The 61,582-nt window shown below is 42.7% G+C and overlaps 2 protein-coding genes across 5 annotated transcripts; both read left to right on the top strand.

The window, feature by feature from the left end:
* The first annotated feature begins 4,541 nt into the window (after positions 1-4,541).
* ANXA13 (annexin A13) lies at positions 4,542-28,017 on the top strand. Of its 2 annotated transcripts, XM_015650129.2 has the most exons (12): positions 4,551-4,633; positions 6,293-6,367; positions 17,118-17,196; positions 19,392-19,486; positions 21,119-21,289; positions 21,848-21,881; positions 21,963-22,042; positions 23,253-23,321; positions 23,536-23,637; positions 25,540-25,615; positions 26,414-26,526; positions 27,682-28,017. In XM_015650129.2, the coding sequence occupies exons 1-12, from the start codon at positions 4,619-4,621 to the stop codon at positions 27,799-27,801; spliced, it is 1,029 nt and encodes a 342-aa protein (XP_015505615.1). In that variant the 5' UTR covers positions 4,551-4,618; the 3' UTR covers positions 27,802-28,017. The 2 variants fall into 2 exon arrangements, with proteins under 2 accessions (XP_015505624.1, XP_015505615.1); XM_015650138.2 differs by lacking the exon at positions 6,293-6,367 and having other exon boundaries at positions 4,542-4,633.
* Positions 28,018-33,900: 5,883 nt separating this feature from the next.
* Positions 33,901-46,149, top strand: KLHL38 (kelch like family member 38). Of its 3 annotated transcripts, XR_001519950.2 has the most exons (4): positions 34,801-36,150; positions 37,509-37,614; positions 39,138-39,696; positions 45,196-46,149. XR_001519950.2 is itself a non-coding variant. In XM_033512443.1 (3 exons), the coding sequence occupies exons 1-3, from the start codon at positions 34,801-34,803 to the stop codon at positions 39,422-39,424; spliced, it is 1,374 nt and encodes a 457-aa protein (XP_033368334.1). In that variant the 5' UTR covers positions 33,901-34,800; the 3' UTR covers positions 39,425-43,653. The 3 variants fall into 3 exon arrangements, 2 of the variants coding, with proteins under 2 accessions (XP_033368334.1, XP_015475692.1); XM_033512443.1 differs by lacking the exon at positions 45,196-46,149 and having other exon boundaries at positions 33,901-35,781; positions 39,138-43,653; XM_015620206.2 differs by lacking the exon at positions 45,196-46,149 and having other exon boundaries at positions 33,901-36,150; positions 39,138-43,653.
* Positions 46,150-61,582: the final 15,433 nt, after the last annotated feature.

The following is a 61,582-nucleotide window of genomic DNA, read 5'->3' as shown; positions in this document are numbered from 1 at the left end:
ATAATCACATTGGTTTAAATCATGTATGTAAAATAAAGTGAGCACACTGCTTTTTTCAAACCCTAGGCTATAATTACAACCATATGCACTCCCCCCCAGCATCCCTCCCAGGATGGAGATAGATAGATAGATAGATAGATAGATAGATAGATAGATAGATAGATAGATAGATAGATAGATAGATAGATATATAATGAAATGTGTAGGATGTTGTGCAGTTTACAGTTTCTCCAGCTGACCCTTCAGGCAGTCGCAACAATGAGCAGATTTACCCTGGAACATGGGCACTATGTGTAGCCTTCTCCAGTTGTTTATGAGTTTCCTTGATCTGAGTTAGTGCTCATATAAAATCAACCCTGGCTCAGATATTTCTGCCCCTAGTTTGATGCTTTACAGACCTGTGTCACTGCCTATATATAAAGACTATTCTCTTTTTGTTTTTTTTTTTTAATCCTAGTCAGGTTGGTGCACACAACTGCTTACTTAAAGGTGTTAATTTCTGGCCAGAATAATCTTATTGATAAACATTTTTCATACTGTGCTCTTACCTCTTCTTCTTATAGAGAAAATTTGTTTCTTGAGTTTTAATACATTTGCTTCCAGTTATTCTCAGCAGTCTTCATTCTTGAGATTACCATCTCAAAAGACATTACCTTTTTGTTCACTGAGTTTTCTAAAGTGCTTTTTTCCTTATTGCAAGTCTTTGTTTTTTTTCTTGCAACAAAATAATTCCATCACACTTTCAAATAAACTACTTTCTGGATTTTCAACCAGTTCCTCTTTGTTTAAAAACAGAAGTTGTATTTTGGCATCCTCTAGTCACTTCCTCTGTTTTTTGAGACAGGAGTTAATTTCCAGTGTGCTCAGCAAACCTGATGGGCTGGTGGGGACCTGCCAGTAAAATGCAGTGCTCTGGGAGAGCGAGCTGAGCTGAACTGCTGCAGCTCTCTCTGAACTGAGCATCTGCACTGAAATCTCCTACTCACATTTCTTCTGGCCCTGGCTGGCCTGACCAGCTCATGCTACCTTCACCAACATGTGAAGAACATTTGCTCTCCAAGATGACTTTTGTCTCTTTTTCATAAGTGATTTGTGCAGTACCCCTGAGCCGCTTACTCAAATTCGCAACTGTTGATCAGATCTTAAGATTAAATAGTTCCCAGGGATTTTTTCCTTGGAAATAGTATATCCAGTGACTTCCTTCAAGGACACTGGAGACAGTTTCATTTTAAATGTCTGGTTTTAGCCAAACTTGTTGATAGGCTGAATTTTTTATTTAGGACTTCCACTGCAGTTTTCAAGCCCTTAAATACCTCTTTAGGGGGAACATATGAAAGCATCAGTCCTTCCAGGAGCTTATCCCTGTTAGTGAATGTCCTGGTAAACCTTTGAGAATCTCTTGGTCCCTGATAGTCTGTGATCAGTCTCTGGTCAACCCTGTGCCCATTTTAACTTATCTGAATAAATCTCTAAATACTGTTCAGAATTCTCGTGCTTGTCTTTCTTTCTGAAAATTCTCAGTCTCACACAGGTTCACCAGAGCTCTGCAGAATTGAACAGGAGTGCCAGGCACCAGTTCCACTGTAAAAGCCATTTCACAGCTCATACCAATGCTGTGGTCAAAGTTGGTGAAGGTATTCATTCTGTTGACTCTGATGTAAACCACAAGCTGTGTTTCTCTGTCACACAGATATCCAGGTACCATCTCCAGGGAAAGTTCTGCATCTTCTTGGAGACAGACAAAACATCCACTGCCCATCCATGAGGGCACACTGCTACCACAAATCCTCTACAAAAAGCGTAGTTTCACTTAGTTCTTACCTGTTGCTGCTTCAGTGCGTCACTGTTTCACTTGCTTCAGTAGACTGAAGATTTTAATTTCCTCTTCCATTTAGCCTCAGTTAAGATCCATCAACTGTAAAAAGTTTTGTGGTTACCTTTAGAATAAAGACTAACTTGGGTTGTCACCAACAATGATCTCCAGAGTAGCAGTGTTACCAGTCCAGTTCCACACTGCAGTGTGGTGTTTCCTACTTGGGATAATATTTCATCTCCTTTTCACCTTTCTCAATTCTTGGAGTGCCCCTGTGTCATTGCCTGGGGAATGTCACCCACAGGACTATGATCCTCAGGTCTTCTGCAGAGAGCCAGTCCTGTTATTTACAAAGCATAAAAGTACCATACAATCCTTAATTCTTGTTAACTGTACAAACTTTTAAACCCCCAGAACATAAACTAAGTCAACCAAATTGATCAGTGAGAGTATCACATAGTTTTGCTACTGATAGCCTATTTACATGTTTAGATAGAGCATTTGCCTGCACAGCACCATATAGAAGGGCTCAATCATCTACTTGTTTGAAATCCTTCATTAGTTGCACCTTCTGGACTGCTGTATTTTGCTCACAATCAGTGAAAGCAGTAGGAATGCCAGTCTGTGTTTGAGTTTGTGAGTGCTCCCTGACCTCATGCTCAGTTTCCAAACAAACCCTGCAGTCCCTTTCCCTCTAACTATAGTATTTCATTTCATATCAATTGGGATGTCGTTATTCCCAAAAATATTCTGAAAGAAGTGAGTAGTTCCCATATCATTAAAGGCATTGATGATGCATTTGAGATAGTATGTTACCACAAATCATTGAATTTTGGATAATTTTTTTCATATTCACATTTGATTTACTTGTGTTTGAACACCATGATCAAAGCTGATTTTATTTTCAGTGTGTTTGAATGGTAGTAAGGTCTTTGCACCTATCAGTCTGCTTAAAATCTGGAATCATTACTGCATTTTCAGTAACAGTGTTTTTCTTTTGCTTTTTACAGAATTACATAGTTTGGGGTTTTTTTCTCCCCTGAACTGCTATAAATTCAAGTGTATTTGTTTTGGCTTCTTATTTTTCTCTGATTATCTTGCCTAAGGTCTAAAGGAGGACCTTGGCTAGCTGCCAGAGGTCCACCAAGCTACACTCCCACTCCCCATCCTCAAAAGAACAAGGGGAGAGAAAAAGGCAAAAAAGGTCATGGGTTGAGATAAAGATAGGGATGATATTCACCAGTTACTGTCATGGGAAAAACAGGTTTGACTTTGGGAAATTAGTTTACTTTATTGCCAACTGAAAATAGAGTAGGTAGTGAGAAGCAAAGACAAAACTAAAAATATCTTCTTGACCCCGTCCTTCTTCTTAGGCTCAACCTCACTCCTTCATTTCCAATTAGTAAACTCCTTTCCCTGAGTGGTGCAGGGAATGGGCAGTAGTGGTTTCAGTCAGTCCATAATGCTTTGTCTCTGCTGCTCCTTCCTCCTCAGGGTCTCAGGCCCTGAAGAAAACCTGTGTCTGCGTGGGCTCCACTCCACAGGCTCTCATTCCTGCCAGGAGCCAGCATCAGCTCTCCATGACTGCAGCTTCCTCCAGGGCACACCCACCTGCTCCCATCTGGAGTCCCCCACGGGCTGCAGGTGGATCTCTGCTCTCCCAGGGACCTCCATAGCCTGCAGGAACATCTCTGCTCTCCCAGGGACCTCCATGGGCTGCAGGAACATCTCTGCTCTCCCAGGGACCTCCATGGGCTGCAGGAGCATCTCTGCTCTCCCAGGGACCTCCATAGCCTGCAGGAGCATCTCTGCTCCCCCAGGGACCTCCATAGCCTGCAGGAGCATCTCTGCTCNCCCAGGGACCTCCATAGCCTGCAGGAGCATCTCTGCTCCCCCAGGGACCTCCATAGCCTGCAGGAGCATCTCTGCTCTCCCAGGGACCTCCATGGGCTGCAGGAGCATCTCTGCTCTCCCTGGGACCTCCATGGTCTCAGAGGCACAGCTGCCTCACCCTGGGCAGCACCAATGGACTGCAGGGGAGTCTCTGCTAGAGCACCTGGACACCTCCTGCCCCTCCTTCTCCACTGACCTGGGTGTCTGCAGGGCTGTTTCCTTCACATTTTTCTTGTTCCTCTCTCACAACTGCTGCCCAGTAATTTTTGTCATTTGTTAAATATATTATCACAGAGGCACCACCAGCATCATTGATGGGGCTCAGCTTTGTTCTGGAGAGGGTTCATTTTAGAGTCAGCTTGCCCCGGCTCTGTCCAGCGTGGGGACACCCCTGAAATCCCCTGACTACCAAAACCTGATCACATAAACCAAATTAAAGCAGTAAGATTCTGTTTGTTCAAAATGTTTTGTAGGAGCTGAGGGTCCTCAATGGCATATTAAATACCATTAAATTCCATAAGATCTGATATAAACCCTTCAAAGGAGGCATCTTTCTCTCTTATATGTTTGGAAAGTTCATGTTGGATGCTACAATATTTTTCTGTTTAAAATCACTGTAATAAGAATTAGATAAATCAGTATGTATAATATTGAGGCTTACATTGTGAAATCCTGATTTTCCTTAGAGAAACCAGTCAGGTCCATGACACAACAGGATGTGATGTTAGATAGCAGGGATAATAAAGCCACCATGCAATAATGAATACACCCCACCTTGCAATGACTAGAACTTAAATAATGTCAGAAGTTATTGATTAACCCAGGGTTAGGTAGTATTTAGCTATTCCAACTGGATGCTTGTTTTATTGAAGAGCAGAAGAGTTGCACCTTCCACATTCAGGCTAACCAAAAATGGGCAGTTCACATGTAAGTAGTTACTTAATTTGGATTGTCAAAAATGCAATGATTTCCTGGGTTTATTTTTGTCGATTTTCACTTTCTGTGGCATTAATACAGCTGCAAGTGAAGATTTAAACCCAAAATCTACTTTGTGGGGGGAACTTGTATGCAGCTGGTAACCTTGCTTCATTACAGTACATGAATAATGAAATTATTACTGCAACACACAAGTCCTGAGTGCTTTAAAGCTCCTTGTGGCTTAAACAGAGCAGCACTTCCATTTTGACAAAAAGAAATGATGCACAAGATGTCCTGAAAAAGCTAACTTTAATTAGTTCAGCAAATTTGTATTGGAATATTCTGAACACTAAAATAATTCCCTAAAGACATACAAAAAACTTCCTGTTGCAAAGGCCAGTACTTTCAAAATTTGGCTGTTTATCACAGAACAATAGGGACAGGAGTAATCTCAAAGTATAGTTTTTACAGAAGGCCCCGATTAAAATCCAGCTGTCAGGATTTGCTGCATCAAATTATTGTATGAGTTTTGACTGAGATCATCTTTGCTAACAATTGTCTGCATGGAGACATTTAACCTCAAAATGACCTGATTTTCAAAAACTTTTGTGTGACAGCTCTAAATAATTTGTTCCTCTGCAAATTAAGTAGCTTGTGCTGAGGAAGATGGGGGTCTTAGCTCCAATTTTGAAACTAGTGGATAAAAGCAATATTTATTCAGCAGTGCATGTTCTCCTTGAATGCAGAAAAGTGCAATTTTGCAGTATGTATCAATAGAAGACAGCCTGCTTGCTGATACAGGCTAAAGTGAGTTTCTGTAAGGTTCATATTATTGTGTAACTATTTTTTAAATCCAAATTCAGCAAGGCCTGGAGACATGCCTAGGTTCTGATGCTTTTGGACCAGCTCCCCAGGACATTTTCTTTGGCAGAGTGAGAAAGATATCCCATACCATTTGCATGAAGCTCCAGCTGCAATTCCAAGGAGCTTTTTGTCTCCCTGTGAATGGGACGATGGTCCCATCTCAAAACCATCTTTTTGCAGACTGGCTGTTGGCCTAAGGGGAGAGGAGTGAGCAGTTCAGCAACACCACCTGTGTCCAGCACTTCCACCTGTGCTCAGGAGACAAGGCCAAGAAGGCTCCTGTTGCCAGGACACACACACACAGGTCACAGGGTAGTCAACAGGCATCTCCTGACCTTGGAGAGCCTTTCAGTGGACAATCCATGGAATACAGTGCAGGGCAAACATACTCCATTCACGTTTAAACTGTCCAGAGGGGCAGGAGTGATCACAGCACTGCAGCTCAGGCAGGTTTACAGGTGCATGAGCTCCATGCTGAACTAGGTTATTTGGGTGTGGGTACAGTACACTGCAGCTGTGCTGTAGGCTACAGTGGGAACAAGGGTGATCCCATGTTGGAAGAGAATACCATCATTCAGTCCAGATTAATCTGGGAATTGCATCTCTCTGTTGCTCCTAGAAAGTTACAGGTAATCTTGGAGAAATGGCTCCATCTGTGTCAGAGAACTGCTTCTGGATGAGCAGAGAATAAAATAGAAGCTTTTGCCACAGCTTTTCTGCTGCAGTTTGCTGTTTCTCCTGATCTCATGTTTTGTAACCACAGGCTTATGACTGTCTTATACATTGTGTTTTTTAAACCTCCAGAGCCAGTCTTACAAACTCACGGAGGATATACGGAAACCAGCTGTAGGGGCTACCAGTTTGTCAGCAGATGAGCCAGTAAGAACTTCTTTTGTGGAGGTTGAAAGGGACACTGTGGTGCTGCAGCACCTGTTGCTGTGGTTTATGGTGGCTTTGGGAGGCTCTGCAATGCACAGAGGCAGCTTTTCTTTTGTGGTCAATACTGGCGCTGGAAAGATGGGTAAAAATGGGTTGTTTCATTCTGTTGAATAATACAACAGAATTTTGTCTGCTTTGAAATTTCAGAAATTAAACTTTTACTTAATAGCTTCTGCTGGGAGAAATATGAAATGAGTCATCTGTGTCAAATGAGGTATTTTATTTGGTTAAATGAGTTTAGGTTTTAAAACTTTTTTTTTAACTATCATGTTTAAATGGTGTTGTTAATGAAAGCTGAAAGCTCATTGAAATTCTTCAGTGAAAAGCTTCCATTATGTGGATGTTAAAATGGAACTTTTCAGTTCTGTCAGAATGTCTCATTTTTAAATGGAGCTTTCGTCAAAATTCCTATCTTCCTGAATATATTCGTTTGAACAAAAATGTCAAAGTTTACTGAAAAAAATCTTTCAGCAAAAATTTTCCAACCAACCCAAAAGTGTACCTTTCTCTCAGAAATGGATCTCCCAATTAAGAGCTGCACCTGGTGCAACATTACAACTCCAAATCCACATATTTTCATGTGCTTTTTGCTTTCTCAACTCAGTCCAGAAATTTCTTCCTCCAATCAATGTTTTTGACTGCACGTCCTTCGCGATTTAAAGTCTCTTAATTATTTTCTGTGTTTGCAGACTTGTATCAAGCTTATCTGTGCATCTGATCTCCTTAATATTAACACAAATAGAGTCAATCCTGGAAATCTAGATAGCTGCTCTGCTATAAGGAAGATGCTTTGGACACAATGTGGGAATAGCAGCATTGGTTTTCATTCTATTATTTGAAAAGTTTGATGGATTCTTAGTTATGTGAAATTGTGTAAATTTTTTTAAATCTTCTGTCTCTCAAAAATCCATGAAAACTGTTTATGCATGATTCTGTGGTGTTTGTGAGTTTAAGTAATCTTGGGGTTGGGGTGAATTCTTTGGTTTTAATTCAAATTTTTTGAGATTCTCTGCAACACCCTTGAGTTTCATCTTGTCATTACAAAGCAGAATAAACCTTCTTCCAGAGAGGACTCAATAGTATAAGGGGATTAAGTATAAGGTTGTTGTGGGCAATATGGTTTGACAGCTTGAAGGTCAAAAAGTAGGTATTTACCTGGGGAATATATCTGCCTGGGGAGCCCTCTTGGGCATAAACTCACAAAACTCACAAGGACTTCTCTGTTGCCTATTAACATTACTGTCCTTGTAGAAATGTTTCCCTAGTACAGGCATTACCATAGCATGATTTTATTATCTCATCATGAAGCTCAACAATTGCTCTTTGTTACTTCCCCGGCAGACCAGTGTTCAGCGACAGGCGATTCTTGTTCTGTCCCTGGCCATAAGCCCACAGTCAGCAGAAGACAGAAATAACTTCTTGTTTAGCTACCCACCACTGGGGAAAAGCTGTGGCAGATTCTTTTCATTTCCACAGTCTCTTATTATCCAGGATATTTGCTGTTCTTTTTAGATCTGAGGCTGTCCTGTGAGTGCTGCTGTAGTAGGTGCTAACAAACATCTAACCATGAAAATTATGATACATTTGTGGCAAAAAAAAATAGAACTCATCTGAAATACCAGAGTTGATACATTTATGTTTTACATGACGGAAATAGGTCAAATAGTTATGTTCTACAAAAACATTAAAAAATCCAAAGTACCTGGACTCTAATGCTTTTCTTTGTCTACAGCAGATTTCATATACTTTGCCAAGTTCTGTTGTTAAAGAATTTTTTTCACTGGACTCTCATCTCCATTAGGTGGGTTATCGGCACAAATCAGTTATGATATCTGGTAGCTCAAATTTAGGTGCCCGAAGAAAGAAACCCCTTGGCAACTAAACCCTCACAATCTAAACTCTCCATTCCTCATGCAACACTCCATACAAATGGTAATATTAGGGGTCTTCTCCCTCTCTATTGGTTCACTGTTTTGTTACCAGATGGTTGCTACCTGGTCATCTTCACATGCTCTGAGGCTGGTTTTGGTGGGGGTTTTGGTCAGTTCTGTATTCCATGTTGGAATATGGTTGTTACAGTTCATATACCACAATCAATGGGCTGCCCAGTCTAGCCATTCATTTTTAAGTAATATTTAAGCTGCTAGCTTTCTCTATTCTAACTATTACTAATGTTCTAGTTGTTCACATTTCACTTCAGTCTATCTATACTATTCTTAATTACCAGATTATTAGCTCCAGATTTCTCTGTAATCCATCTTTGATTTACACAACATACCCATATGGTTTAGATAAAGTTCAGCTTGTTGCCCCACCACTCTAACTACTTATGTCAAGCAAGAGTTTAGCTACTTTCAAATAATATAGAATTTTCAACAGTTGCTATCCAGAAAAGGACTCTGCCTTTATTGTTAACTATGGCTAGTGGCTGAAGCAGTGGACAGATTACTGATGCTTTAGGTTGACTCAGCTGACCTGGGAATATATTGAAACTTCCTCCACCTCCTTCTTGTGAGGTAGAAAGGTGTTAGACACACAAACCTCCAAGTTCTGTAGGCACAGTTGGTTTGTTGGACACTAAACATGCATATCTGTATAGTAATAGCACTTCTGTGTGTCTGTGAATGTATAGTAGATAGATTGTCTTGCAGAGATGTACTTTAGAAACAATGAAAGAACCAGGGGGTGAAGCATGTCATCTTGAGGCTTCTGTGATGGGGTGCAACATACTTCAAGTTCTTGTCCCTTTAAATAACTGAGCTTTAAAATACATGCAAGGGTGAACATGATGTTCCCAAAGACTGTGCCTCTGGATTTGAGCCCTCTGTAGGTATTCTTAACTGATGTTAACTTTTATGCTGGCACACACAAGAATTTACTTCAGTTCCATCAAGGTTAGCTCATCATAAGTCTTAGTGGAGGTAATGAGTGTCAATTTTTTAATAAGACATAAGAACACTTGAGTTAAAAATATGATATCTCAGCTGAAAAAAGAGGTAAAATATGCTATTATCCAAGTGTCTTCCAACCAGGTTTTATAGTCAATAAAATAAAAGGAGTCGGCCCCCATCATAACAAAGAATTATTGCCAACTTAGAATACAGATTTATCTGTGGTGAATAAAGCAATTTGTTTGCATTTTGTATAGCTTCCATTTGCAAGATAAGTAATCGAAGGAATTGATGTGAGGCATGACTCATGTCTAACTACAGGCATGGTGTCTTTAAAGATTTCTACCATCCTTTCCTGCCTTGGCTTCAGCAGCCCCACCAGACAAACCAGGGCCTTGTCAGCCCCATGTCCTCTGTGCCAGCCCCATGCAGGTGCCCTCAAGAAATAAAAGCTGCAGTTAAGCTAACAGGTTTCAAAAGTACTCAGTGTTAAAGTGTTCCATCAGCCATAAAAAAATTTGAAAACATTAAAGCTGGACAGTATAAAATTCAGCCATGAGAAAACCACCCCAAACTTATATTTTTCTCTTAATTGTCAGTTTCTTTGTCATGATGATGAGCATGAATAAATTGGATAAAAAAAAATCATAGATAATATATTAATAGCTACTAAAAATAGGAGGGACATTGTAGGAGAAAGATGGTTTTACTTTTGCAGTTTAAATAACTGTCAGAGCAATTGTCTTCACTATTGCCACTTGTTTGTAATAGGAAAAAGTAAATGTCACTGATTCTATGAGGATTTTGTTGCCACTGCAGGTTTAGTCCCAGATGTAGGAAACAAGGTTTGCACCTCTTTGTTTGGAAAGAGTAACAGAGTCATTGCAAAGGCTATTGACTAATCCATAAAACTTACACATATTTTCTTATACAGTATAGAATTTATATAGAAATTGTTTTGATCCTGATAGCACCAAACCATCAGGAACAAGCAAGCTGAGAGTGTGTGCTGCTGTCATGCAGCTGTTAGACACAAAACAGCTGCAAGGATTTGGAAGAATGACAGCCTGGCTGGCAGATGGCAGATGGCATTTGGAGACACTGATCCCATACTCTGAGCAGGCAAGGAGGCACTTGGCAATTTTTCAGCTGCATATTGTGGTTGACAATGCTCAAGCAAACAAAAATGAGAGGTATATTTTACAAAACAGGTGAAGAAGGAACATTGCCGGCAAAAGGATGTCTTAAGGTTGCACTTTGCCAATTCATTTGTCAAAAATGTCTTTGTCAACCCCACCTTGTTATTACCACAGCACAAACCCCAGTGCTTGCTGAGACAGCCCTGCTGCCAACATGCCACATCTGTTTACTTCTGTTTGTTTTTAGATGTTAGTGCCCATCTACTCTGACCCTGTGTGAAAAAGCCTTTACATTTCACAGAAATTTCTACCTGAATGATTGAGCCCCATTACTTGAACTTTACTGAAGAAGAGCTTGCAGAGGAATCCCTTACTTTGGTGGAAGGATGATAGGAGATAGTGGATGTATCATCTGCTAATGATGAAATATCCTCACCCTGAGTGACCTTTCCCACTAGATGAGACCTGACCCTGCCTACCAGTAATTTCTCTTTGTTTCTTTTGCTTATATTTATGCATGACTTTAATTATATCAAAGAGCTCTAATATTTGGAAGTTTATCTCTTGGGAGTACCCATACACTGTAGTGAAATGAGCTTTATCTGCTTTTTTGCCCTTTCTAATTTATGGTCTTGAGCCTTCACAGCAGGTCAACCTTTTATGACTGGGAATGTCTTAGTAAATCAGACTATGGATGAAGTACAAATGTAGCATCATGTTTTCAGTCTGTCTTTGGAAGTAGATTAGGATGAAAATACAGCAGCCTACTCCTATGTTTGTTTTTGTATTTTATTATTCTCCACAGATGGAAATGCTTGAGATGAGTGATGAGGTTTGGGCTGTCTTAAAGACCACTTTGGGTGGGAGTTCAGAGTTTCTTCTGGTAACAGGATGTTATCCTGACAACATGTGATGTACTAGAAGGTTTTAACCACAAGATCGAAGAACACATGTCCTTTTTTTTTCCCTAGTCATTACTGTTAGTGTAGTTAACCCTGGATTCCAGTTGCATTAAAGCTCATTAAAGACTTTTGCCAAGATAAATAATTAATCTTGAGTATATGTGTGTTTATAAAAAATTAATCATGTAGGTGCTGATTTGCCAAAAGCTGTCTTCTGTGATCCAAGTGTATTAGATACAATTTAACCAATGAGATGCACACCCTGGTCCTGTTGTTTGTTATGCTAACAAGGTGACTAGATGGTTTGGAATATTTCCTGGTACAGAGAGAAAATAAATTTTCTTCTCCACACAAAAGGTAAAGACAGGAATCATAGAACTGAAAGGCACATTGAGTTGTCAACTCATTTAACCATCGCCTAGAGCAGTAATTAAATATCTGTGAAGAATAAGAAACTCTTCCCAAACCAGTCCTGACAGCTCCCAGTGCTGAGCTGGAGAAATGGTTCCTTAGCTGGAGACTGGGCTCCCTGAAGGTCTTTGTGCTGGTGGCTCAGTGACTGTGCATGGTGAGAAATCTCAACAGGTTCTATAGCTTCCTATCTAGGATAGGTTTTCAGTTGCTTTGATTTGACTGTTTATTTTTCTGGTATTCTTGTCCTCACCTTTAGGACATGATGGGTTGTTTGGGACTTGGCTTCCCAAAGAAACAGGATGTAAGAGGATGCAAGATGCTGCAATATGTATATATCTGTTATCCTAGCTAAAAACATTTGAACCCACCAGACAGCGTTAGATTAATTTACTAGCAATGTGCTAATCTCAAAATTAGTAGTGCCTGTTATGTTTCTTGGAAATCTTAAGACTATTAAAAATTCCCTGAACAAAAGACAAGCATGAACTCAACCCTGCTAAGACACCAGAGAATCCACACCGTTGGGCCATTGTGCCCATCACAGGAATTGTTTCAGCTCTAGTAGGCAGTAGAGGAACCAAAATCAGGCAGACAGGAGCTGTAAATCTCTGGGAAAGCAGGCAGAGAGGTTGCTGGTGCTCACCTGCTTGATAGAAAGGAAAGCTCAGATCGATGCATGTGGAACTAGTTTATGTTTTTATTTTTAAAACCTCATTTTTTGAACATAATTAAATATATGTGAAGAAGAAAAAAATGGGTGGAAAAACTCTGGCATGATTGTGTAGCCCACCTCCAGTATCTACAATGTGAGACATTTACATCAGGTTGATGGGTGCAAGCCTACAGGAGACCACTGATGTTTGACAGGCAGCAGGCAGCTTACCCTGGGACATCCTAACAGCACCAGAAATCTATGTTTAGACAACTAAATACTGCCCCAATTTTTTTTCCTGATCCCACTCAAGAATATGAGTCAGTGCAGTGAAGAGCATGGCCAGGTCAGTCTGCCCTTTCTATCTGCACCACTTTTAGATTTCATTTTTATTTCTGTTAAGCAGCAGCCAAAGAGAAGCTTGAAGTTAGACATCCTCTAAATGAAGCACATAAATTGTACCTGGCAAAAATGAAGACTGGGGTAGGCACTCAGAATACCTGGATCAATCCAGCTCTCTTTAGAGCTTTCCCTACAGCTCCTAGAGCTGCATGTCATCTGCTCTGGTCAGCAGCCACACTCCTCCTGGCTCTTCCAGTGATTTTCTTTAAGGGTCTGTGTCTGCATTTATCCATGTACATCAGCAGCAGCAGTCTCTGTTTGAGCTGCAGTGGGTGACCAGCACCCTGAGCAGCTGCTCTTTTCATTATTCTGACAGTACTCCCCCATAAACCTGCTCCTGAGCAGGCCTGTGGCATCTGCATGAGATGATGGAAATGGAAAAATAGCTGATTGCTCAAGCTGGATTATCAGCTGTTTTCAGAGAGGTCTCTCTTTTGCAATACAGGAAACTACCTGACATGTTCATGGTAGCACTTCTGTTCTTGTCTACTGACAGATGAGTAAGATTAATTGTCTTTAGCCTGAGGAAAATACTAGATTATTAGGAGTGTCTGCAATGTATTGCAGCAACCTACCAATGCTAGCTACTGATGCCTTGAATGCATCAGAATTCTTCTTCCCCCACTCCCACCATGTCCTTTTGGGTTTGCTGACCTTTGTTAAACTGTTTATTTGTGCTCCATAAGGGCTCCACATGCTGAAACATCAAAGAAAAATCTACAAAGCGTCTCTAAGCATTGCAGATCATTGTCAACTATAAACTCATCTCCCAAAGTCAGATTAGGAAAAACTACTTGGTGTGCTTTAAAACAAGTTAGAACAAAACAAGTTAGTTTTAGATCTTTTATAAACTGTCTAGTTTAATATAAATAACTCTGTGGCAATTTTAGCCAAAGCTGCAAGGGAAAGAGATTATTGTCTAAAGTACACTTGAGTGAGACAAAAAACTATTCAGGGTAAGAGAAAACAAGTTGACACAGGCCATAAATACAACTATGCTGGAAGTGAAAAGAATATTTTTTACCATCAGAACTCTGATCACATTAATAAATATAGAACTATAGGAAAGAAATGAGAATAAAATTAAATGAGTGGATGGAGCTGGACCAATTTGTGAAAGCAAGTTCCCTTACACCCTATGTCCAACTTCAAAGTTGTTTGCAGAATGTCCTCCTGATAATTCAGACTCCACATCTTGCTCTCACCAAATTTTCTAGAATACTTCTAAACCAGTAACTAATCTAATCTAATCTAATATAATCTAATCTAAATCCTAACTCTAAAAAAAGAACTATATTAAAGTGGTTCTGCCCATGTTTTTAGAAGAAAAATGACTACAGGTTACAAATGGTATTAAACATCGATCGATTTTGCCATATATCCCCTACAGGAAAATCCACCTGTCAAAATTCAGAGGGTAAGGAGAACACTCTGAAGCAGCTCTCCCTCTCCTGCATTGGGAAGCTATGTCAGTGGGAAGGTCAAGGATGGGACTCAGCAAGTAGTGAATTTTAGCCAGTGCTTCTCAGATGACCCAGGAGCTGGCTTTGACAGTCGCTTACCACAGTGTCAGATTTCTCTCTATAAAGATATTGCTAGTATTACACACAGTACTATAAAAATGGTATCCCCCAGGCACATAATTTAATGTTTTGCAGTAATTTTCTTGGAGACAGAGGCTTTAGCTGAGCTGACTCAATAAATTCCTCTGGTGCTTTAAAACTAACATGTCCTGAGCATCAAAACAGGCCTTTCTTCCTTCATGATCTTTGCCTTGAAAATAAATGTTTCTGTATTTATGTCTTTATCAATAATCATAAATCTACAGTGTTATTTCAGTTTCTGGTGGTACCATTTTCCTGCGTGTTGCACCTGTGCTGCACACAAACAAAACACCTCCAATGCAAGTTGTACCTAGGAATGAGGGGCTCAGTAAACCTGAGGATAACTGACCAGCCATCACTAGAGAGAAAACCACTCTCTCGAAGTCCTGACATGACCTTTCCATGACCAGGTGCACCTGCAGTAGGGTTGGGGCAGTGGGAGCTGCAGAGGCAGCAGCACCAGCATGAAAAGGGCAATTCCCACAGCCCAACACTTCTGCTGGGCAAGGCATGGCAAAGGACAAACCAGCTCCCACCTTTGTGTGTATCTGCAGGTGTTTCTGTCTGGGCTGAATGTCTGAAAAGTGGGAGACAATCGCAGATGAAGCCTTTTTCTTCTCACTTCTCACCATTGCACCCTCTGTCCCAAGTCAGAAGGCAGTGAATGTGAAGCAACAGTTCTCTACTCTTACTGTTGTAGAGAACCTGAGAGTCTATAAATTAGAATAGCACTTGGACAATTGCAAAGTAGTCAAATATCTACATTTGATATGTTAGCACTTTTCTCTTTATTTTGTGCTACAGAATTTCCCCCTTTTTTTCTGTTTTTTCAGCTGCTTCTTTGGTCCTTTTGGTTTGCTTTGCAAACAACTCTAGAATAATTGCAATACTGCCTGCCTAACACAGACAGCAAGATGTACTAAGCATACTAACAGTAAAGACCCAAAGTAATGGTATTTCCCTGGAGCCTTCTCCATGCTGGACAGCCTCAGCTCTCTGAGACTGTCAGTCCATTTCCTTTGTACATGATGCCATTGAAGGAGAAGCACCTACCTGCTATAATAGAAAACTGTGAATGGAATTAATTTTGAATAGTTATCGGTGCATCTGCTTTCTCACTTTGTGTTTTTTCCTTTCCATTTTGACCCATACTATCAGGAAATGTGAAGACTAGAAAATATTAGTTATGTATATGCAAGTATTTCCATCTTGTTAGAAAGGTTTAGGAAAACTTGTGTGAGCATACAATAGGATATATCTTTAAAAGCAACATTTGTCAAAATGATGGGGCAATCAAAGTGTTACCTTGTGCTGTAGAGATGAAGAGAAATTATTGCATTGTTATTGTACCTTACTAATTGTTATAATTGTAAAAACAACTTTCTGTTTCAGCTACCATTAGCAGTAGGCTGTACCCTAGCTGCTAAGTGCATTGGAAATGCCAGATAGCTAAATGACTTCAGTTAATCACAAAGGCACATTGATAAAGCACTGTAGGGGCTGGATTTGAGGTTTCCTCCTTGAGAACTGGCCCTCTTGACAGAGGACCCCTTTAGCCAGAGCTGTAGCTCTTTCACCAGAACAAGTAGATGACAGCAGGACACTTTTGAAGCATACCAACAGACTTTCAGACTGTATCTATACTTGTAAATAAAACATGTTGTTCTCTGGCCTGATGGGTATGTGGCAGAGCATGGCCCCCAGCCAAGTGATTAAATTCTCTTTATTCCACAAGGAGAATGATGTTGTGCCTAATGTCTTTCAGGAATGGTCTCTGCCCTGTGCTGCCCCCAGAGACAAGGAGGTTAATCAGCCATTTAACATCTTCTGCTCCTCAGCAGGCTAGTGGCATTTTCAGAAGGGATTAAAAGCAGACTGCCATGCCCTGCAGTATCATAACTCTTAAGTAACAGTGGTGGTGCCAGTGCCTGGCAGCCCTGCAAAGCAAGCAGCCTGATCCACATGTTGCCATTTAAAAGCAAATGCCAAAGTCCTGCCAGTGCCAGCTTAGACCCCTGAGTGTCTGCATACTGACTTGTGCTACTTGACTTAGGACCCTGGGACCTATTTTCTACTACTATTTTAGAGTTTGGGCATTTAAAAATCTTTATTAATCATATTAGAGGAGCTGAAATTGTTGCTATCATTGTGGTCTCAGATAATTCTACTCTTTTCTGAGAAACAGCAGAATGAAGGGTGTAACAGCATTGCAGCCCCTGTGACTCACAGCTTGTCAGATTAGAAGGAGCAGACATGGATTTTCTGTTTACTTTGATATGTCAGGCTGTAAACTGCTGCAGCAACTGTGGACTTTGAGTTATTGTCCTGTCCCTGTAAATTTAGCTCAAGGTAGCCACATGTATTATTTTGCCAAAATAAAAAACTAAGCGAAAAAACCTCCTCAGCAGCAACAAAAACCCCAGCTTTATCACATTCCAGATCTCCAATTATCTTGTTTACATGAATGCATCATACAAGAAAGGTTTTCAGGAACAGTTTTTATCCAGATGATTGAGGTTGTTATCTGACTTGAAGATGCCTAGTATGAAGATATTTCAGCAAAGCCCAGCCTGAACTTCAAGGTTTAGATGGTGTGAACAAAGATCAAGCAAGAAGCTGGCCCAAAGTGCTGTCATTCTAATGTAAAATTGTTTGCCATGTGTCTGTTGTGTCTCCATCTTTCCAGTCAACCCACAAGCGCCACCATCACGGCTTTGATGCAGAGCGAGATGCCAAGAAAATACACAGTGCCTGCAAAGGAGTAGGTAAGAAAGACTTTGGAGATTCTTGGATTTTGTACAGAGGGCAGATCAATATTACAAAGATCATGTACATGAACTTAGGCAAACCAACTGTTCCAACCAGTTTTAGGCAATCTTTATGCTTTCTGTCACATAGTGACTCAAAGAACAGTCACACCCATGGAGATAAATGGGAAGGGAAGCCAGCTTATTCCTCAAAGACTGGTAAGATCTAGCTTGATAATTGCATGTCTCCAGAAGATCAGGGTGAACAAGGTATTTGTTCCCTGTAATAGGAGCATCAAGCTGTGAAGACTAATTTGACAGTCACGGGGTCCAGCTAGTCGGGTCAGATTAAGGTCATGGTTATATATCCTTTCTCAGGCCTCCAGAGACCAGTGACGAACATCATCACCTCCATATTTCATCAGAGCCCACTGCAGCTCCATCAGGTGAAAGGAATTTACAGTGATTTCAACCTTCATCAGTGATTTTTAACTGAAAATAAAGTAAGCTGCCTGACTGCACTGATGTGAGTGAGGAATGCATAGCGTTTCATGAGATCCTAAGGTCCATGGAGTGACAATGTTCAGTAAAGGAAGAACATCCAGGCAGCACACAAGATAAATAATTAATTCACTCCAGGTATTTGCACAGTTAATATGTGAATTTAAGCATTTCTTCCTGGTATAGCAGTGACATTCAGAATCAGCTGGCTTAGTGTTCAATTTTAGGAACTGTTCCTGTTGTACCAACTGAGCCCTCTCAAGACAGTTGTTCAGAGAAGTCCCCTGAGAGTTTAACCCAAGATTATCAAATAGGAGTGTAATTCCTTCTAAAACTGGATCATGTCTTCTGCCTTGGATCTAAGCAGAAAGAACTGAACTAGATGCCCTAAAGTTGTCCTCCATGTACCTGGTGGTGATATGAGGGATGAAAACATATCAGCTGTTGCTGAATACCAATATAATTTGTATGTTTATCCTTTGGGCTGGTTGCCACTCAGAAACCCTTGTTGGTTCCTGCTCCTACTACAAGCCTGAGATGAGGCACAGCGCAAAGCCCAGAGATGGCCACACAAAGACATCAGATGGCCGAGCACAAGGAGAGTGTGGGGCAGTGACCACCAGCAGGATGTGTGGGCAGACCTTGCATGTGCTTTGATGCCTTTGGTCTGCCATCCTAACCCTTGATACACTATGGGCATTTGGGCAGTGCCCATCACAAGCCATCATATGTCCGTCCTGGCTCACATTCTCAATTTCGGTACTTGTCATGAAGAAATAATGCCTGAGTCAATCTGCTGGCCCTTAGATGGAAGTGCACCAGCATATCTGTGTTAATGCAATAGCTGCCCTGTTGTATTCTTCATACATCCAGGTAATATCACTGTGGTCCTGTCTCTTTTTAGCTGTAATAAATGCCTTCCAGCAGCTCTGTTTAGTGCAAACATCTGTTTATATGGCAGAGGGGAACAAAAGGTCACTGCCTTTAGTAACCTTCTTCAATCCACTGCATAAATTAGAGCTCAAAGCTGACTGAGGGCTTTTTCCCTGGAGAGGGCTGCTGCCCGCTGTGATGGGCAGCACAGCAGCTGCATCTCTTTGGGCAACCCAACGCTCCCACTTCACTCTGATTTTTGCCAAGCAAAACAGCATTGGCAGAGACTGGGACCATCCAGGCTGGTTCCAGCTCCTTCTCCTGACTCCATTTAGCAAAATTACAACCAATTTTTTACTGGGTGTACATCCAGGCTTTGGGTTAATGAGCTAGTTCAAACACATCCTTGCTTGCCCCAGCCTCTTGCCCCTCTGCGCTCATTCTGTTGTGCCAGCACAGCATTCACACATGTAATAAACTGGGTCTGGTGGCCCATCACTTGGGACTGCTTAAAGAAGCATTGTCACCAAAAACATTTATGTCAGCCTATGGGCACAGGCATAACCCTGATTTTAGGAGCAGTGTCTGCCCTTCCCAAACAGAAGGCTCAATTTCTTTGATATGAACAGCATGAGATGGTGAAATTTTATTTTATGGTCTGAACATTGTAGCTGACTACAGTTAGAATTATCCTCAAAAGAATCTTAGATGCTACAAATCCTAAAGGTGGTACCACTGGGGATATATGTACAGGATTTTTTTCTTTTTAGAGGTCACATTTTCTTTCCTCTGCATTAGATTCCTGATTATAAAATCCCTATGCAAATCTTCTTTTTCAGGAACCGATGAAAAAAAAATTATTGAAGTCTTATCAAGTCGGACATCGGAGCAGAGACAACAAATAAAACAGAAGTACAAGGCTTTGTATAGCAAGGTATTCTGAAATAAGTGGCCTTTCTGTTTGATACAGCTGCCTCTGAAAATACAGCCTACAGGCCTCTGCTTTTGAAAATATCATGGGAAGAGTGGATTTAAGGAGGAGACCAGTTACTTTCTGATTCAGCAATTTATTTTATCTCATATAATTCTAGGCCTCAGAATCTTCTTAAAGTCAGCCTTAACCAGATCAGAGCATTTTAATCAAAGCTGGGAGAGCTAGAAAATAATTCATAACTGAAATAGAAATTATTTCAGCTTGTGTTCATCTTCAGCACAATCAGGAAAAATAAGTTAATATAAAAGGGAAATTTTAATTCAGAGTCCCACTTAGACCAGATGCAAATTCAGAGAAACTATTTGATTTTGCACAACTATATTTTTATTGAGTTTAATAGAAGTAATATTTATTCTATCCAGTGATGAAGTAGAATATGTTGCAAAACTAAGAAGTTTCATTGGGCACTTGATTTCTGCAGGAGAGGGCATAAACTGCCTTAATGATTTTGTGTGTAAGAAAAATAAAGCTTCTAAAATATTATTTCAGTAAACAGCTGAATCCTGAAGACCTTATTATTAAACTGGTATTTTCTTAGTGTCTGCTTGCTCACTAATCAGTGTCAATAAGACAGCACTGAAGGTGAATGAAAGCTTTAAAAAGCGTGTAAAATTTACAGCAAACGTGATACAGATTTTGGTTACATAAATACTGTAGATTTTGTTCTATAATGAGGGTTTTATTAATAAAAATAGGAATTAGAAATTATCAAATGCCATGAAACATCACAGTGGCAACAGTTCATAGCAACCCTTTTTGCTCTCCTGGGCAGCCTGAATCGGAATGGGGCACAAGCGGTACCATCTCACTCTCCTGCTGCTCCAGGAACTTGCAGCATTTATGGTGCGTGTGTTAAAGCTGGTCCAACACAGATGGCAGCCTCTGACTCCAGTAGTTGGGTGTTCACGTGTGGTTGTGTAAGCAGGAACCTGAGAATAATAGACTTAGAGCTGGACTTTTCATTCAGCGTTCTGAACTTGTCAAGTACTTCCCATACTGCAGGAAATGTTCACTGCAGATAGGACTTCAAAGACATCCTCAGCATGCACTAGCCAGCTCTTCTCTGGGGTCTTACTAAATTTTGATTTAAGGTTGATGTGGGGGGGTGTGTGTAAAAATGCCGTTTAGTTGGCATAAAAGCACCTTGCAGAAATCTGCTGCTTTTTCCATTGGTCAGTTTTAACCAAAATTGACAGAGAAGGTTCTTAGTTTTATACCCTGTGTGGCAGCTCTTTCAAAGGCAGAAGCTTCTGCATTTTGTTTCAGAGTAAACTCTTGTTAAGCTTTTCAAAACTCTAGTTTGCATTTGTTTACACAAGTAAGAGTCATAACTAGACTGATATTGGCTGGTATTTGAAGACGGGACAATCATTTCAGTCAATCTGAAACCAAAATTTTTAGGGAACTTATTTTGCAAAAAAAAAGTCAATGTATTTTAAGGCCTTTTTAAAAATGTTTTGCAGCTTTTTGGTACAGAAGGAGCTTTTAAATCATTAGATTTCCTGAAACAAATTAAGAAATCCTCTAATCTCACCTCAGCTTTTGCACTAACCCTCCTGACTGTCCCCACAGGAGATGGAAGAGGACCTGAAGGGAGACCTGAGTGGGAATTTTGAAAAGGCTGTGCTGGCTTTGCTGGACTTGCCCTGCGAGTATGAGGCCCGAGAGCTTCGGAAGGCGATGAAGGGAGCTGGCACAGATGAGTCGCTGCTGATTGAGATTCTCTGCACACGAAACAATAAGGTTGGGGCACCATGTGTGACTTCCCTTAGGCAGCAGGGCAAAGAGCTCACCAAGAGGATCCCTGGGAGAAGGAAGAGGGATCAGTCCAGCTTCTGTGGCTGAAATTCCTCTTGCCAGTGTTTGCAGCAATAAGATAGCCATACTGGAGCTGAAACTTTAACAGGAGTAAAGAGGAATAAAATTGACATTCTTTCCTTTATCCTACTCCTACCTGACTTGGATGGTGAGAAGAATTCCCAGATACATGTTAAAGGTCAGCTTTGGCACTATTCTGATGGTTCAGAGGTACAGGAACATGATCCTAGTGAAAAACAAAAGTTAGCTCTTTCCCAAATGCAGGGAAAACCAGAGGAACACCAGCATGAATCAGGCACTCCTCAAAGCATTGTCCTCAACAGGGACTGGGAATTCTTGGCTTCTCCCACCCCCGTGGCTGCTACATCTCACACACTACATGCATGGTGCTGACTTGCTGGTGCTTTGTTTGCTCATTTATTTATTGATTAATAAAATATGGTTTGTTTATTTATTTATTACTTTATTTCTTTGTTTTCCTAGGAAATTGTAAACATAAAGGAGGCCTACAAACATTGTGAGTAGTTTTATCTTTCTAACACCTTCATTTAAATCCTTTCTCACTGGTTGAACTCTCACAGATTTTTTTTCTTCCCAGTGTTTGATAGGGATCTAGAGTCTGATGTTAAAAGTGACACCAGTGGCTCCCTAAGGAAGATATTAGTCATGCTGCTAGAGGTAAGGCTGGGATTTTCCTCTTATGCAACTGCCTGACAGAGATATTTTCTTTTATCCCTCAGTAATCATAATAAGCATTGGCTGGTCTTTATAATAATGCAGTAACGATAAGTAATATAATATTAAGGTAATTACAGTAAACAAAAAGCCTTCTTCGGTATAAGAGCCTTTCATATCTATGGCTTTTTAATAAAAATATTGTAATAATATATAATATTATTATATAATAATATATAATAATATATAACAATAAACATATCTAGCTTTTCTAATATGTACACTTTACAAGCCGTAGATAATTTTATAAATATTGATACTTAAAAAATAACAGGATTGTTTTACTGTTATTTATACCATGGTAAAGGCTACTCATTCAAGGTCATGGCCCCATTATTCTGAAGTTTGCCTCAAACCACTCAATCTTATTTCCATCTCAGCTAAGGATTTTAGAATTCAGATACAGAACAACCGGGAAAGAGATTGCTGTTATGTTAGTTTTTCATTCATCAAAAAAAGCATATTTTCCATTAGAACACATTTTATTTGAAACCCCTTTCATGAAATAAAGCAAAAAATCAATACGTTCATAAAGACACATTATAACTAAGAAAAATAGGAGCATATCGAGAAATGCAATGTGGTGATCAATCTGATCTGACAGCCCTGAGAAATGAAAAGACCATTGAATAAATAAAAGAAGCTTTGATGACATAACAGTCACATCACTAAATACATTAAGGTTCTCATTCTGGGAAGCATTGATACAGCTCTTTCCAACCTCTTGTATACTTTCAGGAGTAGCAAATACATCTATTCCTTTTTTTTTTTCTTTTCATCGAGCAGTCATTCATAATTTCTCCCAGGGATGACAGTGTTGGTGAATGCTCAGAGTACACAGGTTAGGCAGGAAAACATTTCACATCTACCAGGGCATACCCAGGGCTGTGAGAAGCATCAGCGGCTCCCTGCGGGTGCTGGGCACTGTCCTGCCCCAGAGGATCAGCGCTGCAATGCTCCTGGGGCCCAGCACAGGCACATAAACTGGGGATGAGTCCCACACGGAGGCTTCTGAAGGCAGCGAGCCCAGGAGCCCCACCGTGCCCATCACCGGGCTCGTGTCAGCAGATGGCAGCAAAACTCCAACCAAAATATCTGCCAGGCCCACCAGCACTCGCTCCGCTGTTTTTTACGGCTTTCTCCTTTTCTGCAGGCAGCCCGAGATGAGACCCAACAGGTCAACGCAGAGCTTGCTGAGCAAGATGCCTCTGATCTGTATAAAGTAAGTGCAGTTGTGTAAAAATCCCTTTTGTCCCTTGCTGAGCAGCAAGGGCTGCCTCAGGGGGACGAAACAAACCAAGCACGGGGGCAATGGCAGAGCAAGGAGAGCAGCAAGGGGGGCACGGCCTGGAGCTTGGTGGATCAAGGGCTCTGGCTGACCCCATGTCTACTGTGTATAAACAAGTGCTTCCAAAAAATAACATGTGATTTTGAAGGCAGGAGAAGGCCGCTGGGGAACAGAGGAACTGGCTTTCAATGTGGTCCTAGCAAAGAGAAGCTATAGCCAGCTGAGAGCTACTTTTCAAGCCTATGAAAAGGTGAGTTTGTCTTCTGCAATGTGGGTTGCATAGGCCCTGACATATAGGTGCAGATCCTACAAGGGCTCTGAAGCTCTGAAGAGCCTTTTCCAACCTAAGTTGTTCTATGTAGAGCAGACAAACCTTTATCTGCCATTTTATAACTTCTTGAATATTTTAAGAATCTTGGAAAACATATTTATACAACTGTATCCTGAGAATACAGAAATAGGTGATTTACAGGAGAAGCTGTATCTTCTGCCCATTCCCCTTCATAACCTACACAGTATTCAACCAAATAAATGTCACCATTTCTTTGTTCCTTCCCACAGCTGCAAGGCAGTGTATCCCCCTTCTGCAGCAAAGGGTCAGGGTCACAAACTCCTCCCCTGAAGGAAGGATTTACTTTTCTGATTATTTTACTTCTGAAAGACCTTCTAGGAAGGTCTTTCCTTCTCCTAAACCGAGCCGGACAAGGTGTCTCCTCTGTTCCCCCACTTAACAAGCTCATATTGTCTGAGGAAAAGTTTATCTCCAGCCTTTTGCTCTCTGCCCACAATGGGCAGATGGCCTGTGCAGGTGCTTTGCTGTGCTTTCCCCTGTCTCCAAACATAAGGCAAAGTAGGCAGCAGGATCCTGGTTGCTTAATACTTCTCCCTGTGTCACCCAGCAGGAACATTTTACTCATGCCTGGGCCTGAACCTGACGTGATTTGGAGATACCTTGGAAATTACCTCTGAAAGTCAAAGCAATGGGAGATCCAAGGTCCTTCTCCTAGCAGCAAGGTGGAAGCTCAGCAGTGACATTCCCAGGAAAGAGTCTCCCTCCAGCCTCTGGCTCTCAGTACTGAACTTCCCAGGGAAGAGTCTGAGCTCATCAGAAAACTGTAGCCTTAGGCACTGAAGATGAAAAGAGCTCAAGTCAAAGCCGTATTTCAGAGTCAGCATAATAAGGAACCAATAGCTACAAAAACATTTGCAGCTTAATCCAAGTTTTGGGTTGTTGCTGGCAGGAGAACAAACCCAGTCACAAACTGATACTTTCTCCCTTGGAGTGGCCCAAACCCTGGGGATTCAGTTAAATGCTCCAATAGCCAAGCTACCTTGGCTTTTTGATTCCTAAAGCCAAGCAGATCAGGTTGCCCAAACCAATCCACCACATCCTGCCTGGCTGCACATGGAGTAGAAGTAGGCCAAGATAGGAGCCCAAATCTTGCAAAATTGCCCTTCCCTTCAGCTGGAGAGATACATAGGGAGGGCAAGATCTAAACCAGGTTGGTGGTTTGCAGAACTTAAGCCCTAAAGCCTCATGTGGTGCCCTTGCTGCCTTATACACTGTGTCCCAGCTCTGACCTAAAAGTCAGTCTTGAATCATGCAGGGACATCCTGATACGCAAAGCAGAGCAAAGTAAAAGTCTTTGAGGTTCCTGAAGTTCACAAAAGTCAGGATAAACTCTGTTTTGAAGAGACAGTCTGCTCCTCCAATTCCCTACAGAATAATACAAAAACTTTGGGACGACTGTGGTGCTTGTAAACTGCATGGGAAGCCAAAGACAATAAGTAACAGAACTTCATAGAGTTGGTAAAGCTCCAAAAATTATCTTATTTATGTGGGAGCCTTTGATAGAGGGGCTAGAGAAAGCTCGAACAGTTTCTGCTGACCAGGGGTCACTCAAGAAGAAGCTGCAGCTGTCAGGTACCTGAGGCTGCATGATGTAGATTTTCCACCACTTCTCTTGGTGCCAGTGGATCTATGAGCACTTACACCAGAGGAGAACTTCATTTGCCCTCGAATTACTCCTTTGGAAAGGCTCTAAAGGATCTGGATTCACCTTTTGCCATTGGATCCTGAATCTGATGCTGGTTTGTACAGTGGGAAGATATGTACAGACAAAAGCTCTTATGCTCCTTTTTGTTCTCACAGGTGTGTGGGAAGGACATAGAAGAATCCATTAAAAGTGAAACATCTGGAGATCTGGAGAAGGCTTACCTGACTCTAGGTAAAAAGCAATAATTTCAAGACTTGTCTTTTCTAGTTCTTGCCATCACCTGACACTGGTTGTTGGGGGTCTGTGTACAGTCTGGTAACAGCCATTGAGTTACCCCTAAGCTGAACTAACACATCTGCTGGGGAAAAGAGAAAGAGTTTTCAGTAGAGATTAGGACTCTTCAGTTTTAAAAATGAAACTAGCCAGACACAGCTCCTCTCCACACGGCTGAATGATTTGTCCTCTAACACAGGGTGGCCACCTCCAAGCTGCCCCTGGGACCATGGCTGGTGATAACTTCCAGCAGATGCTTGGGCACCACAAGAAGTGTGCTAGGCAGCCACCACAAAAATGTACAGGGTCCTTGACAGCAACTTAGCACTAGGGTTGGCTTTGACAGTGTCCTGTCTCCAGTTAGCTCAGTGGTATTGTTGTTACCCATCTGGATTTAGGCCCTCCCAGATCTTTCTCCTGTGATATGCACAGTGAGCAGCCACCCCAAGAATAAATGGGCAAGAGGAACCCCATAGGGGCAAATGCTCATTCTCATTCATGTCATTTTCACTGTGGAATGGCAGAGTACTCAGTGCTGGTAATCTCTTGTGGAAATATGGACATCCCCTTTCAGACTCCAAGATTTCTCCTTACATATTGATAGGGGATCAGTCTCAGAATAAAAGCCCTGACAGCTCAAATGTCTAAGCATAAACACTAGAGTTTCCTTTTCTTTCCTATTTATTGAATTCTGCTTGAAGTTATCACAAACTATAAATGTACAGGTGTAATGAGGCCTCTTACTGTTTTCTTTAGTCAGCTGTGCCAAAGACTGCCCAGGTTACTTTGCCACACTTTTGCACAAGTCGATGAAAGGAGCTGGGACTGATGAAGAGACCTTGATTCGCATCCTTGTGACCAGGGCTGAGGTAGGGTGCCTTGTGTCCTGTAATGCCTCACATCAGCTCTGGGAGAAAGACAAATGTAGAGGGTATGGAGTGAGTCCTGATAGATCATATGCTCAGCAAACCCTTTTCAGCCCAGTGACATCAGTGGTCACACTCTGCTTCTGTACCCAGGCACCTCTAGTTTTGATATTGCATCTATTTCTGTTTTCAAAGGACCTAAATGTGGAAGCATGTAGGCAATTTCAAGTGGAGTCAACTGTACCTGGTTAAAACCAATCCATGGGGAGGTCTAGGCCCAGTAGGATGTGTAAAAGTGATTCCTAGTTAATTAATGATAAAGCAGCAATTCCAATTTGAGAATTGCTGATAAACATATGTTGCTAATTTTCTCTGATTCCAGCTGGGAAAAAACAGATGGGGAGGAGGGAAGAAAAATTAAAGTCCAAAGGAATTAACTGTCATTTTAAGAAGCACAGAACTTCACAAGGCATTTGAGATGTTTAAGCACAATCTTTAAGTATTCCTTCTAACCCCAGGGCTGTTTCAATCGACACAGAGGAGGAGCCTTCCACAGGCATGAGGAAAGCATATTTCTCAATGATCCACAGTGAGAAAAATTAGGCTCTAGGGTATTCTCTATTAAGACACAGTCATTATAACATGTAAAACCCACAGTGATAAAGATCAGACCTGTGCTGTAGGTGCCTTTTTACAGGAAAGCTCAAGACAAGCTTGAGCTTTGTTTCTTCCCCGCAAGTAACCAGTAAATTGCTTCTATGGGTGGAAAAGAACTCTTTTAGCCATACTTCTGGGATGTGCCCCTTTCCCTGTCTGCCACCAAGGGATGGCCTCAGGAGTTCACAGCAAACTGTGAGTTTTTCCAGTACAAAAGCTGTGCTGGCACAGCACCACAGGGCAGATATTCTCCCAGCATAGCTTTCCATGCAGGCCCTCTTCACAGTTACCATCCCCTCACCACCATCTGACATGGGCTTACCTTTATTTCAGGTGTTAAGCTGAAAGTCCTCTGAGATTTTTAGATCTCCTGGGTTCTCCTCTCCTGCTCCCACTGGGTGTGGTAGGCCTTCAATCTGAACCCAGAGGTGCTGGCAGGAGCAGGGCATGTTACTCAAAGCATTCACCAGTCTTCTAAAGAGGCTCTTGGTGTCTCCTCAGAGCGACCTGCCAGCAATAAAGGAGAAGTTCCAGCAAATGTACAAGAAGCCATTAGCTGAAGCTGTCCGATCTGACACCTCCGGGGACTTCAGAAAATTGCTGCTGGCAATTTTGCACTAAAAGCCCATCAAGAATGAAGAGGCATGCTGAGCAGCCATCTCTTGATTAGTTTCCAAAAAAGCATCCAAAAAATGTGGCATTAGCACAAAGAAAAAAAATCCAATTTATTTTCTTTCCAGCTGGGAAATATGTTGCCAAGTAATGTTGGACGTGAGGTTTATGTTATGGCTATCTTGCCAAATACCCTTAAGCAATAAAGACATGTTGAAAAAATTAGATATAAATTGACCTCTTTGTATTTGCATATGTGGAGGAATCTTCTGCCATTGTTTCTTCTGGGTAGATTTTCTGTCTTCTTCTCATTCTGAAGATTATCCCTTCTCTTTCCTAAATTCAATGAATGTCATGTCATGCTGTTACAGTCCTGCCAAGAGAAAATGGATAGTAATTTCTTCTCAGCTCATTATCACAGCTCTTTAAACAACCTGAGGGCTGTGAATTAATGATTTAAGTCAGGCCCTGATTAAAATCCTGCTGTCAACAGGGAAGACCAGAGTGATTTCCCTATCTGTGAGTTGCACTCTCAGCAGTCACCTCCTAAATTATCCCATGAAGGAGATAAAGACTTGCAGTCCCCACCAGCACCACCTCCTGGGATATGGTGCAGGAGCATCACAGGAGAAGAGGAGGGTCTTTTGTGAGGTAGATGTCAGGCAGGAAATGCTGTTCCCAAACAGGAAAACATGGGGCTCAGGACAGCTGCATGGTCTTCATCCTGGGATGTTTCTAAGATGTGACTGAATAAAACTCTGAGTGCCCTGGTCTGATCCCATGGCTCACCCTGCTTTGAGCAGGAGTTTGAATTAGAGACCACTGGACATCCTTTCCTCCCTGAGCCACCCAAAGATCTTATAATCATATGAGAGAAGATGTAGATGAAAAATAATAGAACATGACTACTAAGAAGAAGACAACGAAAAATTTAGGTTAGGAGGTGGGTTCATGAGTGTTTCTCTTTGTCTGGCCCCTTTTGCCTCTTAAGTGCACCACGACTGCATGATGAAGGGTCTTTCAGGCTCCCCCCCAAGGTATGATGACTGATGGCATCATATTCCCATTGAAAAAAGTATTTCTGAAGCACTGGACCTGTTTCTCTTCCCTTGGATCAATGTCACAGCAGTAGCACCTGGCCATCTAGTTATAAGTTGGGGCCGTATAAAGGAGAGATGGGAAAGATGTGTGGCTTTTAAGAACAATGATTGGTGTCTCACACAGGTGTAATATGATGTTATGGCATTTTAAAGGCCTGATCCTTCTTTGGGAACATTTCTAACTACCTAAAAATATCAGGGGCAGACCCTGAATGCCATTATCACAGGCATTTTAATATTCAGATCCACCAATAACAGAGCAATGTAGGATCTAAGTATCTTCTTGTTGCTGTTGCCATGGGTCTTTTGTAACCAGAGACTATAGAAAGGCTAGATGAAGAATCTACTTTGGTGTCCAGTGATAGGGTGATATTTTATCCTCCAGCACACTGTATGTTCAGACCAAGATAAGCTGGCAGGTACCCATTCTCAAATGATGTAGTTCGAAGAAAAAGCCAGCGGGTGTCTGAAATACACATGAAGTAGCTGGTTTAGGCAAAGGATTTGTTTTAAAATATTCCAACAAAAGTGCCCAAAGCTGTATGAGTGGTTTCTGTGAAACCTCTAGAAGCTTAGCGCTCTTTAAACTAGCTACATCCTTATTTAATGTGAAGCACATAACTTTGGCAGCCAAATTTATTTTTGCCTGAAGATTGCTTTAATTAACACTAGTAGGTCATTCTGACTAAAGAAGAGTGCAATTGCTTTCATCTTAATCTTTCACTCCTTAATTACAGATTGGCCTGAAACCAAGCCAGAAGCCCACACATCTTCATACCCACGTATACTGGGCCAAAGTCATTATTGAATTACATGCTGTATCTCTCTATCTGTACACAATGCAAACTGTGACTCTTGGGAAGTTGCTCTGTGACTCCAATGCTGTAAAACTTGTCCCCATGCCTCTGTAAGTTTAGGTCAGGGGTTCAAGACCAGTATCTATGGATGTAGCCTGTTGCCCTTGACTACGAAACCCAAACTGAGCCCAGATCCTTATAATAAGCCTTAGCTCAGCATTATCTATCATACCAACGTGAATGGCAGCTGTGGCAATAGCACTCAGGGAAATCATGTTTGCTGAGCAGCTAAATAGAAAATTAATAACATATTAGTTACAGGGGAATGAGGGAGAAGGACCATAACAATATCTGGACTTAGAACAATAGGAAGAAGATCAGATAGCTGGCAAGTAGCAGTAGCAGAAGAAAATTAGCAGATTTTTCTGTGTGCAAGAGACAGCATTCACAAATTGCAACAAAAGAAATTCCTATCGGACATACAGAAGCAGGTTGTCCAGAGAGGTTGTGAAATCTACATCCTTCAAGATTTCTCAAGTTCATCTGTACAGGTCCCTGAGCAAGCTAATGTTCTCCCAGCCTAGGCTGGGCTGTCACCCCAACCAGCCACCACTGCTGCTTGGGGCACCTTCCTGTCCTCTCCATGGCATCTGATTAATTTTGATCCCTGTAACTGTCTCTTTATACAATGAGGAATGTTAATCCTGGGTTTTGTTTTCTCTCCCAGTTTTATAAGACCATAATAAGGAATATTTTTTTCTTGCCCCTGTCAATTTAGACTGAAAATTTGGGTAAAGGGATGATTTGTCTCTTGATTACTGTGGGGGCTGATGGTCATTGAGACAGTATACATATCACTGAATAAGCTCAGTGAAGTCCACGTCTTGAGCAGTCCTTTTTCTTTATCCATATTTGTTCATTTTCACCTGAATTGTAACAGGATCAGTATATGAGTTTTAGAAGTTGTCTGACATCACCAATCTCTGTGCACCTGTCTGCTGCCTGGTCAGATTACAGCTTTTTTTCCACTCTGCTGCTTAGTGCAAGGCATTTCATCATCTCACTGCATTAAAACATAAGAAGAGCTGCTCTGGGTCAGATCAAAGGTTCAATCACCATAATTCCAAAACTGAATGATGCCAAACACTTAAGGAGAAAGAGCAGAAAGAGCAGGGTGAGTATATAGTGTTACAACAACATGTTCATTCTTTGGTAGATACTTCTATTTTCTATAAATTGGTCATGGATGGAGTTTGTGCAGCAGCAATTCGAGAGGGTCACAGGTTTTAATAGCCCCCAAGGGCTCCAGCCCATCAAGGGCTATGGGGCACCTGCAGCATCACGTCTCAGGGTGCTGCTGGGTCACATACCCTGTGAATAAGCCCACTTTCCCAATTGTGTTCAGACAAGACCATTATCTTTGCAAGATATCAATCCTATTGTAATGCACTAATTTTGTCTTCCCAAAAGAAAGACCACTCAGGTCTGGTTCAGTCAATAGCATACCTCCCAAGAAAATTTGCCTCAAGAACTCATTTAGAAACAGATTTTATCTGACAATTTAGACTGTCCTGCAGCAGAAACAGCTCTACCCTCTCAGCAGGGCTCATGCCCCACCTCCCCTCCCTCCCCCATAGAGGGGGGGCCATACAGGATATATTGTCTTTGGCATGATCAGTGATTTCTAGTCTATTTATAAAGAAAATTCTAACTAAGCAGTGCTGGTGTGCCCACTTGGTTGTAGATGTGTCTGAAGCCACAATCTCTGGGAAAAATATGAAGAGAGTTGTAAGGCAGGCAGCAGGAGCTTCATTGCTCAGAAGCCCTGGCCCTAAATTGGCAGGGACCTGTGTGGGGATTCAGCAAGGAGCAACACCACCCTCCCTGAAGCAATAAGCTATTTAAATAGCACAGTCTGTACTCTGGGCTAGCAGGAATTTGTGTAACTGTGCAAAGCCATCAAGCCTGGGACCTTCTAAATAAATGCCACATTTATCAGTATCTGAAGCACAAAAACATCCCACCTAGCGTTCCCCAACCCCATAAAACAGTGTCATTAATGAAGTCAGATAGCATAATTTTTTTTCTTTAAGGGTTAAGAGAATAATCCACAGGGACTGCCAGGAAGAGGCAGAACTAAACAGGCAACAAGGAGTTAGAGCCAGAATAGAGATATAAAGCTAAATCAGTCATCAGAATGGACTGCAACAAGAGCATATACATACAGAGCAAGAAAGAAAGTGAGAGGGCGTTTTGTTTGGGTAGCTAATGTTCCTTGGACAAGGACAGAGAAAAATTCTTTTTTGGGTTTTTAATGCCACTCTAAATATTTATAGCAAGATCGTGTCCAGCTGGTGAGGCAGTGGCGGCAGGGAATAGGGAGGGAGGGCACATTTTCCCCAGCACCCCAACATCATTCTTGGGTCATTTCTTTATTTGAGAAGAGGGAAAAGGCTGTAGATTGCCATGTTTACCCTCAGAGTGACTCATCTGCAAGAGTAAAGTGCAGTGGCTCGTGCTCTTCCCCTCCCTCACCTCACCTCATACACGTGTGTGCACACACGCAGATTGTGTGGGCAGCCTCCAAAAAGCTGTGCCAGCCTGACTCCAGCCTATCTTTAACATGGGGCTGGGCCTTCAGGGTTTTGATTGGCCTCCAGGCATTTTACCACTTTGTTACGCTGCACTGAAAAGCCTCTCAGAAAGGCCATGTACAGCATGCCCGTGATGTAAAACTGCCATTTTTAGAGGAACAGGCTGCCCACATCCCTGTGAACTGCTGCACCATGGACACAGGGGCAGGAAGGTATGGAGAACTGCAAACAGCAGCATGGCATGCAAGTTGACATGAGGCCACTGTGGCTCCCAATGATTTTTGCTCGTTCGTCTGCCTCGCTGTGACTAAATGCAGACATGACTCACCCGTGAGATTTGGCTTTGAAAATATGAGAAGGCTTTTTGCTTTAACCTTGTTTTTCCCTGTCATAGTGATGCTTAGAAACTACATTTGGGATTCAACCCCACCCTAGAACAAAGGGAGAAATCACAGCAGAGAAGAGGAGCCCAATCCAGTTACCCAGGCAATGGCAGCCAATTCTATTTCTCTTGAAATACCCAGGAACTTGGTATAGAGCTGGGACACATCACACTTGACCTGCTGAAGACCCCAACAGGGCACAGCTGGGGTTCTGGAGGATCCTCCCCTGGCACAAGGTGTTTGAATGATCCCAGCCCTGAGGATGGATTTAGGCTCATATCATAGATGCCTATCATGGGAGTGTTAAATATGGGCACCTACATGTGATTGAGGCAGCTGAGCACCTGTGGACACCCAGCAGTGCCTGGAGGACTGTTTGGCTGCCCAAATACAGGTTGCACATACTGGTGACCTGAATTTGCAGACTCAGTTGTATTGACTAGACCTCACTGCCTGCAAAAGGAGCTTACACACCTTGTTCATGAGCAGCCATCTGCAGTCAGAGACTCCATCAAGGGGTGTGCTCTGGGGAGCTCTGTGCCACCCTGGGAATTGCAACTCTGGAAACTGGTTTCCAGCTTGCTACTCACTGCAGCAACCTGCTCCAGTCCTCCCACCTGTAACACTGAGTTCCCTCAAGCCATCTGATTGAAGAAGTTCTTTGCTAGGGGTTTCAGAGAGCGGAGGTCCTTAGACAAAAGGTCACAACCTGGTGTTTTCTGTATGAAATATCAAGCAGCATCATAAAGATTAATTGCTCTGAGAGTGAACTTCACTTTCTACTTGGTGAAGGAAGTTGGGCTTTCCCTGCTCACCTTGGAGCAGTGTATGGATGCAGGGGTCCCGGTGCATCAGCATCTCCCACCACACTGCAACAGGCTGATGCTCCCCAGATCTCTCCATAAGGTGGAGACACGGTCCATCCCACAAGAGTCCCTGGAAGCCCTTTTCTCTCCGCCTTTCTCCGTGAAACGACGGTGGCAGCGTAGTGCGAGGCATTGCAGACTGTTTACAGGCTTCTAGAGTTCCCAGGCACTTTAGGACAGCGTCCTGCCGCTGTTTCCAAATGCACAGCCAGGACTTTTATAAGTGAACTTTCCTCTCCGTGTCTATTTATTATACGTAAACATTTGCCAGAAAAACACCAGCCGGGCATGCTCAGAACCAGCCAGATCATTGCAAAAGGCAGCGGCGGCGTCCCATGTGATAAGAGCCCTGTGCTCCTATTCTTAGCGCTGGAATGTACACAATGCCCGCCGCCCCTGCGCGCAGCGCCCGGCAGCGGCAAAACTGACTGCGGCTCAAACACGGCCAGAAATCACCCTCTATGAATCACCTACCTACTGAGAGAAACCTCCCGTGCGTTTATAGCTTTTTGTCCAGGCTCTAGCTATGGAAAAAGCCAGCAGAGAATAAACGACAGAGAGTAAGTGCATGCAGTGAAGGACAACAGAAGGTAAACGTTTCTACCCTTCGGTTCCACTGCAGGTTGAGCAGTTAAGCCATGACCGTAGATACTCATCATATTGTTCTGCCTGGCATTTAATTTAGTCATTGTGTGTCTGATTAACATAAAAAAACCACAGCCAAGCAGAGTTAATAAATAACTTTTAATGCAGATTCCCAGTCTCTAGGGTTCTGTTCGCCCTGCTGCGGAGTTCAGCTCTGCCAGATTTGCATTCTTTGGGAGTGACTAACTCTAAAGGAAAGAGGCACAAGCTACTAAACTGCTAATACTTTAAAATAGTGAAGAAATGTCTAAGTGCATTTATTCAACATGATGGAAATAGACAAACCAATTGCTTCAGCCCTCCAACTTTAATCCAAAATCAGCGAGATAACTTCAGTGCTTTTGCTTCTTGCCAACGACACAGGCAGTGCTGACCTCAGAGTTGCAACCTATCTGATAACTTTATGAAAGTTTTAAAGGGTCTTAGCGACCTTTTGGCTTCTTTATTATTTTCCCACTGTGCCTAAACCATGTTCCATTTTTATGTGTAATAGTGAACGGATATTTACAGCAACATCAAAGTCGTGATTTGTTCCCTTGGAGCTGGATATTTCAATAAAAACTGCTAAGAATTTGGGGTTTTTTTTCTGCCAAGCCCAGAATTCATCTCTCTTGTATTTTGCTATGGAAGAGGGATCCACTGAAGAGTTTCTCTTCAAAGACCAGGACTTCTCCTCTGAACTGCTGAGGCAGCTGAATGCTCTGCGGCAGAGCAGGATGCTGACTGATGTTACCCTCTGCTCTGGGGGCTTTGAAATCCCCTGCCACCGAAATGTGCTGGCTTCCAGCAGTCCATACTTCAAGGCAATGTTCTGTAACAACTTCAGGGAGAGTCACCAGCCTAAAGTCATTCTGAAGGGCATTGATGCTGATATTTTGGATCAGATTATCCTTTATGTTTACACTGGGGAGATTATCATATCCACTGAGAATGTCTTGTGCCTCTTGGAGACTGCGTCCATGCTGCAGTACACTAAGCTGTTTGAGGCCTGCTCTACCTTCCTCCAAGACAAGCTAACTCCTGACAACTGTCTGAGCATGATCAGACTGGCAAAAGCCTTGAACTGCCAAAGCCTGAATAAGAAAGCCAAGGCTATGGCTTTAAAATGTTTTCCTATGGTGGCCTCTTCTGAGGACCTGAAGGACCTCTGTCCCACGGAGCTCCTCGATTACCTTGGGGATGATGAACTCTGTGGGGAGGAGGAGCAGGTCTTTGAGGCATTGATGGTCTGGATCCGGCATGACCTCCAGGCACGACAAGGCTACATCCAAGAGTTGTTCAAGAAGGTCCGACTTCAGTACGTCCATCCAACTTTCCTCTTCCATTTCATTGCCAATGACTCACTCATTCAGTCCTCACCCACTTGCAGGAGCATCCTGGAGTCAGCCCGGAGACACATGTTTTCCTTGTACAGCAGCAACACTCCTGACATCAAACCCATGATGCATGTTCCTCGCAGGTACTCCAACCAAGAGTTCCTCATCATCATTGGTGGCAGGAAGGACAGCCAGCAGACAACGAGGGATGTCCTGCTATATGATGACAAGACGAACCAGTGGCTGAGCCTGGCCAAACTTCCCATGCGCCTGTACAAAGCCTCTGCAGTGAGTTTACACAGCAATATTTTTGTGCTTGGAGGGATGCCTATTAGCAATAAGAAAAGTCTGGTCAGTGGTAATATTTACATTTATTCCCTCAAACTCAATCAGTGGAGGTTGATTGAGCACATGCTAGTTCCACGTTATTCCCACAGAAGCCTGGCATATAAAAATTATATTTTATCATTCGGTGGAATTGGTGAAAACCAGGAAATCCTGAATTCTGTGGAAAGATACGATAGTGTCTACAACACCTGTGAGAGCATGGCAAGCATGCCTGTTGCCGTCCTTCACCCTGCTGTTGCTGCCAAAGATCAGAGGGTTTACCTCTTTGGGGGAGAAGATATAATGCAAAACCCTGTTCGGCTTATCCAGGTAATGGTCAGTCCTGCTTATCATAGGCAATTTCTTCTAAGGTATTCAGCAGTCCATCACCTTCATGAGAAAATCAAATCACTCAAGTATTTCATTATGTGCTGCAGCAAGAGGCAGGATGAGTTGATCCAGCACTGCAACTCTTCCATCTTCCCCTTCTGAATGTTTTTTCAGGCAGCAGCCCCGAGGCACTGCTTTGGGTGTCAGTCAGCTGTGCCACTGGTGGGCACTGGGGCCAGGGCTGCCACAGATGATGCCACGGCAAGCAGCAGCAGCTCCCCTGCCTGGCATCATGCCTGTAGCCCATCTCACCAAAATCAGTGCTTTCACTTGGCGCTGAGCTGGGGTCTGAGCTGCGCACCTGCTCGCTCGCAGCAATCGCAAACACTCGCGATCATTAGAGCGATTAGGTACTCACTCATCAAAGGGCCAGAACTTAAACTGACAGTCATTTTGGATAAACAGTTGTGTTAAAAATGTGGCTCCTGCCACATGTTGCTGGCTCTCTGCCTTCTTTCAACCCTTACACGCTTTTAGGAGGAAAAAATATATTACGTTTTTTCTTATCTGATTTGATGCTTTAGCAACATTTAGAAACAATAATGTTTCTTTTCCCATGAGTGTTTTTCACTGTTCGAGATGTTTTAACTAAGGATCATTAAGCTGAGATAGCAACCAGGACATAAGCAATTCTTTATAATGGTACTTCATTTTTGGGGGAAGGAAATGTATTTATCAGTTAGTGGGGAGATGCTCTGGTGATATTTCCTATATTAAGAAGCAGATAACTTGACATACAAGTTTGTGTCACCCAGATGCAGATGATTGAAAGCTCATCATCTGGCAACAGCTCTTTTTCTCACATAAATTGATTACTTAGATACCACTCTAAGTCTCTTTGCCAGTCTGAGTGCATGCCAGTCATCAGCATAAATATAGCAGCTGGGCAAATACAGTGGCTGCCAGCAGAGCTAGGTGAACATGATGTTTGTTTGCCCAGGAAATTGCTAAGGCTAATGAGGAATACACAGAATAACTGGAAAATGAAATGAATCATCTTGCCCTTTGGCAGAACTGGTTACAGTGATTTAATGGCCATACAAGAAGCCTTCATATGGCAGATACACTGCTTTAGTGCCTGTGCTAGCATCTCCTGAGCAGACAACCTTGGGGAGCCAGAATGCTTTCCAAGGGGACATATTAGGGGAAAAAATGGGTATATTCTCAGATTTCCAGCAGTTTGAGCCAGAGGATTGTATTTATTAGGGCAAAATAAAACCTAGAAGTTCCTCTGTAATTACAGATGTCAGTTAAAATGAAACATAAACAACTGTGTGAATATCTTTATTTTTTGTCAGGTTTACCATGTCTCCAGGAATATGTGGTTTCGTATGGAGACCAGAGTAGTGAAGAATGTCTGTGCACCAGCTGTCGTGATTGGAGACCAGATTATCATCGTAGGTGGTAAGGGCTCTGTTTCACCTTCCCTCTCCCTCCTCCTGCCTAGACCCTGTGGGTTTTTGCAGCCTTCCTGTTTGGGGTGCTCCCTCAAAAAGCACCAGGATCTTGGGAAGGAAAGGAGGATTGTTCCCACCCTCCTTACACTTCTCTTATGGAGTTTCATGGCGATTGGAGATAAGTTCTCCACGAGGCACTCTCTTGTCCCAGGTAGCAGTACCTGGGTGGAGGAAACCGAGGAAAAGCCAACTCAAGTTACTGCTCTTGGGAGGAAGCCAGAAGCATGGGGGTCCTGAACCTCCCCTGCCTTGCAGCCTGGTCCTCCCTGACTGCTCCATTGGAAGAATGGAAAGCACTGCTACCACAAGGCCATGGATGGCTTGTCAGGATGGGTGGGCTATAGGTCTATGAGGTCTTGGTTGGTCTTTTAGCTGCCTGCTTGGGGGTAATATCCCAAAAGGAGTGTGAAACACTTGGAAAGAGGAAACTTCTCACTGTCTTTTTCAACCTGAGGACCAACCTCTGTCCATGGCAGTTGGGTGTATCATGTCATTGATAATTTGCCCCTCTACAGTCCTTAATGCCTCTTCTCTGACCACAGACTGCCAAAAGGAAGCATATGTTGAATTATTTAAGGCAAAATGAGACACAGAGTATCTTTAGCAAAGCAGAGGATTGAACCCAAACTGCACAGGACTTCAAGGTGGTGTCACCCCTCCCAGAGAGGCCACTGCTATCCTTTGCAGTGAGAAGAGGGGAGAGCTGAGTCCAAAGGTCCAAGACTATCAGGCTTCTATGTGGCAAATTGCCCTCATCTCAGACCCTACTCGTGTTTTTCTACATGGGCAAGGTACTGCTGGGTACCAAGCTTCCACACCTCCAGGTGGGGACACATTGCACCAGGGCATTGTCCCTCTTACCAGCCCTTTCAGCTGATCCGAGGTTATATCACCCCTCAGAGGAAGAGCTGTCCACTGGGTCACTGGCATGGTGGCAAGCACAGATGTGGTGCTGAGGGCTTTAGGAGTGGAATGAGTACTGGTGGCACCATGCTGTTGCATACCCAGCTGTAGCTGTTGCATACCAGTTGTAGCAGACAGCTACAACTCAACCCAGCAAGGTCCATCACATGTGCCACTGGTTTCTGTATTTCCAAGTGAAACTCTAGGAGCCTGTTTGGTAAAAAGAAATATTTTCAGATGTTTGAAGGCACTTGCAGATAACTGCAAGCTCCAACTGTGTTTGACACATTGATTGCCTGATTTGATGGGCTTTATGGTGCTCATCAAGCCTCAGCTGCCAAGGTGCTACGAGACAGGATGAAGACAGACAGGAAAGGAAGATAGACAGACAGGCATTCCTGGGACACATCATCACTTCTGATTTTAGATATCTTAATTCTGCCATATTATATACTACTATAATAGGTTTTATTGAAGACCAGCATGAAATATACTATTATTATTCCTTCTGCTGGCCATAAGTGCCTAATTCCCATCTGTCTCTTCCACCTCTGGCTTTGCATTCAGGGTACACCCGGAGAATAATTGCTTATGATACAAAAGGCAACAAGTTTGTAAAATGTGCAGACATGAAGGAGAGACGAATGCATCATGGGGCCACTGTCATCAAGAACAAGCTGTATGTCACAGGAGGACGATGTCTCACCTCAGACAATGTCATCAAGGACCTGGATTCCTTGGACTGCTATGATCTGGAGACTGACACATGGACACAAAAGGGAAAACTGCCGCACAAACTCTTTGACCATGGGTGCCTTACACTCCAGTGCGTCCCCTATTCTAACCTTCTTTAAGTGACTTTTGGTACTTCCTTGATATTTTGTGCTTTTCTTCCCAGAAAGGACCCACCTCACTCTGCAGAGAGCACATGGGGAATCTTCACAGGGTCTTGCAAAGTCCTGACCTTGAAGGTATCAGCAGTGTTAGTCCTTCCCAGACCCTGTGCCAGAAACGTCATGAGCTTTGCACTCATCCTGTATTCACATGGCTGATATTGCATGTGGTGCTGCTGAGTCCAGTCTGGAGGCCTTAATCATCTCAAGAGGAAACAGGAAAAAGATACTGGGTAAGAACCCAGTGTGGGATTTGTCCTTGTACAGACTTAAAAAGTGAAGAGGGATGCTGGTATCTCCAGGGAAAGTAAGATCTTTGCTGTCATGCAAACTCAGCTGCCTGCCACAGCCCTGTGCTGCTCATTGCTGACTGAGCCCTCTATTTCCAGTGGTGGGAGTGTTTAGGATAGGATGCCCTAAGCTCCAGTCTTGTAGCCAGCCCAGGAGCAGCTGCCTGAGTTTGCTGTGGTAGTCAGCTCATAAGAAATAAAATTTTAATGTTCCTAACAGCTAATTAGAAATTGGCAAAAGACTGATGCTTTGATCTGAACTCCCAGTGCAACAAGAAGCAGATTTGGCTTTTCTGAGCAAACACTCTTCCACAGTGCAGGGAAGATTTTTGTTCCATCTGCCTGCCCTCTGAAGGAACAGGAGAAGACAGGAGGGAAATTAAGATTTTCTGCATCTTCTTTTTCAAGGGATGTTATTTTGCAGGGATCTTCCTTCTCCTTATCATGAGGAATAGCAGTGGGGTTAGTTAGGATGACTTTGGCCGATGGAGTTCTAGAAATGTAGAATAGCAGAGTGGACAGATGGAGGAAAGGGGATGTAAAAGAGAAGAGGTATTGGGAGGAACATTTTCTTTTTCCCTTTCTCCTCTCTCCAAACCACTGGAAAAAAGCCCATGAGACAAAGCCAGTGACAGGAAGCCAGCTTTCCAAGAAGAGCAAGTCTAAATCTGCCACTTGGCAAAACAACTCTGGCTCCACCAATATTTTCATGGGGTTCTGCTGCTAAGTGCATACTTTTAAAGGGAGGGGATTAATCATCAGACACTGAAAAGGCTGTGAACTGCTGTTAGGTCACTAGGCTTGGTAAGATTGCTGAGATAGCAAGGAGCTTTACAGATGACCACTATCCAGAGAAAGGATGGCAGAAACAACACCCTTTTTCTTCATATTTGAGACAAGGTGGGACTTTTCAAAGGGTGCAGGATGACACGAGGAAACCATGCTCAACCTTCCTCTTAACAAAAGGCTGCACAGCCACGTGGTCACCACCACATTGAAGAAAACCAGCTCCAGACACTAAGATCCCTTCCCATAAATTGAGCAGAAGAGTGACAGAAATAGTTAACAAAGTAGAGGGCTGGAAGGAAGCATTTAGTATGAACTGCTGGCTTAACAATGCAAAATAAAAGGGCTATTATTGTTTGTATGAGCTTTGTGTTTAGGAGTCCCCATTGTTCCCTCCCTTTGTTGATAAAGGGAATTGTTTTTGCACCAGTGAGTATTGCCAGGGTTTCTTTCTAAGGACCTGAGTAAACCTGCAAAAAATGAGTGGGAACTCAAACTCCTCTCCCAGCTCAGAAGCCTTTGGCTACATTTCTCTTGTGTCTTTCAGTCTATATCATCATCTCCTCCCTGTGCAAAGCAGAACTAAATCATGGCACTTGCCAAATTGAGCTGGAGCAGTGATTCATCCTTGCTTCCTCACAGACCAACTCCAGCTCTCTGGAGAAAGAAGCCTTGTCATGGCCAATTATGGAAAGTCTGCCCCAGGGAGATGTTTATTCCTAACCCTGCAATGCTGCCTTCCATAACTCCATCCTGTTGTGACCCCTCTTAGCTCCAAACTCCAGGAGACACCAGTTGCTGCCATGCATTTTAGCTGACACAGATTCCTGCCAGGCTCATGACTGTACCCAGAAGAGAGGGGGAAAAAAAGTTGAATTGGGGCCATAATCCCATGTTTGCAAACCATTGTCACAGTCATTGGTTTACACTTAGAAGCAAAATTATTTTTTTTAATTCCCATATCATATACCTAATGATTTTCTCTGTGTTCATGTGGGACCAAGCAGTAACTTGCACAGCTGGGCAGGAAATGGGGAGTGCAAAAAAGAGGCAGGGATGCAGCAGAATGGAGCACAGCATCTTTCCCCCATCTCTTGGGGAGCCCTCACTTCACCCCCAGGTCCTTGGAGATGCCAAGGACTATGCCAAACTCTGCTCTGGCTGCAATCCTGTGCTCCTTCCCTTCACAAATTTCACACCTTATGCCCATAATTCAAGGAATTTGGCATTGTTAGGCTTTAAATTCAAAACCTGGTTTCTAATAGGCTTTCGTCTTGTGGCGAGTTTTGATGCAAATTCTGACAAAGCTTTTGGGGGCCTTTGAAGAAGAGAGGTTGAAATCAGAAAAGAGTGTTGAGCCTTTCCAAGACAGACAAGGGCTAGCAAAGTTGCTCAGTCACGGGTAGGGAGCAGCACACACAGCTGCAGGATGGGAAACTCAGCTCTGGGTGGGTGCTGTGGGGAGAAGGGATGTTGCCTTTCTAAAGAGGTGCTGACCACCACCTGGCCCACCTAGACCAGTACCTAATACTGTCCTCACTGCTTTACAGGTGTAAAAGCACTCCTAGCAAGGGTTGGCCAAGATGCCTCTTTCTCCATTGTCAGGAGGTGACTTTTCAAGCAGGATCTGCAAGGTTGTCACTACCTGATACACTTTTACATGCTTTTTCAGAGGTCTGATAATTTAAACAGTCAAGCAATTGAGTATTCACCTAGATGGGAATCCCCCACGGGAAAGCAGTAAGGTTCTTCACAGATAAAATGATGGCCCCATGAAAAGGTGGGAATTTGTTGCTCTTCATTTAATAACCAAGGAAGCCATGGAAAAGAGGCTTTTTTAAAAGATTTCTTCTTGCACCTTCTAGAAGGGTTGAGCACCTGCCACATTTTTTTAAATAGGGAGTGCTCTAAAAGTTCATCAGAGTTCCAAGGCCTTGTTCCCAGGTGCCCTGACACAGTCACTAGACCATGGAAACCATAGGACGACAGGGCTGAAACCAGTCTGTTCCATGGGACAGTGAGTTACCCAGTCCCTCATGGTACTTGTCCAAAACACTGAAAATCTGCCATGAAATGCTCTGATCCCTCCCCAGGTATCAATAACACTTTAGGTGTTATTGACCTTAGAGCTTTTAACACTATCTTCTTTGCTGTACCTTCTGCCACAGAGATAAAGGGCAATTGATTAGCCTTTTAGATACCATATATTTTTTTTTCGTCTTTAGAGTTTATTAGGACATTTCAAAGTCTGTAGACTAAACAAACCCAGCCCTTTCAATCTTTCCTCATAAGGCATGTTTTCTAGACCTCTGATCATTTTTGTTGCTCTCCTCTGGACAATTTTCAGTTTGTCTGTTGGTGGTTTCTTTATTTATTCAAGTGCAGGGCCATGGCTCAGCCTTGCAGTGCTGAGAAGGGCAGTAAACCCTTTCTGCATCTTACCTACAGCATTCCTGGTCTCAAAGCCCAGGAGGATTTTGCTTTTCACAGCAGCAGCACAATACTGACTGGAGTTCAGCTGTTGTCGCGGTTAAGGAATGTTTGCAAGTTTGGGCAAGGTCATATGGAAAGACTGCAGGACATCCAGAATCTCCCAGGGTTATTCCCTAACTCCATCTTTGCTTTGGCTCATCAGGATCCCAAGCCAGAACCTGGTGAAAACAATGTCTCTCCATGGCTTCAATAAAGGGCTTTGGACATGGCCCTAATTATTGTGTTCTCAGCTGGGTTCATCACTAATTCTATTAATAGTAACAGCAAATATTTAATGTTTCAGTATATATATATATTTTTAATACTAGGGGAAAAGTTTCAGGCAAAAAATTCTTTTCAACTTTCTTCCCCTTGCCTTGCTGCAAACCCAGAGCTGAATCCTGGTGCACAGGCAGCCTGTGGCAGAAACTCTGCTTTGATCTCAGCAGAGAGTCATAGGTTAAGCCTGTGTTTTTTCACTGTAATTGTTTATCAAACAATGCAGTCCTTTCCAAGGGCAGTCTTTTTCTTCTGCAGTAATATGTTTATAATTATAATGCATTTCCTGCTTCTTTTTGATTAAACACACCTGACAAAGTAGGAAAGATGTCAATGCATAAATAAATGGGCACACCAAGTTCATTGCTTTGTCAGTCCTCTTTTTCCAAATGCCAAGGAGTTCATTGTGAGGTGAATCCTCTAGCTGAGAAGGGAACAATTGGGTAGAGCATACATGAATAGCGTACAGGGTAATTTATCCCTGGCATTGTTCCTTAGCCTGACCTGAGAGCCATTAATAATTGACAGCAGCAAAAACAATCCCTTTTTAAAAATATAAACATCCATACTTTTTTTCCAGTTGCTTGAAAGCACCCCCGCAGAAGTTGAAGTCATATTCTCCATGGCACAATGAGCATGAATTCCTGAGTGCAAGGCTGCACCTGTAAAGGAGCTGAGATCTGCTAATTAGTGGACTGCTAATAATATTTTCAATGGCTAAATCAAATGAGTTTTCCCACAGTCCAAATGAAGCAGACCCCTTATGAACAAACTGATGTCTCAGGCTGCTGGTGCCACCAGTGTCCACAGGGCTCCCCAGGGTTTGTGTTGGAGCCCTGAGAGATTGATCTGGCCTCTTCTGTTTATTGATGTTTCCAAAATAGTAGCAGAGTAGCAAGGAGCCAACTGCTCTGTCACTCGGCAAGTCACCCACTGGCTCCAGCTGCTGCCTGTCACTTCTCTCCCCAGAGCTCTTTGTTTGCCTGCACTTCTTTCATGTTGCAAGAACCCTTTCCCAGAAAAGCAAGCAGCAGCACATCTCGAGCAGCCCTGGGCTAATAGGCACATGTCTCGTGGCTGCTTTAAACACAAGGCATCCCCACAGCTGTAGGACACTATTGCCTTAAGAGTCAGGGGTGAGCCATGAGGTAAAACATTGCTGGAGGTGAGAAAAAGTGGAAGAATCTGGTCCACTTCTTCATCTGGTCAGGAAGATGCTTGTAACCATCCTCCTATATCTAATCTTCCCATGCCTAGTTCTCTGAAGTTTGTTTCTTGACCAGGCTGTGCCTTTTGATGAATAAGCCATGTCCCACCACCCCTCCCTAAAGCAGGCATGGTGGGACAAGGACAAAGACATGTTTGCTTCCTCAGATCCCCCAGTGCCACATCTGTAATGACATCCCCTGAGTTTTGCCCTGGTCTTGGCACATTGCTGAATTTTCTCTCTTCTCTCAGAGACCTTCCTAGGCTCTGCAGTCACCCTGAACCAAAGTTTGGATGTGGCAGTGATCGCCCAGAGCACCAGGAAGTGACACCAAGGACTATCAAGTCCAAATTTTCAAACTGATGGGATGCTTTTGGTCTGTAAAATCAGCCCAAATCAATCTGAGCCTTAAAGCAGAGCCCTGGCAGCTCTCTGTAAGACCTGGGGGACTGTACGGGAATGTGTTCAGCCCCAAGGAGCAGAGAACAAACTTAATGGAGAGTGCTGCAATGTGAAACTTGGCTACAAAGCTTCACTGCTGGGAAAGGGCAGTGTTTTATCCAGATCAGCAGCAAGCCCTGGAATTAATAGGCTTGATTAAACTATTTTGATGTGCATGGTATGTGGAGATAAGGGCCCAGTTCCCTAGGGTTTCCACTGAAAATTAGATGTTAACAGTACGTGACATTCCCTGACAGGAGTAAGGAACACTGCTGGAAGACAAGAAACAAGTACAGACCAAGGGGCAAAAGAGGCACTTCTTCAGAGAGAAAAGTTACCATGAACTTGCTGGATCTGTTTCAATGCTGAAATGACGTGGACCCTGGCACCAGGCAGATCGAAAGCAAGGGAACTATGCCTGCTTTGTGTTGTTATGACACATATATTTCCCTGAAAATGACATTAAAATGTACCAGAGGCTCAAACACTGTTCTGTTTATCTATTCCCTGGGTAGGATCCTAGAGACAGCCTGAGCACTGCAGAATATGGCCTCTGTGAAGTAAACTTGGCCTCTGGCATGAGGCCCATCAGCAAATGTGAAATGGGAAGCCAGCGCGTCAGGGCATCCATGACTATTGCCCACAGCCGCCTGTCAGAGCTGCCTCCCTTGGAGACACACAAAGGATGAGCCATGGCAGGACACTCCCCTGCCATGCACTGAGGCTTGCCACAGATGGACAGAATGGTTCGTCCCCATTGCATTGACCCTGGGTTCATCCTATGCAGAAACATGGAAAGGCTCCTCATCACCCAGGCTGTCAACAGTGCCTCAATGTGTTTCAGGCCACATTTCAGCCCTGGCACTCCCTTGCAGTGGAACTTGCAGCTGAACGACCATTAATTCACGGTGTGGACTAACCTGTGTATGCACACAGAGCCATGGCATCCAACGGAGAAGACTCCCAGCAACTTAACTGAGCGCCAGCTCGAACCTTGACGGAGGAGGAGAACAGAGAGGTCCTGTGGATGTTCTTCAAGATGCTGTGATATTTAATGGCTAATTCAGACTTTTTAAAACAAAAGAAGTCTTTGGGCTTGGTAGGATCTGGCTGAAGGCTTCTGGCTGAGAGATCCTGGTTAGCGCCTACAAGATCTGTCTGCTCATTATGACTTGGAACACATGTCAGTAAATAGTGCCTGTTTCTTCTTCCAGGGGGCTCTGGAAACTTTTTCAGGAGAAAAGTAGCAACACACAATGAAAGAATGGTTGTAGGCAAACTGAACTACAAATGGCAGGGAAAGCAAAAGCATGTTCACCCTTCCAGCCTTGAGCATGTTTTTTATGGCATGAAATGTGACATGCACAGTAGATCAAGATATCAAGCTGAGTCTGTTATTTGTGATGGCAACATAAAATACACAGGCCCGTACTCCAAAGAGCTTATGAGAAACTGGGAGGTGAGGACAGAAATGGCCCTCAGGTCACCAGCTGGACTTTCAAAGCATCCAGCTCATTTATTAGGCAAGAGCAACACCTTATGCCATAGCCTGGATAACCAAAGTAGAAGTGAAATGAAATGAAATAAAATGAAATGAAATGAAATGAAATGAAATGAAATAAAATAAAATAAAATAAAATAAAATAAAATAAAATAAAATAAAATAAAATAAAATAAAATAAAATAAAATAAAATAAAATAAAATAAAATAAAANATAAAATAAAATAAAATAAAATAAAATAAAATAAAATAAAATAAAATAAAATAAAATAAAATAAAATAAAATAAAATAAAATAAAATAAAATTCAGCTCTTCCCTGTGGCACCATGATACACAGATCAGCATAAAAATATGATCAAACAAGTGCCAAGGCCCAGGAAACTTGGCCAAAAGTATCTGCACCAACCTTTCTATCTCCAGGTGCCTCATTGCTGGAAGAGAGCCATTACCCTTCACCTAAGAGAAGAGTTTTTTCCCCTGATTTTCCATGTCAAGTTTTTTCCCTTCTCTAGGAACGGTAGTGGAAGGGTTGGGACAGCTCTAGGAATGGGCACACACCTGGGAAATTGGATCCCTTCTGCTTTTAAAAACAAGTGATTTATAGAATAAGGACAGAACATTCAGACAGCTCAGGGAACTCTGATTTCCAGGAACAAGCTATAAAAGCCATTTAGATTGTCTGAAAATACTTTGACATTTCTCTTTCATATTTCCAAAGCGATTTCAAAGGTAAGGTAGTGCAGACCAGTCTTCCTAGGACTGCCACCGGTGAAGGGAAATGCAGCTGGGGAAATGATTATATGGATCAGTAGGATTTTGCCTTTATCATATTTGTTTAACTCTAGAACATATTTTCCTCTACTGATTTGTAGCTGTACTACTGCAAATACATGGATTTTCATGTAAGTACAACACACTGTTTTGTGGCTGCAGTATATTGGTAAGTTCAACTTGATCAGGAGAAAATCCCAGCCCAGGTTTTAGTAGAAATCTTCAGATACACTGATGCTGCCAGGCTCAGTGGGATATGGCACTTGCAAACAGCATGAGTCATTTGCCCTGGAGCTGTAGGAGCAGAGAAGATTTGAAGATCTAGATCAAATTGGTGAATCTGCAGCATCTGACACAGTTTAAGAGGTTAAGCCTATTTATAGACAAATGAGGGTAATTTTCATAGCTGAAGGGATTGTAATTTTTTTTTTCAATAAATTCATAATAAACTCTAGGGAGGAGAACACTGAGATCTGTACTCAGATAACTCTTTGGAGATGAGAGGAAGTTTGTCCAAGACAAGGATGGAGTTAAAGGAGCCAGTAACTCAAGAGTGTATTATCCTCTCCCTGGATTAAATTTTGGTTTCAGAACAGTACAAAGCATCCCTGTGGAGCCAGATCTTGATCTCCCTGCCTGGTGGTTAAGTGGGACCCTCACAAGTGCATTTGAAGGGGGAAACAGGGAGAGACAGAATGGATTTGTATCCGCCTGGAAACAAATAGCTTATTTTCAGAGGAATTTCTGTTATCACTTCTTGTCTTATTTCTTCTTTAGCAAAATATAATGTTTATTATTCAAAGGGGACAGCATTTTGCTCTTTTAGTGACATGAAATTAAGTAAACATTCTTGAACAAATTGTGAACTATCAGCCTTACAGCCCTGTGGTAGATCACACCCCTTCTCATTCCAGTCATGTCATTTGCCTGTGGATTATGTCTCACAGCAGAATCAGCTCAAAGCCTACTTTGAATTTTGCCTAAAGTCTAACTTGAGGAAACCCTCTTGGTTTTCACTAATGGTGAAAATGAGAGTTAGTTTGCTAGTGAGTATCAGCAGTTATGTAGCATCACCAGTAAGTGAGAAAGGATGTGACTTGCTGAATGATTATGGGTAAAACATTTTTTCTTTCATGTCTCCGATGCCACATCATTAAAATAACAATGATACCAGCCCCATAAGGGCATTTCAAATGAATTTGCTAAAGCCTGAAAAAACACTGTCTTTTGTGAATTGCCAAAGATTGCTTTTGTACAATCCTACTGCAGCTATTTACTCTTTAGGAAGTTACCACACCTATAGAAACAGTGCTCTTAATTAATATAATAATATTCTTAAATTAATGGGTATTCATCTGGATAAGCACAAAGACTTATGAAATTAATATGGGACTGATTTTGATGGAGGCTATCACCACCCTCAGAAAAAGAAGGAAAAAAAAAATAAAGTTAGTCCCCATCTCCTTTTCCTAAGATGTAGGGGTTTTAATGCTGCTTTCCATAGAAATCAAGGATGTATTGACTATGGACTCACAGACCCATTGAAAAAGCAGGACCTTGTCATAAAGGACACAAACACTAGCAGGATTTGCAGGTGCATTGGGCCCATGGACTAGTGGTGCTTTCACTTAAGCAAAGACTCTCTTGCTTGGAGCCAACCTCCCAAGTAAGCTTAAAAACTTGAAAATCATCCCTTTGAGGTTATCCAGAACTTTTTTCCAAATTCAGCATAATGATGTAGGGATGTATGGAGCACTCCACTCCCTCAATCAACTCCCAAGTCTGCAATTTCAGATCATGCCAAAACATAGGATTTCCATAACATGCATTTCTACATCCCAGGTCTGTAGAACCAGGCCCTTGCTTGTCTTCCTGGAAAAAGCAAGTTTCTCTGTTCTTTCGATGTTTTTACACCAGCCTTTCTGAGATACCTTCTTGTAACATCCCCTCAGTATCTGTTTTATTTTAAAAGGATAAAAATGCATCGAAGTCTCACACATTCTTGCTGCTTTCAAGCTTCTCCAATTATGTGATTTATATGAATTCATTCCCTTTTTTGTTAGAATTTTTTTTAGCTTAAATTTCATATACTCAGTGGCAAGGACAGAGACCTGCAGGGTGTGTTGTTTTTTAAAACCATTTTATTTTGTCTGCTCTGTGATGAAAACATCTCTGTAAATGTAGGATTGCAAAGATGTTTGGGCACCTGCCATCACTCTATTAACTTTAAGCTGATCCTAGGAACTGGCAGTACTTGACTATTCGGTTCCCAAGTAGCATTTGTGAACTGCAGGAGTCCTTCAATCTTGTCTTCCAAGTATGATTCCTTGGGTGCCTGCACTCACCACCTGTCTTGGTAAGCTCAACTCAGCCTGAAATCTTACAGCTAACATGAGACATCTTCATTCTTTGGCTTCTGCATGTGTGTCTCAGTACAAAAGGGACACAGTGTGAAGATGCCCAAGCTGGCAACCCAGGACACTCAACAGCATAAAATTTGTCAGCCCTTGTGCAAGTCAGAATTCCTACTTTATGCCCTGGAGCTTGACCTGACAGTAGATAAGTCAAATATTTCTAAGCAGCCTTGTGGCATTGGTTAAGTCTCCCAGGACTAGCAGGGGCTCCCTGGATCTCCCTGTTTTTCACACCTTCCCAAAAGCAGCTCCACTCAGCGAGCTTCAAGCAGGGCTAGCAATTCAAGCAACTGCCTTTGAAAACTCTAGCCTTGGTCTTTGTGAACTCTTGATAACAGCACTGCCTGGAGTGAGCAAAGAGCTTTCCTTGTTTTTTTTTCAGTCAGAATTCAAGCAAACTTTTGCTGACCTCTTCATTTTGGCCATTTGATTTCAATGGGAAATGGACTGCACAGGGAACTTGGACCTCAAGCCTTGTATATTTTCTCTGATATTCTTTTATCTTCACTAAAAAACAATTACTAATATATTAAGCTAATGTTTCTCTACAGAGGGTCACACACAGTTCAGCATGCATCTTGCATCCAAAGATTTTTCCAGGTCTCTAGTGTTAAGTTTTTCTAAACAGGTCGGCTATTTACTTGCTGTTACTGAAGGGAACAAGCAGAGCCCTTCTAGTTGACATCTAAAATAATGAAAGGAAAACCATATGTAAACCATACTTTCTGGAAATAAACTAACCCTTCTACATTTACAGGGTCAGGGGAGTACGAGTGACCCCACATATCCCCATGTGACTGCCCAAGTTTCTACATAGCAGGAGAAAACAGGTCACACAGATGTAGTTACAGAAGTTGAAATGGGGATGCAAGGAAGATGAGGAAACACTGCCAGATTTAGAGTAACAGGTGGTTCTTCTGTGGCATCCACAAGGAACGAGTGGTGCAGGGTGCTGAGAGCAACCTGTGCCGAGACGCCTGCACAAGACGGGCTGGAAAAGTGTCTGCAGGGATGGGGCACCATGGAAAATAAACAGAGGAACCTGCACATGTAGCATCAGCCCTTTCCTGTAATTGGTCCTGCAAGGAGCTTCAGAGAAACCTGACCCAGTGATAAAGACTGTAGCTTAGGACTTTGGAAAAATGGGATTTAGGCACCTGCTGCCCAGACTATGTCTTACTATCAACAAACAGCTTGGCCACGATGCATGTATCCCAGCAAGTGCTTAAATACCTTCACAGACGTGGGTGTTGCTGTCTCAGTTCTCCTGTTTCCTTTCCATGCTGAGCAGAAAATAGCTGGTCTCTAGTTTGCATGTTGGAGAAGACAAATGCACTCAGCTGTGTCAAATGCTATTTGAAATGAGTTTCATATTTTAGGGGCCCACTCAACTCAGAAGAAAGACACCATTCCCATTTCCAGCCCAGCAGAGGCACCTCATGTGACCCTGCAAGTTTCTGCCCAGCAGAGGACAGGTCACACAGAGACAGTGACAGAAATCCAAGCAGAGAACTGTGATCCAGAGATTATCAAGCCCTGGCAGCTATGGGGGTGAATTCAGAGCAGTCAAGAAGAAAACAATTAGCACAAGGTTTGAAACACAGTCTCTGTGGAAGCTCAGAAAGGCTTCAGAAAGATTTCAGTGTCTCATATGGATATTGAGCTGGGTTCTCCACTGTTCTACCCCTCATGTGAGCACTGGCCCATAAAGTAAACACAAAAAAATACTATAGTCATTGTTTACCTCCAATTCATGTTCTAAAGGCTGCCCAAGAGAAGGAAAAGCTGTATTTTAACACACTAAGCTTATAAGACTACACTGCTGCCATGTGCCCAGGGCATTCAAAGGGGGCAGCCAGACCCTCCCTAGGCCCACTGACCTTTTCCCATTGATGACTAACATCAGGCCTGCCTTATGAACTGAGACCAACTAGTCCAGAGTGGCAGTTCCTTGGCAGGAACTTAGTTCACCTTTTGGTGCCACATTTAATAACCCTGGGTGGTACTTATGGGAATACATTTTCCAGCAAGTGACATACCAAAGCCTTGATGAAATCAGGCCTTCTGTCTGATGTCAATCACCTACCCTTTGCCAGTTCAAAAGTGCTATCTGTTCTGGAAAGGCACATCCCAAGGTGTGCTTCAGCCCCGAGACTGCAAATAAACCTGGCCTAGCAACATGCTGTAGTAGAAATAAGTCATAATCCACAACCTTCAACCTGCTCTTCTACACTTTGTGTTGAACTACAGACTCACCAAACTACTGGAGGTACTTTCAAGTGTCGTCCTGTCTGTTTTATGTGAAATCTTTCATGGACACTGGAGCTGGAATATACAGAAGCATGGGTATCTACTGGAGGCATGGGTATCTACTGAGGGACGTTAAACTGGAAGTGCATCTGCCACCTTATTTTGCAGACATTACATGGTCTTTACAACAGATTGACCCAAACAGCTGATTACAAAAATATGAAGATGTATTATGGCGTGGGCAATGTTAAGCCTCAGCTCATGGCCCAAGGCTATCCTTGCTAAATATGCAGAAGTAGGCATTGTTCTCACCCTAGATTAGGTTATACTGTCAGTTCTTGTTGTTCCCTGGTGTCAATAGGAAGTATGTTCTCTGGCATCTGCATCAGGCCCGTTTGCACCAGTCCCCGATGGCTGCAGAGCTGCAAATTCTGCTTGTGGGTGGTGACTTTGCCTCCTGATCTTTTGTTTTCAAAATGCAGCTGCAGAGGAGAGGAACATGGCATCATTATTGCTATGAAAGGTCTTTTCATCCCCTGTGGTTTCCGGGTTAGAGCTGTGTTGGCTGAGGATTCCTCCCCCAGGGTGGAGGAGTAATGGAAATGCAGTCTAAAACAGGATCAGGAGGAAGATGTGAAAATGAGCACAAATTTACAGTGTATGAGTCAGTGCCACAAGGAATCTCTATCCTATAAGTCAAGATCACACCTCTGCTTGGTACAGTAGAGCTGTTCCCACACAAAGAGAAGGCATCCTGTGGTGTTCAGCATCTTAAAAAGGACTTACGTCCTGACTGAAAGTTTAATAGTGGGAAAATACTTTCAGGTGAGTAAAATTGCAATTTCAGAGAAGGGTAAGGAAAGCAAGCATGGCATGCTGCATTCATGATCTGCTGTAAAAGAATATAGACCAGGCACTGAGGCCAAACCCTCTGCATCTGCAAATCAACAAAGCCTCACTGATGCTAAACTGATGCTGCACTGTTTAATTCTGCTGACGAGCTAGCCTTTGTCATCAAAACTTTTACTGTAAGGAGTCCCTGATGGGATATTGTATTTTAAAATTTTTATTAACAGCCTCATTTTAGATTGTTCAGAGGAATCAAACTATAGCACAATGAGTATGCAACATGGGCTGAGAAATTCCGAAGACAAGTTCACTGTTGAGTGTCTCCAGACTTCCTGGCCCTATAAATCTGCAGTCCTTGGCAGACTAGGGCTTCCAGTGGCTGGAGCTCCAGCCTGAGCCTGTGGGTTCTCCAAGGCAGATACCAAGTCCTCAAAGTGGGAAGAATTTGTCCTCCAAGGAAGGAGACAAAACCCAACAGAGAATGACTGTCTCTTTTTAGGTAAGTGTGAACATGGCAAAGCACAGTGAAGCCCAAAGAGCAGGGCCAGGATTGAGCCAGGCAGGATTAGGAGGTTGACACTCAAGGCAGCCACAAGGCAGACCAGACAAGCTGCAGCCTGCTCTGAGCTAAGGGTCCAAGGGACTGGCACAATTGTGATAAAGAAGCAACGTAAAACATTTTTATTGCTGTATTTGTCTTGAGGACAAAACACTTAACTAAAGTAGAAATCTGATGTAAGAGGGCAGGTCAGAGCAGAACAACAGTGGGACAGCTGGTGGGACTGCTACAAAACCTGACCACTGGGCCGTCCATCCGGACATCCTGCTTGACACCAACCCATCGCTTCTCCGATGGGCCCACCAATGGCCAGAGAGCAGCCTCATGCCACACTGCCTGCTCACCTGTCACATGCAGGCAGAGCAGTGCACTGGCTGTGCAGCAGCCTGCCCACGGGCAACCTGGCAGCCCAGGGAGGCACCTCGCATTCCTCCGCCGTGAGTGCCGGCCGCACCCAGCTGCCTGCCAAGTCACCGTGTGTCCCAGTGCCAACCCTCCCACCAGCGGCTCTCCTGAGGAATGCAGGAGGAGCTCTTCCAGGAGAGAAGGTGCTCACAGAGGTGGTGGACAGGTGGTGTCCCTCCCCATCTGTGGGCAGATGGTTTTGGGACAACTATTTCCAAGGAATTTCGAGATGAGGATGACTCATGCTCGAACATGTACCAGCCTGGGAAACACCCCGAGAAACCCAGGACAGGGGAAGCCCAGGACTCAGCCCAGGACAACAGCCTGGACCATACCTGTGCTGTTGGCACCCACTTCCCAAACAGTTCCTCACATGTGTCCATGCAGATGTGCACCTGGACAGGCAGAGGGGACGCTTGTCACCCCCTAGATCACTAGGGCATGGCCAAAGGCAGGCCTTGAGCCACAGAGGGTCCACTCTCCACATCTCCGGGTCCACTCTCCACATCTCCTGTTTAGGCAGGGAGCTGTGGCACTGTATTATGAAGGCCTGTGTGTAATTTCTCAAATAGCTGGTCTCTGCTGCTCTCAGTTTATAAGTGCAATGCCTTTTTCCCTAATTGCTAGACTGAAAAAATGCTGATGGCATCCGCGGTTCAGGGTGTTCCCAAATAAAAATCATGTTTCCAAGGGCATATGGACATCTTCCTTTCTTCCATGAATTTGCATGGCTAGAACCTGTTGAACTGCTGACAAGGCACTAGGAAGAGCAGGATCAGGTCATCCTCTGGAATCCATCCTGGCTTATTTGAAAGCAGACAATGTTTCAAATACCAAAAGCTGAATAGAAGATGCTATTTGTTACTCTTGGGAGCAGATTTCCATTGTAGAGGGCCCAGTCTTATTTGCACTAGATTGCCTTATAACGTGCAGGTGATTTATGCCATTCTTCAACTACAAACTATATTTACACCCACTTTATGGTCTCTTTATATTGCTGAAGTGTAGTAATGTGACTGTACGGTAAGTGAAAGAGATAATTTGTCTACAAGAAGAAATTCATCACAATAAAGGTATGCATGAAAAATAATTTTTTTTTCTTGGAAAATATTCTGTCTGGTTTCCTCATGTGAAAAAAACCATTCACAACACAGATTTGATCTGCAGGCATTGTTTCCAGTGACCTGAACACCACAGATATGTGTGACATCTTCCTCTGAAATGGGGTCAAAAATTATGAATCTCTTCTGTAGCTAGCTTAATTTTTATTCACAGTATTTATCCAAAGATACCAAGCAGAGAGTAAAAAAGCAGTCTAAATTGTGAATAAGGATAAATTTATCGTGCTTGCTTTTTTTTGATTTGCTTTTCCAGCATCCGGAAAACAGATCTCTTCCTATTCTAAGCTATTTTTCCAGGGTGATTTTACTTACAGTCAAAAATGAGCATTGTGAAACCAACTGTTAAATTTAGATCTTCAGGCTGTTTTCATCAGAACAAAAACACAGGGATTTGTAGCTGTCAGCTTCCCTGGAACTGGTTCATACAGAAACACCAGATCCTGAGCTCAATTAACTTAAGGTGGTTTCCAGTGATACTGGAGACACAGGCATGAATCCAAGGTGCCTTTGGACTTTATGATGAGGGATCTTTTGAGTATTTCAGGCAATGACCAGACTGGGAGACGTAGCTGGGAGAGTGCCACTTTAGTGGTTTCTCACTGCTAGCTTCCTGCTGAAACTTTTGAAAGAGGAAAACAACATTTCTGGTTTCTCATTTTTCTTTCTATTTTAGGATATTATTTTGGCTACAGCTGGAGCTTTCTAGCTTTGAAAGCCAAATTCTACCATTAGACCAGCAGGGCATTTTATCTGGGAGGGAATGAAAAATGTCTGGAACATATAATAGAGGACCAGCAGGATTCTTCTCCAAATACTGGTCTCAGTAGATCCATGCCAATTTTGTATTGGGCATAATGTTATATCTTCTTTGAGAGAGGGCAGTTCTAGTGCTACCTGTGCCACTAAAACACACACTTTGTTTGCTTGTAATAGGGGCTAAGTCCTCCCATGAACTGTCTGATGGCTTTTAAGACCAGATTGCTTAATATGCTAAATTACAACTACCTTATTATTCTGGATAGAGTATTTTTGTCCAACATGTCAGAGAGATGAACACTGGTTATAATACAGTGCCTCTAAAGTTCACAGCAATGTTTTCTGAGAAAAGATGTCCTGGTTCACTGGTAAAAGCAATGTCTTTCCAGAAGAACAAATCAGCCCATTACTGGATAAGCTCTTGCCTTTGGAACTGTACTTCAGTCTTGTAATTTCATCCAAGAAGTACATTCTAGGCCAAAAATCTGGTATCTGCCACTTGAGTTCTTATCATATTCTGTTAGTCCAGCAAACAATGGTCTGACTGCTACAGTTTATTTTCAGGAATCAGTTGCATCCTTTAAAATGTTCATGTGTAGGCTCTTTTGTTGTTGATGTTGTTTTGAATGTCCTTCGCACCAGATTAGTTTGTCCCAGTCCTGTATGTCATCTTTGTGTGGCTTTTTGTAGGGAAAAACTTACAGCTTGCTACCAGACTCACTGCTGCTGACAACCTGTACAGGATAAAGTAAATTAAACCATGAATGCAGTTGGTCAGAAAATTGGGTTTACATGTGAAGAGGCACAATTCCAGGGCTACCTTTTAGTATCCCCATTAAACATTATGGAACCTGTTGTTAATACATTTTATGCTGCCAACTGGATGAGCCAGGTTAGGAACAAAATCCCTAGGAAGCATTGGAGTTGTCCTCCCAGAGAAGAAAAATGGTTTGTCACTAGAGTCATTGATGCTAGTGCACAACAGAAGACTTTAAGTGGCTCATAAGGACAGCTCATAGGAAAGGATAGAAAAGCAGAGAAACAAAAATCCTGCCTCCTGAGGCACACTGGGGTAACATCACAATTTTAGCAACCTCTTAATGTTTCTAACCCGAGTTTCCCTGGAAAGCATGAATTTCATGAAAATGTCGTACCGTTGAATTCAACCTTTTCCTGGTGGAAAGAATGCAACCAGACATTTTGTCTGCTGAGAGAATGCCTCTTTTTCTTTTTCCTTTCTGTTGTTAAGGATAGAAATATTTAGGCACATTATATAGAAAACACATAGGCTACAGATGGAGAAAAGAGAAAATCTGGGAGACGATGTCCTCTTCTGCCCTTTGTGATACCCGTGCCTGGGAAACAGGAGGATATTTTTGGAATATTATTTTAAAAAGCAGGGAGGGGCTATCAGGTTTCGTTTCATCTGTTGGTTCTGATCTGTGATGCCAATCATGCTACAATTTTAAATTATAAAATTAAGTCCTGTGTTGTGAGGAGCAAAAAAAAAAGAGACAATGCCCTTCTTCACAGCCAGGGTGTACCTGTGGCGATCTGTGCTTTCACCACTAAGCCCATGTTACTGCAATTACTGTCTGCCTCGGACCCACTGATGTGAAGCCTATTACATCGGCTTAGTCAGACAGGTCAGTGCAGGAACCCTCTGCTCTCCAAACCTCAGCCCCTGCCAGGACAGAAAATGGGCTCCCCTTTCTAGAGGGACTGTGGTTTTAACTAACAGTGTATGTTGGTATGTATGATGGCTCACAAATTCATGGCTTAACTGACATCTAAATCCTCAAGTCCTTACCCAAGGCTCCCTCAGGAGGATCCATCTGGACCCCATACACCTTAGTAAAGAAGGATCAACAGAGAGCACAAATTACCTCCCCATGCATTCCCATCCTCTCTGGGAATAGCATCCATCTGTGCTTTCCATTTTGTCCCTTCTCTACAGCCTACAGATCTTTCAGCCATTTTGGTTTTACACTGACTTCTGCTGAAACAGCTGATGATTGTACAGTGTGACCATGTGGGGAAGATGGCCCAGAGATGCACGAGTATATCTGTTTATATCCAGATAAGGCTGGGTATTGGGATGGAGAGTGGCTTTGAAGGTCCATCAAGATAAGGGAGTTGAGTGGTATCCCCATCTGACTTTTCTTGAGAAATACATTTGACTGTAATCTTGCACAAATCCCAGCACTGGGGAAGGGTGAAAAGGGATCAACTGTTCTCATGGTATCAGTCATTCCTTAAGCTTTCAGCTATAGTGAATCCACACCAGAAGATAACGTGGCTTCCTACTCTGATGGCACGAATGCTTTGGAGCTACTCTTGGGTCTGAAGATTTTAAGTTGAATTTACCTTCCCTTTCTTTCTTCAACTTAAATGCTTTGTTTCAAAGACAGCAAAGAGGCGCCAAAGACATCGTTAAATCAGTTTTATGGGAAAAGCAATAAATTTACATTCTGGCTTGCAGGGTTGTATATTGTCTACACTGCTACCATGAACTAATTTAGCTGGAGTAGTTAGACTCCAATATGATGAAAAAGGCTGATTCTGCACAGACTAAACAGTAACAGCTTTGTACAAGGTAAGTGGCAGTGCCTGGGAACAGGGGGAAAAAGCTGGTATCAGGCAGCTTAAGGTAGCTGTCTTATGATGTATCTTTGCATATCAAATAGCTCAGAGAGATCTAAAACTTCAGCTGTTTAATCAGCTGTCACCTCTTCAAGGTTTCCTAATTCTCCTGTGCTACACACATTGCCTTTGGATGATACGTATTTTCCACAGACACATGACAGAACCTCCGTCAGGGCCCATGTGTCTGTCATTACCCTCCCACACCAGAACTAATGTCCTTTCCATAATGGATATAGATATGTAGATACATGCAATACATGGCTTTTCTCCATTAAGTTAGCCTCAGTTGTATTATCTCAAATAAATTTTGCTGCAGTTCTTGCTGGATATTCAACCAAAAGACAAATGCTATAAGCACTTACATGAGTTTCATGTTCAGTGGAATAGCAGGTCACTAAACTTGGATCCAGAAGCGTTTACCTTCCCTGTGCTCCAGCTGGTGAACTTACAGTGGTCACACTTTAAAAGTCAGCCTACACTGCACAGTGCTCAGCACCCTCCAATATATAGCATAATATCTTCTGGGAAATCTTTTTTTCTTGACCACCAGCTCTGCCTCTAGGCAGCAGGGTTGGAGGAAGGGGACTGCAGCCACCAGCAAAAAGCCTCATTTGAACCACCACAGAATTTCAAGCTAGGGTACTCTTTAGGGACACACACTGCAAATTTAAGATCAAAACCTGCTGCACTGATATCAATGGGAAAGTTGCCAACAGCAGCTGCAGATGCCACATTAGCTGTTCTGGCAGCAGAAGAGGAGACTGTTTTAAACTCTCAGATGGAAACAGATATTGTGTCCCACCTAGCCTGGGCAAATGCCTGGTGAGTTAGAGCAAGAGAACCTTAAAATTAGATGGAAACATACTAGGACTCAGCTTTTTTTTTTTGATGCAATAAGACTGGGAAATCATATTAGAGAATATAGTTCTGAAAAAAAGCAATTCCTGCTCCCCAGAACCTGTAACCTAAAGAGCAGGATAGGACAGACTCAGCTGACAAATTTGTTCTTGAAGTGAATCACTGAAATTTAAGAATTTCCTGCCTGCAAGCTGAGCCAGGATATGTGTTCTAAGCAGACTTCTGACTTGAGTGGAACAAAGGTAATCTGAAGTGGAAAGCCAATTCCATCCCTGTACAGCTGGTGCACACAAGAAGCATGGAGCCACAGCGTTCCTCCAGCTCTCCTTGTGTCCAGGGACTTGTTAAACCCAGGCCATTTGGCATCTTGGCTATCATAAAATGGAAGAAAACTGCCCTCCCAGGCCAGGTGATGAATTTTGGATCAGAGGAACAAAATTTTCTTCTCAATTGGCCTTTCACTGTAATGTGGCAGCTCACATATCTTACCATGAGCCAACAAAGAATGACAGGTAACTTTTTTCCCCCTTTAGGACTGATTTGCAGTGGCTGGTTAGAGTACCTAACTGCTTCTGCAGAGCTCAGAGGCTCTTAGTGTGCAGCAGCTCTTGCCAATAAAAAAACCCAAAACTGATGTTCCAGCTATGCAGGTGGCCTGTTTGGACATCTGAATTATGAACCCACTGAGTTTGCTGAGTTATTCATCCTGCAGTCCTGTATCACAATTTTATTATGGCCCAGATTAATAATTTTTCCATCAACCCCAACCATCTGAACCCCTGCAGAATATAAGGGGGCCTTTTTGTGACCTTGAGGTATTATCACAGCCTGCTCCTCAACCTTTGTGAAAGGAACCTGTGATACTCTCTAAAAATACTTCTGCCCATCACTCAAGTGTTGAGATGAGCAACTTGGCATGAGGCTGTATAATTCTAGTAAGAGACAGAACTTGTCTTTTGAATGGGAAGACTCTCAAAACAGTAGGCTTTTTTTATTTCCTGCTGTTTTAGTGATATTTTCAAATTTAAAAAACAAGCCACTAGATATGTATTTATAAAGATAGATCTGGTACTACTTAGAGCTTTCTTCTATTTTACAAGGAGAAGACTGCCTCTTTCTCAGCTAAATCTTGGAATGGTTTTGCAGCCGAAGAAATACTCCGAGTTCATTTCTCCTTTTGCAGGTATCAGTACTGTGCCCTTTCTTTGCAGCTACCAGCTCTGGACTGATAAAAAACATCTTGCAGAGTACCTCTCTTGGGCTACCTCCTTTTCCCAGTATCTTCTAGGAGATGAGTTCCCATTGCATGCAGAAAAACAAAGAGCTCTCAAAAATGCAGTAGCCGTCCATCATCATTTCAGCACAGTGTGTGCTGAAAAATCCATCCTTGTAATAACAGTGATGCTGCTGTGACTACTTGGCACTTTTCTCTGCAAATCCACTTGCTTGCTGGAAAAATCAGGCATGCTCAACCCCATGCCTGGCCAAGAAACTCCAGATGCTTTATTGCTTCATTCTCATGCTGTGTTTAGACTTTTCATGCTTTCATATGAAAACACATGGGAGCCCTAAGTGGGTACTCTATTTATTTCTTCTGTAAAGCCCCTTTACTTTATGAGAGTTAAAGGTTACAAGGAGTGAATGGCTGTTGACTCCAGGGGTTACTCCTAAAAAGCAAACCAACACTGATTTTTATTTCTGTTTATCTGATGCTTGCAGACCACTATACACCATGAAAACATCAAAAGGCACTGAAGGGGAAGTTGAAAGCAGGGGTTGACCACTGTGGTTATGTCTGCACACAGCACTAAGAAGCACAAAATAAGTATTTAAAACTGTTGCTTCTGAGGACACCTAAATCCCTGCAGTCCTGGTTCTCAAAATTATGCATTAGCTGCTCCATTACAAAAAGGCCTGATACACTGGCATCTCTCCTTGAGATTGCGAGTGCCAATTACTCAAGGACCACTATGCAGTCTTAAAAAACATTCCTTCTTGATTTTCTTCTTAACCAAAATATGGTGTAATTTGCATTTTCTGAGTCATGTGAGCATGCTTGGAAGTTACTTTGTATCTTCTCTGCAATTGTCAGGGCTCCAAATGTTCATTCTGGATTTAAACTGAAAGCTGAGCTTCTCACCCCAAAACTATGCTCCAGATATTGGTGCTGTCAAAAGAAAGCCAGCTATCACAAGGCTTACGATAAAAATCAGAAATCCAACAACTCTCCTTCCAGCAAAGCATTCTTTGTGGCTACGAATAGCCAGCTGAATCTCAGCTATGTGGCTTCAGAGACGGAAATGAGTACCTCCGGCTGCACAACAACAACCCTTAACTGCATTAACTCAAGAAGGTGACTCCACCAGTGTCCCTGGTCACTGGCACCCATGCTGCCCCATGGGCAGCCCAAAAGAGGGCAGTGATACAGAAAACAAAGCTAAAATAGTGGTGCTTATAAGTCATAGATGTGAGAAATAAAGAATAGATGGCCTTGGGTAGAAAATGGCATGAAG

The sequence above is a fragment of the Parus major genome, chromosome 2, assembly GCF_001522545.3.
Source record: "Parus major isolate Abel chromosome 2, Parus_major1.1, whole genome shotgun sequence".
Lineage (NCBI taxonomy): Eukaryota > Metazoa > Chordata > Aves > Passeriformes > Paridae > Parus > Parus major.
Note: the sequence above shows the minus strand (reverse complement) of the source record. Positions and strands in the feature narration are given on the sequence as shown.

Excerpts from the sequence above, each read along its gene's own strand:
- KLHL38 (XM_015620206.2), top strand. The coding sequence starts at position 34,801 with ATGGAAGAGGGATCCACTGAAGAGTTTCTCTTCAAAGACCAGGACTTC. Across the intron at positions 36,151-37,508 it reads ACCCTGTTCGGCTTATCCAG|GTTTACCATGTCTCCAGGAA; the intron begins GTAATGGTCAGT and ends ATTTTTTGTCAG. Across the intron at positions 37,615-39,137 it reads CCAGATTATCATCGTAGGTG|GGTACACCCGGAGAATAATT; the intron begins GTAAGGGCTCTG and ends CTTTGCATTCAG.
- ANXA13 (XM_015650129.2), top strand. Across the intron at positions 6,368-17,117 it reads GTTTGTCAGCAGATGAGCCA|TCAACCCACAAGCGCCACCA; the intron begins GTAAGAACTTCT and ends CCATCTTTCCAG. Across the intron at positions 26,527-27,681 it reads TCCTTGTGACCAGGGCTGAG|AGCGACCTGCCAGCAATAAA; the intron begins GTAGGGTGCCTT and ends GTGTCTCCTCAG.